Source organism: Schistocerca americana, chromosome 3 (assembly GCF_021461395.2).
Source record: "Schistocerca americana isolate TAMUIC-IGC-003095 chromosome 3, iqSchAmer2.1, whole genome shotgun sequence".
NCBI classification, from domain to species: Eukaryota; Metazoa; Arthropoda; class Insecta; order Orthoptera; family Acrididae; genus Schistocerca; species Schistocerca americana.
Window position 1 is genome coordinate 789,416,283 of NC_060121.1, and position 72,089 is coordinate 789,488,371.

Sequence of the window (72,089 nt, forward strand, 5' to 3'; positions counted from 1 at the left end):
ATGTTCACTTCTCACTTTCCACAGACAGAATTTATGGCAGAAAATTGGGACGAATTTATCTTTTCACACGGTTCACATCAGTTTATTAATAAAATGCTTTTCCTTAGAGTGAGAAGCTAAGTAGGTCGACCAGCATCGCGTGTTCGCTTTATCTTTCGCAAAACCACGAAAATTGTTCAAAGTACTTCAGCAACTTGTAAGTTGAAGTTCTGTAATGACGAACCAACGACAGGTTTAAAACGCATATCAGAATCAAAGTCAACTGCAGAACAGTTCATAGATGTTTAGACAAAGTCCAACCGCTGAACAAGGTTTCAAACTCTTTTAGATCGACAACATTCACGTGTAGTGAATTTCTTATCTTATATGCTCGCACTGGACGTGGGTGAAACCCAAGTACATCAGATTTTCGAAAACGTTCGTCGACTAAGAATTTATTGTTATTTAGAGGTAAATTTCATCAGCTTTTAAATGCTGCTCTTAGTTTTTGTCTAACTTTAATGGAAAATAGTGTTTCTGCTTATACGGGCGCTATCTTGCTGCTTTGTATCACTAGTCAATACCAAACAAATAAACTAACTGCTGTCACACATCCCTAAGTACCACTATTTACTTATGCTGCCTCTACTTTTAGTGTTACGTGTTTTATTTTCCAGAAAATTAACTTTTTTGCACGAGGAAGAAAACGTTCCGACATGTAGTTTGAAACACGACATATTTACAGAAACTCTAAATCAGTTTGATAGTGCTCACTGAGCAAAATCCATTGACACTACTTTTCTGCAACACTTACGGCATTAGTGAGTTATCAATTCTTAAAGACCATTTTATCTCGAAGACGTTGAACATTTAATAATTTTAAAATAAATCTCGTAGTGAAGGCGTGTCTTCACTCATGCACTCCTACAATTTTTATCTTTAAAGTCATGTGACTGATTCCTCTGTCACTGCTTCGGTTCAGTTTGTATACAGAGTTTCTCTTATTTCATATTTTCTTTAGTCAGTTAGTTCGCCCATTGTAGCTACCTTCTGCAGATCGTTCAAATGGTCGGGGTTTCCACACCACGTGTCCAGAGCGTCAGGCTAGCTGACCTGCAGTCAAGATTCCTTATATTTTGAGCTTCGCAAAAAAAAAGGATTAACTGCTATGTCTGAATACCGTCTTATAGCCTAGGACTGTCTATTAAAAATGTTAAATAAAACTGCACACAAGACTGTATATGATGAAACCCAACCGCAGTGAATAGACAACCCCACAGACCAAAATAATATTTTATGTAAAATAACTTTGACATCTTATGCCAAAACGTTGTATTTCTTTAGTTCCAGTCGACCTTTCCCTAATACCAGGTGGACCTCTGTTCACTAAAAGAAGTTTGGTGTGTGACAAAATTAAAATCACTCATACAACAGTAGTATATAATAATTCTCATAACAACTCATCCCCTTTGCACATTCAAATTAACACAGTTAAATGCTGTATCGTAATTACACTTACTGTTCAACACTTTACTCTCCGCTTCGTTCGTAGCTCTTATTTTCCAACTCCCATATTCAAACAAAACTATACATAGCCAACATGTCGAAAATTCTTACCTCTACCAAACCCATAAGAACATACTCCCAAAATTCTCACAGCAAAACACTCATCCAAAAACTTAAGATAAACATATTATATGCACCCCCAAAACATTAACCTCACGCATATGGTCAGCTGATCCCCAAAACCTTTAACTTAACATATATATACAATTTCAGCATTACACTTACTACAAACAACTGTTGTTAGCATGGTTACATGGTTCTCTGTTTTTCACTACTTCAAAATAATGACATATCTAAATAAATTTATCACTTCCATTCAGTTGCCGCTTACTTTACTGTTACCCATAACCATTTGTTGTACACAATAAATCAATCAAAAATACTTCTGTCACTATCAATGTTACCATTTGCAATATTGTTAAAATCATCAGTCTCACGTACATTACTCACTCTGATAGCCATATAACGTACTTCAGGTCATACCCATTTGTTTTTTTTCCAATATAATTTCAAAATAATTATCTCCAGAAAATATTTCATTGTCATTACTCAGCTGCCGAACACCATCAATAAACAGACGTGACTACACAACCTCTTCAATCACACAATTAGCAACGTAAGTTCACTTCATTAGCGTTCAATCTAATCTCCCCAGCTTCCATCAATGTAACATTATCTGACAACAGAAATGCCAATATTTGAAGCATCTCACACAGGAACCGTTACCTGCCCCTAAATATCTTCAACCACATTAACCATGGGTCTTACTGCCTGCATACAAACAACCTCAGTAATGGGAACATTTATATCTCCATTCTCAAAAACATCAATCTCATGCTCCTTTTCTGCCGACAAGAAATAACCCCAGTAATTGGAGCACACACACCTATGTATGCCTCCATTATGAAAAAAAAACATCAACATCGGGCCATATTGTCTCCACACAAATAACGTAAATCTCATAGCTACAACATATTCATCCACATTTCTCACCGTCCACCAAGTAACTTTAAACAGGCCTTCCTACAAGTGTACAAACAACATCAACCTCTATTGGGTTGGGTCTCACTTCATCGAAACAAATTCATTAATGTTGGCATTCACACATATATTCAACTCATCACAGCACACCCTTATCCTCTCAGGAACCAAAGCTGAATTCTGATTCTGACTTCCTTACTAAATGTTATTGACGCCAAAACCATTTTCTCTTCAATACTAAGACATATAAAATCTTATCATCATATTTGTCAAATAAACCCTCAACATTAAATTACTACCCATAACTATCTTCCTCCTTGCAAAATGTTCCCTTACTTGACTTTCTTTCGTTACTCTGCATGAATTACCCCATCTTTTAGTCCTGTTTATTTACTGAGACAACGCCAAAATTTACATCCCAGATGCAACAAAGATTCAATTTTCCCAGTTCTGTCCCAGCTGTTTTAAAACTGTATGGTCTTTTCAGATGAGACTATTTTCTCAATGCTTCCTGCCAAAATCCACACATAATAAAATCTTTCTCCTACATACAAGGACACACAGAGTACATCGTGATACTTGATTTCTTTAGGCTGGCCCACACATTTTTCACAAACATATTCTTACACATTACAAAAGACAAAATTTGTTCTGCTCTTTTTCCAGACCTCACTGGAACCCTCCATCAGTGTTTCCATAAACATAACCTTCCACTTCTTTATCATATCTCGTACAAAACAATCCTTGCTTGCAGCATGAAGACTTACTGCGTGGCATTTGATTACATTTGTGAGATTTTTACAACTGGTTGTCTTCATCATAGTCCCCTCACATTTTCAGAAACACTCACAATTTTAAATTACTTGTCCTACTGCCCATACGGCTAACTTCATTGTTACTTTGAACAAACTTTACTTCCTTAGTGATCCGCATGGCTTGACGACGGCAGCAGATCTCCCGGCTGGCTGATCGATGATATGACGCGCGTCGCGCGCTGCCCCTGGTATTGGCATCACGACATGTTCCTTGCAAATTTCTAGATACACAAACTTGCACTGCCTGCCGAGTCAGTTCACTGAGAAACTATGCAGGCCAGCGCCTATATGCGCCATAGCACCGGATAAAATTTGGAAAACATGTTTGTTCTAAAAAGTTATGTTCTACTTGTTGCCTGCTTACTGAGAAAGCAAATGACCTACGATGAAATTATTAATTGATGCTTCCACTGAAGTTCAACTACTCCTGAGCTCCCAATTGCTTCAGCACGAATAATAAAATGAAATAAAGTAAGAAACACAGTGTTCATAGAGCTTCCCTATGAGTGGCTGCCGGCCGAGGTGGCCAAGCGGTTCTAGGCGCTTCAGTCTGGAACCGCACGATCGCCAAGGTCGCAGGTTCGAGTCTTGCTACGGGCATGGATGTGTGTGATGTCCTTAGGTTAGTCAGGTTTAAGTAGTTCTAGGGGACTGATGACCTCAGAAGTTAAGTCCCATAGTGCTCAGAGCACTTGAACCATTTGTATGCGTGGCTGTATTTCAAAGTATTTGATAGTGGCTGGGCCAAGTAGTTGCCGTGGCTGTAGCGTAATGGAGAAACCAGTCGGTGACCATTACAGCTTGCTCCAGCACCGAGGTCTGCTGTGTGAAGGACTACCAATGGGTTCAAAACCAAGCCTGGACGGCACATCATCCGTGCTTGTCTTCATATTCAGTGTAGCTGACCAAGGCGTGGAAGCAGTCATCACCTGGTGACAGCAGAGGGTTCGTTGACAGCCAGCAAACAAGACCGACTGGAGAACAGAGAGTGTCATGGAACCAAGCTGCGTGACACTGCGACAGTGTCGAAGGTCAACTCAGGGCATAACCAGCTGTATGCAGATGTCGTCGAGTTGAGTATTGGATGATGTCTTTTGCCAGTGTCTAGAATAAGACAACTGCTCACAGACAGAGAGGAGAAACAACGGAGAATTAAGTTACTCCAAATTAGTGCAGAGCAGAAGGTGAAGTGTGTTCTTGTGAATCACATCATTTGGTGGGAGGCACTGATATTGGCTGAGTAAACTAGAGTGGTGTAGTGTGACTTGAGACACTGAGATACGGGACGTCGACTTGCATCTGTTTTGCTCGTTATGGAACATGGAGAGGTCATGAGGAGTTTTGTCAAATGAATTACTCGAGTACATGGTATTCAAGAATTCTATATTTTGTTGTGAAGATATTGTATACAAGCGATTTGCTATTACATATTGCACTGGCTTTTTGCCTATATAGTAGTTAGTTTGTAGCTGTGTAGCTGTGATATACTATAAGATTAGTTTGGTGGAGAAAGGAGGCTTATAGTAGTATAGATCTGTTGCTTCTTTTAGTTATTTAGTGGCCCATTTGTAAAATATATTACTGGATCATAGTAGCTCCCATTGTAAAGTAACAAGAACTGAGCTAGATTTCTTGTTTTAGAACCAGTGTTCTGTTTAATATGTTACTAACCTGCATAGTTTGGATATGCATTTATACCAGTCTTCTGTTGGACCATCCCCTCCTTAAACCTCTTCCTCTTTCCAGCTCCTACTTTGCCCCTCTCTGTCCATCTCCTCTATCACATGGTCTCTGTCCATCTCCGCACCTCCTCCTCCCCCCCACGAACACCTACTCTATGTTCATCTCCTCCAATCCTTGGTACCTGTTACCCCCCTCCCCTTCCCCAACCTACTCTATGTTCATCTCCTCCAATCCCCCTCTATATCCATCTTTCCTATTTTATGTGCCAACCTTTTCACCTCAGATTATCTATTAGAACATACGACCTCAATTACTTTCTGGATGTATTCCAGTCTCTTCCTTCCTCTACAGTTTCTACTCTCTACTACTCTCTCTTGTACCATGGAAGTTATTCCTTAATGTCTTAACAGATGTCATATCATCCTGTCCCTTCTTCAGGTCATTGTTTTCCATATATTCCTTTTCTCGCCGATTGTGCAGAGAACCTTCTCATTTATGACCTGACCAGTCCACGTAAAGTATCAACATTTGTTTGTAATCTCACATCTTAAGCACTTGGCAGTCCCTACTCTTCCGGTTTTCCACAATCCATATTTCACTACCACACAATGCCGTGCTCAAAACGTACATTCACAGTAATTTCTTTCTCAAATTAAGGCCTATGTTTGACACTAGAGATTTCTTATGACCAGGAATTACCTTTTTTCCAGCGGTACTCTGACTTTTACGTCCTCCTTACTCCGCCCATCAAGGGCTGTTTTTCTGCCTAGATATGAGAAATCCTTATCTTCGTCTACTTCGTGATCCCTGATTCTGAGCTTACGTTTCTCTCTGTTCTGTTTTCTGATACTTCTCATTACTTTCGTCTTTCTTCGATGAACTCTCATTCCATATTCTGTACTCAACAGACTCTTCTTTCCATTCAAGAGATCTTGTGATTCTTCGTCACTTTCACTAACGATAGCAATATCGTCAGCGAATCTTATCATTGATATCCTTTCACCATGAATTTTATCTCCACTCTTCAGCCTTTCTTTTATTTTCGTCGTTGCTGCTTCGATGTATAGTCTGAACAATAGGGGCGAAAGACTAATTTCCTGTTTTACACCCATTTTAATTCGAGCACTTCGCTCTTGGTCTTGCACTGTAATGTTCTCTCTTGGCTCATGAACTTAATGTGTATTACTCATCTTTCCCTAATCTTTCCCTCATCTTTACTTAACGCCAATTTTTCTCAGAATTTCGAACATCTTGTACCATTTTACATTGTCGGGAACTTTTTCCAGGTCGACAAATTCTATGATTATGTTCTGATTGTCTTTCAGACTTGATTCCATTATGAGCCCCATCATCAGAACTGCCTCTCTGGTGCCTTTACCTTATACTATACCTAACACACTCAGGTGACAAAAGTCACGTTATACCTCTTAATATTATGTCGGACCTCCTTTTGCTCGGAGTAGTGCAGAAACTTCACGTGGCATGGACTCCAAAACTAGTTGGAAGTTACCTGCAGAAATATGAAGCCATACTGCCTTCATAGACGTCCATAATTGAGAAAGTGTTGCCAGAGTAGGATTTTGTGCACGAACTGGCCTGTCAATTATGCTCCTTGTCGGGCCATTTGCGTGGCCAAATCATTCGCTCGAACTGTCCTGGCAGGTTAAAACTGTGTGCCGGAACGAGACTCGAAATCGGAACGACTCACGCCACCTCCTCACAGCTTTCCTTCCACCAGTACCTCATCTTCTACTTTCCAAACTTCACAGAAGCTCTCCTGCGAACCACCGCAACATCCTTTCTCCCAGGAATGCTAGTTCTGCAAGGTTCGAATGAGAGCTTCTGTGAAGTTTGGAAAGTAGGAGACGAGGTACTGGCGGAAGTAAAGCTGTGAGGACGGGGCGTGAGTCGTGCTTGGGTAGCTCAGATGTTAGAGCACTTGCCCGCGAAAGGCAAAGGTCCCGAGTTCGAGTCTCGGTCCGGCACACAGTTTTAATCAGCCAGGAACTTTAAGTTTTGTTTTCCATTATTCTCTACGCTTTTCTTGTCAGCAACTTAGATGGATAAGCAGACTGTGCGATGATTCACGCACTTATCGGTTCTCGTAGCTTCAGAAATGTGTGGATGATATTCTTTTGGAAGTCTGACGGTTAGTCGTTAGTCTCATACATTCCACACACCACTGTGAATGGTCGTTTTGTTACCACTTCCCCCAATGATTTTGGAAATTCTGGTGGAATGTCATTTGTCCCGCTTGCCTCATTTGATTTTAAGTTTTCCAAAGCTCTTTTGAATTCTGATCCTAAAATTGGATCCCCTATTTCTTCTATATCGACTCCTCCCGACTCCTGTTTTTTCTTCTCTCACGTCTCCCCCTCCCCCGCCCCCCTTCCTCCCCTCATCATAGAAGTCCTCAGCGTAGTCTCCTCCTTCCACCTACCTCTGTTCTTTGCATTTAACAGTGTAATTCCCATTACACCTACATCTGCATCTACATGACTACTCTGAAAACCACACTTAAATGTATGGCAGAGGGTTCGTCAAATCACCTTTGCAAGAATTCTCTATTATTCCACTCTCGAACACTGTGCGCAAGAAGGTAACCCCTTTATCTTTCCGTGCAAGTTCTGATTTCCCTTATTTTATTATGATGATCCTCTCTCTCTATGCAGGTAGGCGTTAACAAAATATTTTCGTATTCGTACGAGACTGTTGATGAATGAAATTTCGTGAGAAGGTCCCGATGTGAAGGGAAATGCCTTTGTTTTAATGATGTTAACCGCAAATCGTGTATCACGTTCGTGACACTCTCTCCCCTATCTCTTGATAATACATTGAGTTCTGCCCTTCTTTGAACTTTATCGATGCACTCCGTTCATCCCATCTAGCAAGGATCCCACAATACACCTAAAGACGACAGACAAGTGTAGTCGAGGCAGTGTCTCCACCAGCTCTATTGCTTCTTCTAAGTGTCCCGCCAGTAAAACACAGTCTTTGGCACTCCCGCCACACATTCTGTACGTGTCCTTTTGAGTTTAAGTTCAGCATAACTGTAATCCCTAAGTATTTAGTTGAATTTACGGCATTATGATTTGATTGATTTATCGGATAACCGTAGGGTAACGGATTCCTTTTAGCACTCACGTGGATGACTTCCGATTATTGAGGGTCAACTGCCAATTTTCTCACCATACGCAATTTGATTAAAAGACACTAGTGAGGTACGGTGTCAGTATCCTCCTGGAAATCTATAATTACGTAACCAATTCAAACGCCTTGTCGATAGCACTCAGTACTTCGTGTGAGTAAGGAGCTAGTTGTGTTTCGCAAAAACGATGTTTTTTAAATCCGTGATGCCTCTGTGTCAATAAACCGTTCTCTTCGAGGTAATTCCTGACGTTGGAGCACAATTTATGTTCCAAAGTGCTCCTGCATATCGACGTTAATGATGTGGGCCTGTAATTTAGTAGATTACTCCTATTGCCTTTCTTGAAGATTGGTGCGACCCTTGCAACTTTCCAGTCTTTGGGTACGGATCTTTCGAAGAGCGAGTGATTGCATATGATTGTTAAGTATGAAGCTACTTCATCAGCAAACTATGAAAGGTACGTAATTGGCCTACAGTCTGCACTTGGTTCCTTTAAGTGAATTAAATTGCTTCACTCTTCCGTGAATATCAACTTCTAAGTTACTCGTGTTAGCAGCTATTATTCTTCAATTAATTCTGTAATATTTACTTCGTCTTCCTTGGCAAAGGAATTTCGGAAGGGTGTAACGCTGCTTTAGCAGCACTTTCACCGATAGTTTTTCCACTGCTACCGCTCAGAGAAGGCACTGGGTTTGTCTTACCGTTAGCATACTTTAACGACCAGAATATCTTTGGATTTTGTGCCAGGATTCGAGACACAGTTTCGTTGAAGAAACTATAACAAGCACGTCGCATTGAAGTCCGCACTAAATTTCTAGTTTCTGAAAAAGACCGCCAATATTGAGGATTTTTCGTTCGTTTAAATGTGGCAAGCTTGTTTAGTTGCTTCTGCAGCAGTATTCTGACCTGTTTTGTGTACCATGGGGGCTAGCTCCGTTGTTTGTTAATTTATTTGATATAAATTTCCGAGTTGCCGTGTATAATATTTCTTTGAATTCATGCCACCTATGGTTTACACTTACACTGTTAATTTGGAAAAAGCAAAGATTGTCTCTCACAAAGGCGTCAAGCAGAATTTTTATCTCCTTTTTCGAATAATTTATTTTTCGTTTATTTCTGGTGGATTTTGGAATTGCGGTATTCAGTCTCGCCACGACAAACCTGTGTTCACTGATCTCTGTATTCGTTTTGATACTCGTTATTACAGGCGGCCGGAGTTTCCGAGCGGTTCTAGGCACTACAGTCTGGAACCGCGCGACTGCTACGGTCGCAGGTTCGAATCCTGCCTCGGGCGTGGATGTGTGTGATGTCCTAAGGTTAGTTAGGTTTAATTAGTTCTAAGTTCTAGGGGACTGAAGACCTCAGATGTTAAGTCCCATAGTACTCAGAGCCATTTGAAACAGTTTTTGAGAGCTCCTTAATGTTACCACTCTTGCTTTCATTTCACCGAAGCTTGTTTTGACTTTGCTGTGTGTTGAGTCGGTCCTTCCGGCAGTCAGTTCTTTCACGATTTCTTCACATTTTTCACGCAGTCATTTCACCTTAGCTTCCCTACCCTTTCTAGTAATGTCATTCGTAAGTGACTTCTACTCCTGTACTCCTGAATTTTACCTGGCCATTTTTGTACTTCCTTCTTTCGACTATCAGCTGAAGTATATCATCTGTTACCAATGGTCTCCTCTCGGTTATATTCCTTGTACCTCTGTTTTAGAGATGTCCATTCTTCTTCAACTGAAGTGCCTATAGCCTCAGAGAACTTCAAGCGTACCTCTTCATTTCTTAGTTCTTTTGTATACCACTTCCTTGTGCCACGATTCTTCCTGACTGGCCTCTTAAACTTCGGCATACTCTTCACCATCACTAAATCGTGACCAGAGTTCATATCTGCTCCTGGGTATGCCTTATAATGCGTTATCAGATTTCGGAGTCTCTGCTTGACCATAATTTCATCTAATTGGAATCTCCCCTTTCCAAGTATACTTCCTTTTCTTCTGATACTTGAACATACTAACGACTATTACTAGCTGAAATTTATTACGGAACTAAATTAATCTTTATCCTATCTCATTCCTACTAAAAAGCCTATATTCTCCCATTACCCTTTCTTCCATTCCCCTTATCCCTCTGTGTAACTGCTCTTCCTTCCACTCTCCGTCCATCCACACCCTCCTCCTCTGTCCATCTCCTCATTCCCCCAATCAAATTCCGTCACCTTCCTCTCTTTGTCCGTCTCTTTCTTCCCTCTTCTTCCTCTTCCACTTCGTCTGTCCGTCTCCTACTCTAACCTTCTCTTTGACCATCTCCTCCTCATTCTCTATCCACCTCCTCCTCTCCCCTGTCTTTGTTCACCTTCTCCTTTCCTTTCCTGTTCGCTCCTCCACGCTCCTCTCTCCATTGACGTCCTCTTATTTCCTTTCTCTGTCCATTTCCTTTTCTCCTCTCTCGTTCTCCATCTTGTCCTCTTCACTTTCTCTGTCCATCTCCTGCTCTTTCCTTTCTCTGCCCACCTCCTCCTCTCGCCTCTCTTTGTCCATTTCCTCCCACTCTCTCTGTCCATCTCCTCCTTCCCATATCTGTGCCCATCTCCTCCGTCGCCGTCTTTGTCTCTCAATCTCTTTGCCCGCGCCCCCCTCTGCTCTTTCCACCTATCTCCCCCACCCCAATAAGAGGCTGTTGATTCTTACCCTCACAATATTTGTTTTCAGATCGTAACTACGTGTAGCAAATTTGGTTAAAATCTTTGCTTTTTAGCTGCCGCTTTGCCCCCATGACAGATATATTGTATATGTATGTAATATACTTCTCACGAATTTTTAAACCTATTTCACCTGTACCTCTAGCAAACTTTACCCTGCAGTTTCGTTTCCACATAGTTCAATGTTTATGACGTCGCATCCTTTGAGTTATGTATCGCACAAAGATATTGTTTTGATGGTACATTCAGTGGTATATGCGAACACTCGTGAATACAGATAGTCGTAATGAACTAATGAATTAAAAAGTCATGCTTCATGCAGCAGGTTTACAGCATGAATGGTGAAAATAAAGTAAGCAATAAACTTCTCCTTTTTCAACAATTGGGTATTCGCGTGTCGTTGATTACTCTGCTGTTTCACCACTACCCCTACCCTTGTGACAGGTATGTGGTCCCTAGCTTCTTCAAGATCCTTTCCAGACAGTAAATGATTTGTGAACCAGTTTGGTTGAAATTGGTCCATTAGTTTAGGAGGAGATTTGTGACATACATACGTAGATATTTATGTACATCTATTTTTACAATATATGTGAATTGTTGAGTGCTTTAATCGAGGCCTACTATTCTACATTTGAGAGGAACATCTTTTTTCTTATTTGTGGTGTTAACAGTTTCCTGAGCGTGTTATTCCTGTGTTCAAGTGCAATGATTATTCACTTTGTTATGTGTGCCATGCTATGATACATTGATTGATTGAAAGGCATTTAATTTAAACCCACGCTTGCAAAAATCCACGTACACCCAAATCCTGCTCTACAGATTTAGTTGACGGAAGAAGGAAATATAAAAATGAAGCAAATGAAGTAGGCAAAGGGAATAGGGGCTTCTAAGAAATAATATTGACAGAAAGCTGAAATTTGACAAATTGAAAGTGTACAGAAGAGAAATATAAAGCCGTAGAAGCATGCATGAATAGATGCCGCCTATCTGATAGTTAAAGAGGCCACTGGAGAAGAGAGAAGAACAGTAATGAATATTAAGAGAAAACATCAGAACACAGCTCTGATGTTGTTTACTTGTAGATGACGTCATACCGTGTGTATGAAACTTCCTACTTCTTTTGATGTTCTGAACATGAGTTTGCTCGAAACGGGTCAATAAAGTGGAGCTGCTGCATATCAGCGGACTCAAATATTTCACTCCAGTGATCCAACAGCAATGTATAAAAAATCTTGAGTTAATTATTCTCACTCTAGAGCAACTGCAAATCGACACTTTCTTAAGCACCAGTACTTTGATTGCAATGATGAATACTGTTGCATCCATAGACATTGTTGCTAGATAACGCCAAAGTCAAGGTACTATCACAACTGCGGGTGGAGCGCATGAAATTAAACTAATTCCCTTGGCTGCGATATAAATACTTTTAATTGCGCGGGTGAAGGTAGTGTTGGTGTTGTCCGCTTTCACCTTCTTTTTTTTCAGTCTATTGACAGCTGTCTTAAGTACCTATATCTTCTGTGCCGCACATTTGCCAGTAATATAATACGAAGAAGAAGACAGATGGATACACCAGTATCTGAAATAGCAAATATTATTACTGTCCTCATGGTATATCTCGAAATGAGATTATGAAAATGTGATTTGAGAGATCAGCTCGTGCATGGAAACAATGACATTGTTTTTTCACACTTTGCACCAGTAATGAAATAGAACAGTAAGTGGCTAACAGTGGAACGAGGTACCCCGCTCCACACAATATGGAGTGGCTTCCGAAATTTATACGTAACTGGAGGAGACAATTTACTTTCCTCCCCGTTTTCTTCTTCCGTCGTTGGTCAAGGCGTCGGTACAATCTGCAAATCTCCTCCCCGTAGAGGCGTAATACAAAATTGTTAAGGCTTTCGTGGCCACTTGTTGACAAACTGCCTATTGGGTTCTGTCGCGGGTTCTTCGGCCGACGTTCATCTAATGATTTTTCAGACGTTTCGCCAGCACGAGTGGCTGGCATTGTCAAAGCTTCACCCTCCATTACCGGTGGTGAACTGGAGCCGAGCGCGCTGCCCCAGACTATATGTACCTGGCGCGCCAACGTTGTTTGAGATGATATTCAACCTCACGAGTCACACAATTAATATACACTACTGGTGTTGTGGAATGTCATGAAAGACTTCGTGGCCAAATAAGGTACTTCTTTTCCTTCGATTCCGCTGTAGTTCTATCGCTCATCAGAACTGATGTATATGATTGGAATGCAATGAAACATGTTGGATTTGTTAACAATGACGTACAGTTAATTTGTATTAACAGTAATTATTTGCCTACTGTAAGCTTTTGATTATGAGCTGTTACGGAAGTCCGGGCAGAAGAAATGAAGACTGTAAAGTTTACCAAAATACAGTAACTCTGTCAGAGACAAAAAAGAGGTTTGGAAGTTCACGTGGGAGGAATGGATAGTGCCTTAAAGGAGACTGTAAGCTGCACGTCAACGAAAGTAAAACAGGGGCAACGGAATTAAATTATACTGTGGGGTTAAGGATAGAAAATGAGACACTGAATGTAGTAGACCAGTTTCGCTATTTAGGTAGCTGAAGTAGCTGAAGAAGGCTGAAGTAAAAAGGATACAGCATTCAGAACTGCAGTAGCAAGAAAAGCTTTTCCAAAAAAGAGAAATATTTCAATATCTGACATTAAGTAAAATGCTAGGAGCCTTTTCTTGAAGTATTTGTCTGGACTGTACCCCTACACGAATCAACGAACAAGAAGAGAATAGAAGTGTTTGAAATATGTGCCACATAAGAACGGTGGAGATCAATTGGGAATACTGAATAACAAATTAAGTGGTATTGAAACTCAAAGAGAGGAAAAGAAATTTATTGGACAACTTGATTAAGTGAAGGGAATGTGGGACAGGAGTCACCTTCATGCAAGTTTGTCCGAAGGAACACCGCCACCGCAATATCATATATTTATACCCGCCAGAGACTTTCAATTAAAAAATGTCCTCCCCTGCAGAGGAATCACATTATGTGCGTACGAGTACAGGCTGTGACGCAGAAACGACGACTTATGGAAGTCTGGGTTTGGGCATGAGTCACGCATGGATAGTGAGAGTGGTTATAGCGACCGCTCCCGGAAAGCGGGAAATCCGGGTTCCAGTACTCGTGGCGAACAAATTTTCACTGTCGTCTTTCCCTTGTACAGATGTTGTTTGTTCGTAAACTGATTATAGTTTTTGGAATAGTTTCAAGAAACAAAATATAAAACACATGCTTAATCAGCCCTGAGATTTTAATTTAACGATGTCGTATACTTCAGTGTGATTATGTCATAATGACAATTTGCATGCATCTAGAGAGACTGTGTTCCTCTAAGGCTTGTCCTTGCACGACTGACGCGATTTGGGCTGCAATAATTCACGCTTGATGAATGCATTGTGATCGACGGGAAATCGGAAAAAAGGTCCGATTTCATAAGCGATGAATAAGACGTTATGAAACGCAAGGACCTAGGCGAGGCCGCGTGCCTCGTTTAAAGGACTCGGCTACCATGCATTCTTTAGCAAGTGCCTTTTGTTCACAGGTTTCTTTGCTGAAGCCTTACCTTCAGCTCAGCTGGACAAAAACGGGGGCGTAAAATCGACCGTTGAAACGCACTGACCGCAGTTTCTTTGCGCGGACACTGAATCACTGCCAAGAACGAGGGCGCGCGGTGTCCGAACCAAGGTGTGTCTGCGCAGTTCGACTCTTTGTCTGGGCTCTTGCGGTGGAATAAGGCACGCACCTTGCAGCCGAACGTTAATTGCAGCACAACGACAGTACTGTGGACAAATTAGTTCTGGATCACCTATACTAAATTACATTTAGGTTTACACATAAGGAATTATCGTTCCAACATAGAATGAAGTATCTTCTATGGTTGTGTTCGAATGCTCGGACTCCGGTGGTATAAACCAAAAAAATTCTGTAGCTTCTAGACGTATTTAAGTGATTAAATACAAATAAATTTAGACAACAATGTCTGTGGAGCGCAGCAATCTGGCGCTACACTTTGATTAAAGCAACAGTCTAGATCGAATAACATTTTTTTATGATGTCACGATCGCACTGCACGCTCGTGGTATAAGTGAAGAACCGAGCAGCCACCGGCACCAGCCATAGGGGGCCCAAAAAACCTGAGTATGGCTTTAACATAAGGCGAAAAAGGTCATAAAAGCAAATGTTATTGCAATCTCGACTGTTGTTTTAACCCAAGTGATTAAATATCTACGAGGTTTCGCACGAGTGTCCTTCAGTCACCGTTAGGTGGTGGCCTGTGTGGTTGTTGCTTGCATCCTCATACTGCGTGTTGTTACGTGACAGGCTACAGCAAGGTTGTATGATGACGTTAGCAGCAACTAAATTACAGTCACAACTCGACACCGGCCGAGGAGAAATCGTCAAAAAGATCCTTGATGTTTAACCAATTGACGCGACTGGAACCTCCAGATATACACTACTGGCCATTAAAATTGCTACACCAAGAAGAAATGCAGATGATAAACGGGCATTCATTGGACAAATATATTATACTAGAACTGATATGTGATTACATTTTCACGCAATTTGGGTGCATAGATCCTGAAAAATCAGTACCCAGAACAAAGACCTCTGGTCGTAATCAAGGCCTTGATACTCCTGGGCATTGAGTCAAACAGAGTTTGGATGGCGTGTACAAGTACAGCTGCCCATGCAGCTTCGACACGATACCACAGTTCGCCAAGAGTAGTGACTGGAGTATTGTGACGAGCCAATTGGTCGCCAACCGTTGACCAGACGTTTTCAATTGGTGAGAGATCTGAAGAATGTGCTGGCCTGGGAAGCAATTGAACATTTTCTGTATCCATAAAGGCCCGTACAGGACCTGCAACATATAGTCGTGCATTATTCTGCTGAAATGTAGGGTTCTGCAGGGATCTAATGGAGGGTAGAGCCACGGGTCGTAACACATCTGAAATGTAGCATTCAGTGTACAAAGTGCCGTCAATGCGAACAAGAGGTGACCGAGATGTGTAACCAATGGCACCCCATACCATCACGCCGGGTGACACGCGAGTATGGCAATGACGAATACACGCTTCCAATGTGCGTTCACCGTGATGTCGCCAAACACGTATGCGACCATCATGATGCTGTAAACAGAACCTGGATTCATTCGAAAAAATGACGTTATGCCATTCGTGCACCGATGTTCGTCGTTGAGTACACCATCGCAGGCGCTCCTGTCTGTGACGCAGCGTAACGGGTAACCGCAGCCATGGTCTCCGAGCTGATAGTCCATGCTTCTGCAAACGTCGTCGAACTGTTCGTGCAGATGGTTGTTGTCTTGCAAACGTCTCCATCCGTTAACTCAGGGATCGAGACGTGGCTGCACGATCCGTTACAGCCACGTGGATAAGATGACTCTCATCTAGACTGCTACTGATACGAGGCCGGTGGAATCCAGCACGGCGTTCCGTATTACGCTCCTGAACTCGCCGATTCCATTTCTGCTAACAGTCATTGGATCTCGACCAACGCGAGCAGCAAAGTCGCGATACGATAAACCGCAATCGTGATAGGCTACAATCCGACCTTTACCAAAGTCGGAAATGTGATGGTACGCATTTCTTCTCCCTACACGAGGCATCACAACAATGTTTCACCAGGCAACGCCGGTCAACTGCTGTTTGTGTATGAGAAATCGGTTCGAAACTTTCCTCATGTCAGCACGTTGTACGAGTCGCCACCGGCGCCAATCTTGTGTGAATGCTCTAAAAAGCTAATCGTTTGCATATCACAGCATCTTCTTCCTGTCGGTTAAATTTCGAGTCTGTAGCACGTCATCTTCGTGGTGTTGCAATTTTAAGGGCCAAAAGTGTATGTTTCTCATTTCATGCAAACTATCTCGGAGCAGCATTTACATCCGAAGTCCTCAATTATTGGTCGGATGGAAACCAATCACTGTCTTCCCGTTCAGTTTTTAATCTCTGCTCTGAAAGCTATTTCCTGATATCTTATGTGCTCTATCCTACATTTTATCCTAATTAGCGTTTCCCCATATTCCTTTAATCTGCGAATCTGAGGAATGCATTGTCATTCTTTGTCACTCCACTTAATTTTCAGCAATGTCACTTCTCAAACTTCCATGATTCACTGAGCTCCAGACTTGCACAATCAGGAATTTCTGTCCTTTATTAAGACCAGTGTTTGATACTAGTACATTACTGTGGTGAAAAAAGCTATCTTTGGCCGCGCTAGTTTTCTTATGTGCTGCTTGGGTCGTACACCACACATTAGTTTGTTTCATCAGAGTAAATGAACTGATAGTGGTTTACAAATGGTACAAATGACTCTGACCACTATGCGACATAGCTTCTGAGGCCATCAGTCGCCTAGAACTTAGAACTAATTAAACCTAACTAACCTAAGGACATCACACACATCCATGCCCGAGGCAGGATTCGAACCTGCGACCGTAGCGGTCGCTCGGTTCCAGACTGTAGCGCCTAGAACCGCACGGCCACTCCGGCCGGCCAGTTGTTTACACACTAAGCCCCCATCTCCAGTGGCGCTACAGTTTAAGGCAATTTTTAGGCTTTCAAGTGTTTAGTAAAGTATCAAAATCGATCCACTCAATGCCAACGATCGAGCAGTTTACTTAGTTGATATTAAACTCCTCAGAAAAATAGTATGTCGTTATCTGGCTTATAAAAACGAGCGTAACGTTATTGTGTGTTTATCAAACTCATTCTACAGAGTCGAGTCACATTAACGTGACCACCGCGTATATTAGACTTCAACGTGCAGTAACTACTCGCAGACGGCAGGTAGCAGAACTAGAAGCGGAGGGTATGTAAAGTGCGTCGCGGACGCGAAAAACAATGCAGTCGTTGTCGCAGTGTGGAAACGTAGCTGTTTATCTGACGTTCAAAAGGCCATGATCATTGGCTTTCGAATCAAAGGATAAATCATTTCCGAAGCGGCTAAGTGTGTAAATTTTGCCCTGCCGCCGCGGTTAAGGTACACTGTGCTTGCCAAAATGGTGCCTTCCAAAATCGGAGCCGAGACAACTGAGGTGCACAACGGGCCATAGGTGACACGGTTAACGACCGCTGCGGCGTTGTGTACGGGCGAACGGACGTGCAAGTTTTGAGCGACTGATCGCCCAGAGAAACCGAGGCGCTGCCAACCGTGTCTCCTCAACGAGCGTTCAGCGAATATTGATGCGTAATTAGTCTCCGCAGCAAGCGCCCGGTTCATGCACCCAGGCTGACAGCCGTTCATCGCCGACGAAGGCTACAATTAGCACCCCAGTACCACAATTGTACGTCCACTGAATGGTTATAGGCGGCGTTTTCAAATGAATCACGTTTCATGCACCGTCGGACAGGCGCCCATTGGCGAGTACTGCCCTGAAATAGTCATTGTAAAGCCGTCGGCACACGGACCGTGCTGTCGAACGTTAACGTTGTGCGTGCCAAGTTCAACGTGCTGCTGAACGCTCAGGAACGATGCGACTTGTGCATACGGTACGTGGGCCCCCAGCGTGGTATACGCGATCGCATCGCGCTCCAGCGGCAGTAGAGGGATGTTTCTAGTTCGTAAATCACACTGTTTACTCTACGGGCGCTCGTAAATTTTCCACGTTAGCTCTATTAAAACGCACATTTCCTCCATCGTCCACGAAAAGGAAATTACCGTGTCCAATCAATAAGGACACAGACTTATAAAATTTCCATTACAAACAGTGCGGTACAAATTTGGAATACTTCTCCGCATAAGAGAAACGTTATTTCATCATTCCCACATTTTAGTAAAACCCCAAGGTCAGCCTTACTTGATCACTGTTCCTACCCAGTAGCAGAATCTTTGCAACATGTGAATTACGAAGCGTAAAAGGAAAAGGAGCAAAGCTGTCCTGTAGATTAAGCCAATCGAACAAAGTCACCCCTCAAGAAAGGTGAATTTATATTTACATAACATCAAATATTACAGCATTTACTTATGTTGTTGTTGTTGTGGTCTTCAGTCCTGAGACTGGTTTGATGCAGCTCTCCGTGCTACCCTATCCTGTGCAAGCTTCTTCATCTCCCAGTACTTACTGCAACCCACATCCTTCTGAATCTGCTTAGTGTATTCATCTCTTGGTCTCCCTCTATGATTTTTACCCTCCATGCTGCCCTCTAATGCTAAATTTGTGATCCCTTGATGCCTCAGAACATGTTCTACTAAGCGGTCCCTTCTTTTTGTCAAGTTGTGCCACATACTCCTCTTCTCCCCAATTCTATTCAATACTTCATCATTAGTTGTATGATCTACGCGTCTAATCTTCAGCATTCTTCTGTAGCACCACATTTCGAAAGCTTCTATTCTCTTCTTGTCCAAACTATTTATCGTCCATGTTTCACTTCCATACATGGCTACACTCCATACAAATACTTTCAGAAACGACTTCCTGACACTTAACTCTATACTCGATGTTAACAAATTTCTCTTCTTCAGAAATGCTTTCATTGCCATTGCCACTCTACAATTTTTATACTCTCTACTTCGACCATCATCAGTTATTTTGCTCCCCAAATAGCAAAACTCCTTTACTACTTTATGTGTCTCATTTCCTAATCTAATTCCTTCAGCATCACTCGACTTAATTCGACTACATTGCATTATCCTCGTTTTGCTTTTGTTGATGTTCATCTTATATCCTCCTTTCAAGATACTGTCCATTCCGTTCAACTGCTCTTCCAAGTCCTTTGCTGTCTCTGATAGAATTACAATATCATCGGCGAACCTCAAAGTTTTTATTTCTTCTTCATGGATTTTAATACCTACTCCGAATTTTTCTTTTGTTTCCTTTACTGCTTGCTCAATATACAGATTGAATAACATCGGGGAGAGGCTACAACCCTGTCTCACTCCTTCCCAACCACTGGTTCCCTCTCATGCCCCTCGACTCTTATAACTGCCATCTGGTTTCTGTACAAATTGTAAATAGCCCTTCGCTCCCTGTATTTTACGCCTGCCACCTTTACTTATATTAAAGTAATAATAGAGTATCAGAATCTAATAAAAACGCGAATGTTAAGAAAAAAACTTGGAAGTGTTAAGACGCCAACCACCGCCCCAATAAAAACTGTACAAAGACGCTACTCATTACGCTAATACAACCACACAATCTTTGTATTTAGTCATATTGTATTACCCGTGCTATAAACGTTTATTGTACATAATTATGTTACTAATTAAAATTTAATTATAACAAATTGTACCAAGGACAATGAGTTTTGGGTGGATCTTCAGTATGTCTCTGTCTTCAAATAGCCTTTTCTCATAATACGCAAGTTACAATAAATCTTTGTCCACAAATATGATGTTTCTCATTATTTTATTGGAACAAATCACGCAACTAACAACGGATTTTTCAGTGATTCTCAATTTGCTGGTGCTCAGAAACGGCATATATGCATATAGGCTTGAAATGAATGCCAATATGGCGCCTCACAACTCTGTACTGAAGGGAGACGGCGTGCGTGTGACGTAGATGGCGTTGTGCCATTCATTGGTTAACGCTCAGACGCACGCTCAGAATATCTGACATGCCAGATATTGCTCTGCACGTTCGGAACGACTCCCGAACGTGCTATTCCACGCTATGACGTCAGAAACTGGGCACGCTCAATGCTCAACGTTCGGATGCACTGTCCGTGTGCCTAAGTCTTAAGGGTTCAGACCGGGCGAGGGAGCGTTATGGTCTGCCGAATGTTCTCATGGCATTCCCTGGGCGATCTCGTCATTGTGGAAGGCACAATGGAACAACATGAGTATGCATCTATCCTTAGGGACAATGTCCACCCCTAAATGCAGATTGTTCTTTCCTCGGCACGATGGCATGAACAGCGTGACAATGCAACGTATCACACAGCTCGCAGTGTAAGTAAGTGGTTCAAAGAGCACTAAAACTTCACCACACTGCTCTGGCCACCAAACTCCCGGATACGGACCAAGTCGAGATTATGTGGGACCATCACGATCGGGCTGTTCGCACCAGTGTCAACCGAGAAACGTAGAGCAGCTGGCCACGATACTAGGATCGCCACGGCACCACATATTTGTCGGTACCTTCTACAGCCTCATTGACTCTGTTCGTGGAAAAGGTGGTCGGTCAGCCCTTTGACAGGTAATCAGGTTTGTGTGACTGGACCATGTTTTAATGCTACTTGTATAAGTAGGGTGTTTAGGTTTTTATGTTGATAACGCCACGTAGCGCTCTATATGAAAATCACTGACTGTGCTGTGTGAAGTCTGTGGCTGGTTTGCATTGTTGGAATATTTGCTATTGTATTGTTGGGCAGCTGGATGTGAACAGCGCGTAGCGTTGCGCAGTAGAGTTGGGAAACAACGATTCTTTTTCCCGATTCGATTCCTACGATTCAATCTCACATTGCGAATCGATTCCTACGATTCGTTCACGATTCTTTCACGATTCATTCTAGTCTGCGATGGCACGATTCTTACGGAATGCAAAAAGTTCTACATCTTACTCACAGATGGCAGAACATGTCTGAAATTGTCAATGGGGTTAGAATCGAACTGTGTCATGATAAGATATGCGAAATATCATACATAATCCAAGTGCTATTGCTCGTGTGTAAAGAAGGTGTGTGTGTTTTGCATTGCATCTGCAACAAACAAGAGGTACGTATTTATTCATCATACCTGGATTTCTTGATTTTAATCGTGTGTATTGGGGGCTGTGTACTCGCTGTATTCGTTTCTGTCATCACTAGTTCGTGTATTACCCGCGCAAACTAAGCTGTCGACGGCGCGGTGGCTGATGGTAGCGATAGTAAATGGTAAATGCCTTTACGCTCGTTCCCGTCAGCAACCGCCAAGTGTCAGCTTGGTTTTCACAAGTAATATTACGGCCCACGAACTTTTTGTTCGTTCCGAGCTTCCTTTGTTCACACGCGTCCTCCATTTGACTGCCACCTGGCGGTCGTAATCATTCGGCACGACTCGCCATGATTCGGAAGTTGCCTTCGAAGCATAGCATTTTTTTTTTTTTTTAAGAATCGATGAATCGGTGGAACTTGGAATCGTCACGACTCGAAAACACGCAATCGTTCTTACGATTCTTTTGAACGACGATTCGTCCGTATCACGATTCGATTCTTACGATTCTTTATTTAGAGTCGCTCAAATGAACGACTCATTCACGAATCGCCACAACTCTATTGCGCAGTTGGAGGTGAGCCATCAGCAGTGGTGGATGTGGGGAGAGAGCTGGCAGAATTTTGAGAGCGGACGATCTGAACGTGTGTCCATCAATTTGTAATACTGGATATTATGAACTGATATATATTTTTGTTGAAAGTCAGATTGGGTTGCACTAAAAATATTGTGTGTCAGTTTAGTGTTGATCAGAATAAGTAAAGAGAGAAATGTCTGATATATATATATATATATATATATATATATATATATATATATATATATATATATATTATTATTATTAGCGAATGTCCCCATGGGAGAACGATAAGCAGGTGATTAACATTTCTTAATGTTCTTCTTATTTCTCCAGTATTTCTTCATTGCCTCCCCAAAGGCCTTCTTCCTTTCTTCGGTCCACTTTGGTCGAAAAGGTTTAGATTCCGTCTCTGGAGTAAACTTCCACTTGTCGATTTTTCTTCTGAATGTATCCCGGTCTGATGTGTTTGTTATGTCAATTTTTGCCTTTTTCAAATCCTTCTTAACTTCAGTTACCCAGGGTATTGTTGCCTTAAGTGATGTCATATAGTCCAATAGACGTTTAGTTAACCTGTTTCCAGGTAATCTGTCTATATGTCCATAAAACTTCATCCGCCTCTTCCTGATATCTGCCTCGATGTTTGATATTTTTTCGGTTGTCTCGGTAGTCTGCAGCCTGTATCCATCTTGTGTGTATCGTGGTCCTAGGATTTTTCTAATAATTTTTCTCTCTACTTTCTTAATTTCGTGTAAATCTAATTTTCTATTCAGGGAGAGTGTTTCACTTGCATATGTGACTGTTGGTTTGATGACTGTGTTGTAGTGTCTGATTTTAGTGCCTTTTGATAGACATTTCTTGTTATATATATTTTGAATAAGTCCGAATACTTTCTTGATTTTCTGTAATCGGTTTTTTTGTGCTATTTTCTCAAGTCCTGTTGGTTCAATAACTTCACCGAGATACTTAAAGTGCTTGACTCTAGTTATTTCACCATACTTTGTTTTTAGTTTCGAAATATCTAATTTTGAGCAGATGAATTCTGTCTTCTCAAAGGAGATTTGCAGGCCAACCTTCTCAGCACATTCTTTAAGTGTCTCAATTTGTTTTACTGCTGTTTCTTCACTGTCAGTTATAATTGCCAAGTCATCTGCAAACGCTAAATAAGGGATGTTCAATTTTCCTTTACCTCTTCCTAGTTCAATTGGCTTCCAAAAGCTTTGTTTCCTTAGTGTTACTTCCCACTCTTTCATAACTTTGTCCAAAACTATATTGAATAATAGTGGTGAGATCCCATCTCCTTGTCTTACTCCTGTTTTAATTGAGAATGGTTCCGAAATTTCCCCTCTGAATTTAATTTTTGATTTGGTTTCTGTTAGTGTTTGTTCAATTAGTTTTCGGGTTTTAGTGTCTAGGCCTCGTTCTTCGAGAATGTGACATAGAGATTGTCTGTCTATGGAATCGTATGCCTTTTTGAAATCAACGAATGTGCAGATTATTGGTTTTGACCTGATTGCTTTAATCTTTAAAATAGTTTTAAGGTTGAATATCTGTTCCGGGCATGATCTATTAGGACGAAAGCCTGCTTGGTAGTCTGAAATTGTATGTTCTAGTTGTTCTTGTGCCCTCTTTAGGAGACATGCAGATAGAATTTTGTAGGTAACTGGTAAAAGTGAAATGCCTCTGTAGTTGTTTACGTCTGATCTCTCTCCCTTTTTGTGCAATGGGTGAATTAGTGCACACTTCCACTCCTCTGGGATATTTTCTGTCTGCCAAATTTCTTTGATGATGCTAGTGATCTCTTTTAACGAATTTGGACCAAGGTTTTTCAGTAGTTCAGCTACAATTCCATCTTCTCCCGATGATTTATTATTTTTGAGTTTTCTAATGTGACTATAAATTTCTTCTTGAGATGGTGGTAGTGAAGTCTCATTCGTGTGTTCTGGTTGTAATCTGGGGAATCTTGTACTTGGTTGTGGGCAATTTAGGAGTTGTGAGAAATATTTAGCTAGTTCTTGGCAATTTTCTTTGTTAGTTAGTGCCAATTTTCCATTCTGTTTCCGGAAGCAGAGATTTTGTGGAGTGTATCCTTTGATTTGATTTGCGAATATTTTATAGAAATCTTGAGTGTTGTGGTTCTTAAAGTTTTCTTCAATTGTGTTTAGCTGTTCATTAAGGTATTTTCTTTTAGTTTGTCTAAGTATTTTAGCTGTTTGTTTTCTCACTTTGAAAAATGTTTGTTGTGTGGTTTCTGATTTGTCACAATTGTAATTTAAAAAGGCTTGTTGTCTCTCTTCTAATGCCTTATCACAATTCGAATTCCACCATGGATGCTTGGATATTTTCTTTAACGGAATCAAATCTCTTGCTTTCTGTATAATTTTCGTTCGGAAATCTTTCCAGTTGTTTGTTGGTTGTTTGTCCCATGCTTCTGTAATTTCTGATTCCTTGATATTTTTCAAGTCAAATTTGGGAATTAGTGGTGATTTCCTTTGGCGTTTCCTTTTTGGAGTGAATTTAATTTTAACTCTGGTAAGGTAGTGGTCAGAATCTATATTTGCCCCTCTGCGGACTTGAACGTCGTGTATTTCTTTCTGGAAGTCATAGGAGATCGCAACATGGTCTATTTGAAATTCACCAAGCTGAAGGTTTGGTGATCTCCATGTTTTTTGTTTCTTGGGGTCTTTTCGAAGTGATGTTGTCACGATTTTTAGGTTGTTTTGCTGACATAACTCGATGAGTCTCATGCCGTTCTTGTTTGTGAATTTGTGTGCAGGGTAATTACCGACTGTTTTTTTATATTTCCTCTCTTTGCCAATTTGCGCGTTGAAATCCCCTAGAAGAATTTTTACATCCTCCTTTGGAATTTTGGACATTTCAGTTTCGAGTTTTTCCCAAAATTTTTCTGTCTTCTCCGGTTCTTTTTTGTTGGCAATGTTGGTAGGTGCATGAACATTAATAAATGTATATATTTTGTTGGTGTGCTTGATTCGCATGGTCATTAGTCTGTTACTGATTTGATTCATGTCTATAACAGAGTCAAGGGTGTCCTTATTTACAATAAAAGCCATGCCAAATATTGCAGCTCCTTTGCCAATTTTCTTGTCTGTTTTACTTTTAAAGATACGGTAATTGTTGTAGTCTATTGTTTCTGAATCAGTGAATCTGGTCTCTTGGAGAGCAAGGATTTGAATTTTCTGTTTGTTGAGTTCTGTTGTAAGATTATGAAGTTTGCCTGTCTGAATTAGTGTCTGAATGTTAAAAGTGCCAATAAATGTATGGGACTTTCGTGGACGTTTACTAGAGAACTCCGACTTTCTCTGTCGTACGAGCCCAAGCTCCCCAGAATCCGATAGCTTGGTTGTCGCCACAGGGCGAGTGGATTGGCCACCTGGGGTAATATTAATTTTACTTGTACGAATCATACTGCTTGTAATTAAGTTCCAGCTAATGCTGGGTAGTTAGAACCAGGGATTGTTAGTTCCTGGAGCTTGGTGTTCAGCCGCACCTCACATGGTGAACAGACGCTGGCCAGAGTACCGGTGGTTGCCACACAGACGTGTCTGGGCTTTTCAATATGCTTTATCTTGTTGATAATGCTTGCCTCTTCCGCCAGTTCCGCCGTACCGATGATCTTCATCTCCGTCTTCACTACCGTTGAGGTCTTCGCCGTATCCCTGGCAAGGGACCCTCACAAGGTACTATCACCCGGGCCAGGTGAACCAAGGTTTTTTTACGAGGTGTTACTCCTCCCCCTCCTCCTTTTACAACCGGGCTTGGGACCGGCTTAGGCGGAGTTATATATATATATATATATATATATATATATATATATATATATATATATATATATGATTGCTTTTGAATATTATTAAGGTAAATACATTGTTTGTTTTCTATCAAAATCTTTCGTTTGCTAACTATGCCTATCAGTACTCAGTGCCTTCAGTGGTTAGAATCGTTTATTTAGCTGGCAGTATTGGCGCTCGCTGTATTGCAGTAGTTCGAGTAACGAAGATTTTTGTGAGGTAAGTGATTCATGAAAGTTATAGGTTATTATTAGTCAGGACCAATCTTTTGTAGGGATTGTTGAAAGTCAGATTGCATTGCGCTAAAAATATTGTGTGTCAGTTTAGTGTTGATCAGAATAAGTAAAGAGAGAAATGTCTGATTACGTTCAGTTCTGCTCAGCTGTTTGAAAATCAAATAACGTAAAAGGTTTATCAGCACAGTAATTCATTAATTTTTCTAAGGGGACGTTTCAGTTGTTGTAGTGCTGCTAGTTTTCAAAGTAGATATTACTCATTAAGGCCACAGAGGTATACGTCTCCATACTTAGTAGAACGACAATATTTATTGTTTATTCTATGTGACTGAAGAAGTCTTCCATTTGTAGGGCATGCGACCACCGAGACTTGGCATGTAGTAATTCCACGGAAACGTCTTGATCGCTGAAAACTATGCTTATAACGCGTTTCGATTAATCATCTTCGGATAAAGTATGCTCAAGAAAGTCAGGAAGGCAAGAAAAGCTTACAACCGCTTGTGCAATTGCTGTTGGGCGTATTAGCAAAATACGATGGTTGGAACTTAAATCGTGGCAACTATTTATTCACAACCGACGCAAAAGAGTTACATGTTTGCACCTGTTACTGTCCTTTAAAGTAGTCACCGGCGTTGTGTAGAATCCGTTGCCAGCGTTGTGGAAGGCGTAGTATACCGTTAGGAGAGCCTGTTCTGTTGATGGTTCCAATGGGACGGTCTACTGCCTGTCGAATCTCTGGAACAGTTCTGAAGCGAATGCCACGAAGTGGTACCTTCATCTTCGGAATCAAAGCAAAGTCACAAGGTGCGGGGGGTATGGTGGATGGTAAAGTACTTCCCAGTCCCATCACCGAGCGAGGTGGCGCAGTGGTTAGCACACTGGACTCGCATTCGGGAGGACGACGGTTCAATCCCGTCTCCGGCCATCCTGATTTAGGTTTTCCGTGATTTCCCTAAATCGTTTCAGGCAAATGCCGGGATGGTTCCTTTGAAAGGGCACGGCCGATTTCCTTCCCAATCCTTCCCTAACCCGAGCTTGCGCTCCGTCTCTAATGAGCTCGTTGTCGACGGGACGTTAAACACTAACCACCACCACCACCACCACTCCCATCGACCGAACAGAGCAGCCACAGCTTGCGCGGTATGCGCCAGCGCATTGTCATGCAAAATGATGGATGGGTTGCTCAGACAGTGTCGCCGCTTCTTCAGCAAAGCTGGTCGCAGGTGATGCTCCAAGAACGAACAGTAATACTGTGCATTGATGGTCTGCCGCGGAGGAACGTAATGCGTTAGGATAACACCATCACAGTCGCACACGAGAATCATCATAACTTTAGACCGCTCCATTCGCACCACCAACAGAACAGGTTCTGATAACGGTATACTACGCCTTCCACAACGCTGGCGGCGGGTTCTACACAATGCTGGTGACTACCCTGAAAGACAGTAACAAGTGCAAACATGTAACTCTTTTGTATCGGTTGTGAATAAATAGTGGCAACTATTTAATTTGTGGCCAAGATAGATACGAAGCCCACGCTTACCACAGTAATACAAGTTTATATGCCGACTAGCTCCGCAGATGACGAAGAGATTGATGAAATGTATGATGAGATAAAAGAAATTATTCAGATAGTGAAGGGAGACGAAAATGTAATTGTCATGGGTGACTGGAATTCGATAATAGGGAAAGGAAGAGAAGGAAACATAGTAGATGAATATGGAATCGGGGTAAGGAATGAAAGAGGAAGCCGCCTGGTAGAATTTTGCACAGAGCATAATTTAATCATAGCTAACACTTGATTCAAGAATCATAATAGAAGGTTCTATACGTGGAAGAAGCCTGGAGATACTGACAGGTTTCAGATAGATTATATAATGGTAAGACAGAGATTCAGGAACCAGGTTTTAAACTGTAAGACATTTCCAGGGGCAGATGTGGACTCTGACCACAATCTAATGGTTATGGAATGTAGATTTAAACTAAAGAAACTGCAAAAAATGTGGGAATTTGAGGAGGTGGGACCTGGATAAACTGACAGAACCACAAATGGTACAGAGACTCAGGGAGAGCTTTAGGGAACGATTGACAAGAATGGAGGAAAGAAATACAGTAGAAGAAGAATGGGTAGCTTTGAGGGATGAAGTAGTGAAGGCAGCAGAGGATCAAGTAGGTAAAAAGATGAGGGCTAATAGGAATCCTTGGATAACAGAAGAGATACTGCATTTAATTGACGAAAGGGGAAAATAAAAAATGCAGTAAGTGAAGCAGGCAAAAAGGAATACAAACGTCTCAAAAATGAGATCGACAGGAAGTGCAAAATGGCTAAGCAAGGATGGCTAGAGGACAAATGTAAGGATGTAGAGTCGTATATCACTACGGGTAAGATAGATACAGCCTACAGGAAAATTAAAGAGACCTTTGGAGAAAAGAGAACCACTTGCATGAATATTAAGAGCTCTGATGGAAACCCAGTTCTAAGCAAAGAAGGGAAAGCAGAAAGGTGGAAGGAGTATATAGGGGGTCTGTACAAGGGAGATGTTCTTGAGGACAATATTATGAAATGGAAGAGGATGCAGATGAAGATGAAATGGGAGGTATGATACTGCATGAAGAGTTTGACAGAGGACTGAAAGACCTAAGTCGGAACAAGGCCCTGGGAGTAGACAACATTCCATTAGAACTACTGACGGCCTTGGGAGTGCCAGTCTGACAAAACTCTACCATCTGGTGAGCAAGATGTATGAGACAGGCGGAATACCCTCAAACTTCAAGAAGAATATAATAATTCCAATCCCAACGAAAGGAGGGGTTGACAGATGTGAAAATTACCGAACTATCAGTTTAATAACCAACGGCTGCAAAATACTAACACGAATTCTTCGCAGACGAATGGAAAAACTGGTAGAAGCCGACCTCGGGGAAGATCAGTTTGGATTCCGTAGAAATGTTGAAACAGACCCTACGACTTATCTTAGAAAATAGATTAAGGAAAGGAAATCCTCCACGTTTCTAGCATTCGTACACTTAGAGAAAGATTTTCACAATGTTGACCGGAAGACTCTCTTTCAAATTCTGCAGGTGGCAGGGGTAAAATACAGGGAGCGAAGGGCTATTTACAACTTGCACAGAAACCAGATGGCACTTATAAGAGTCGAAAGGCATGAAAGGGAAGCAGTGGTTGGGAAGGGAGTGAGGCAAGGTTGTGGCCTATCCCCGATGTTATTCAATCTGTATATTGAGCAAGCTGTAAAGGAAACAAAACAAAAATTTGGAGTAGGAATTAAAATCCATGGAGAAGAAATTAAAACTTTGAGATTCGCCAATGACATTGTAATTTTGTCAGAGACAGCAAAGGACCTGGAAGAGCAGCTGAACGGAATGGACAGTGTCTTGAAAGGAGGATATGAGATGAACATCAACAAAAGCAAATCGAGGTTAATGGAACGTAGTCGAATTAAATTGGGTGATGCTGAGGGTATTAGATTAGGTAACGAGACACTTAAAGAAGTAAATGAGCTTTGCTGTTAGGGGAGCAAAATAACTGATGATGGTCCAAATAGTCAGGATATAAAATGTAGACTGGCAATGCCAAGGAAGGCGTTTCTGAAGAAGAGAAATTTGTTAACATCGAATATAGATTTAGGTGTCAGGAAGTCTTTTCTGGAAGTATTTGTATGGAGTGTAGCCATGTATGGAAGTGAAACGTGGACAATAAATAGTTTAGACAAGAAGAGAATAGAAGCTTTCGAAATGTGGTGCTACAGAAGGATGCTGAAGTTTAGATGGGTAGATCACGTAACTAATGTGGAGGTACTGAGTAGAATTAGGGAGAAGAGAAATTTGTGGCACAACTTGACTAGAAGAAGGGATCGGTTGGTAAGACATGTTCTGAGGCATCAAGGGATCACCAATTTAGTATTGGAGGGCAGCGTGTAGGGTAAAAATCGTAGAGGGAGACCAAGAGATGAATACACTAAACAGATTCAGAAGGATGTAGGTTGCAGTAGGTACTGGGAGATGAAGAAGCTTGCACAGGATAGAGTAGCATGGAGAGCTGCATCAAACCAGTCTCTGGACGGGAGTTCACAACAACAACATTTAATTTCCAACCCTCGTATGTTACTTTGAGACCTCGCATGCCAATTCAGAAACTATACGTGCCGAATATTACAATATATTATACAAATTTTTCTTTATTTGCACTGAGACTTGCTCGAGGCCAATACCTAGGAAGAAATTGTCTCAAATGGCTCTGAGCACTATGCGATTTAACTTCTGAGGTCATCAGTCGCCTAGAACTTAGAACTAATTAAACCTAACTAAACTAAGGACATCACACACATCCATGCCCGAGGCATTATTCGACCCTGCGACCGTAGCGGTCGCTCGGTTCCAAACTGTAGCGCCTAGAACCGCACGGCCACTCTGGCCGGCAGGAAGAAACTATACTGGAGGTATATATTAGCAGCTGTACGATACACACTCACTTCCGTGTTGTCCACTTTGTAGATATCTGTACTAGAGTAAGCGACGGTATTTATGCAGGTGGACGTGATTTATGGACAGCAAGCGACACATCAGAGCAGCGCCTTGCTACAGGCGGGCCTCAGTAGGTGTTCCTGACCCGGCCTTCGGCAACTCGATAGTACGTTTCTTAAAGAGCAAAGTTACTCATCTCTTCAGGTAAAATTAGGTAAAATTTCGAGATTTTCTCTCCATATCCGCTGTTATTCTAATGTGCGGTATTCCTCGATAGTTTTTCCGAACATGGACTTCTGTCTCCCTAACTGGTATGAAAGAGAATGTAATCCATATCATCTACCGACTGCGTAAGTGGGTCTTACCCTTTGGAAGAAGGCACTCAGCACAAGAAACAAGATTGGGTTCTTTTCGTGCTCTGCTGTTTCTGGAGATCCCATTTAGCGCGATATGTTCTAAACCGCGAAAACTACTATAATAGCTTTTCCAGTAAACACTTGTGTCGTTTAGAAGCTGACAATTTCGATCCTCATACAAGGAAACATCACTAACCCGACGACTTACATTACGTAGAAAAAAGCACGCTTGCACGGTATCAACTAGGGCAATTGATCCCTTCCGAAAATTTGGGCCATTCGAGATGTGTGAGAAAGGCAATGAGACTGCGTTTTGTCTAGCTGTCTTCGGCAGCTATACACTGGCGGAGTCGTTATTCGCAGTCTTGGTGGCAGCGCTGAAAGGTTTCAACTGGTATGGCCTTTAACATGTCGGCCACTTCGTTTGAAATTTTCTCCAAAGTTCCAAAAAATTTTTGGAAAAGAAAAATGCCGCATGGATTCAATTCAGAAGAATGGGATGGGTTGGTGGGCGCTTGGTAGGGGGAGGAGGGGGTGAGGGGTTGTGAAACAAACATTCCGTGAAGGAAGTGGACATGTGACATGGCGCGTTGCCATGATGCAGCATCCACTTGTCTGCAATCACCGGTCTAACTCAATTCATCCTTTTCCTGAGCCTTTCAAGGACATCTTTGTGAAACACTTGGTTCACTGCTTGTGCTGGAGGAACAATCTCATAAGATCACGTACTCGTTCGACGTTTTCGTCCGTCTTGAAGCTCATGGTCTCCTGAGGGAGGCTGATCTTCAACGTATCCTCTGCCTTCCAAAAATGATTTGTGTCACGGAAAAACTTGTACTTTTGATAAGGAATGTTCGCCACAGATCTATTTTAACTTCTCAAAAGTCACACTCGCTGATTAACACAAAACGTGACCTAAGTTTCGCTATTTCATTTTCGTAACCCACAACAAAAGTACAACTTTGTTTATGGCTCCCTCAAAAATCAAGTGATAGCTGTGTGGAGGTGAAACTCGGACTGAGTATCCGGAAGGGATGAACACACCGGTCTACACAAGCAGAGCAACACAGCGTTGTTAGATTGCTTGCAGTGTTGACAGACTCGTTACTTCTCTCACACACCTCGTGCTTCCGATAGCATGTAGTTATTACCCTTGAAGGTACAGATTTTCAACATTCGCGCACGTCTGTTGTCTGTCGCTCTCTCCGACCCACTGCAGCTGCCTAATGCACCAGCGCAAAGTACTGTACAGTGGAATGACAACCAGGGCCGTCCTGTTTGCGGGTTAGTTCAAATGGCTCTGAGCACTATGGGACTTAACTTCTGAGGTCATCAGTCCCCTAGAACTTAGAACTACTTAAACCTAACTAACCTAAGGACATCACACACATCCATGACCGAGGCAGGATTCGAACCTGCGACCGTAGCGGTCGCGCGGTTCCAGACTGTAGCGCCTAGAACCGCTCAGCCACCCCGGCCGGCCTGTTTGCGGGATTTTGATGGCAAGGGAAGAGGAGGCGATAGGTGGAGACATCTGGCCAGTGTGTTTCGAAATCCTGTCAGAGTACGCATATTATTCTTCGTCATAAATAGTAAGTAATATGGGTACGTAGTATATTAACCTTGCACACAGTTTTAAATATTTTCGTACTGATATTCTGCAGTTATACATATGCCTAAAAAGCAGTATGAGTGAACCTAAGCAGCTAAGGAATTATTACGAATTAAGCAAGTGATTCTCGATTTACAATTTAATCATGTCATTTCCATTGGAGGACAGTCATCAAAAATTCGAAAAACAGTAAATAACCTCAAAATTCACAGCAACGTGACCGATAGAAGTTACTCTTTCGCTCTTCACATGAAAAATGAATGTCGCGAATTCGTATCTCCTTCTGAAAAACAAAAATCATTTCATTCACCGATTCTCATTGTCTGCCGTAAGTGAGTTGCTTATTTCTCTTGGCTTCGGGGGGTCGAAATAAAGGAAATAAATGAGTTCTGCCTGTCACTGTCTTCACTACCATCAGATAGGAAGAAACTCACGTTATGGAATGTAGCTCTCCGACCCGTGATGGCGTCGGATTCTTCTTCACATACTGCAGTGATTTCGAATGTTGATTGAAATTGATAAGGCAATGAAGAGAACAGGGGGAGACTGCAGACCAGTAAAACTAGGCTAAAAGAAAGGCAGATATATTCTCACAAACACATCGAAATGAGAGACAGTCTCGATACAAAAAGATGATAACTAGCCGGTCCACAATTTCGGAGTAAACAGGCGATCTTCAGGCCTACTGTGGGCTTATACGAGGGTTATTCGGGAAGTAAGGAACGATCGGTCGCGAAAGGGAAACCACAGCGAAATCGAATCAAGTTTTGCACAGGTGTGCTGGGCAGTGTCTCTTGTATGCCCGTTCTGAGCACAGAGATACCTAGAACAATAGTGCCTCCCGCCAAGTGCGAGGGCCTGGTGAGAAATTTCACCGGAAGCTATGCAGCCAACATTACATAACTGTCGTGCGTTTTCTTCTTCGAGACAATTCTCAGCCGCATTCTGCATCGTTTTCAATTGGAGATGTATGATTACCCACAATACAGCCCGTAATTGTCTCCCTCTGAGATTCATCTCTGCTCACATGAACCGCTGGCTATGAAGACAACATTTTGGCGCAGAAAACGAGCTGTAGGCCAGAGTAGAGAATTGGCGGGAAGGACTGGCGGCTGCCTTCTATAACGAGGATATTGGAAAGTTGGTAGAACGCTACGAGCAACGTCTAAGTCGGATCGGCGACTATGGAGATAGGTAGCTGGAAGTTGTAGCTAACTGTTGCAAATAAAACAGTTTTGATATTCACCGTGGTTTCCATGTCGTCCCCTTACTTTCCGAGTAGCTCTTGTACAAGGAAAAAATAAAATCCGAACAAAGATCACGATAATTATTCCAGTCCATAGAGAGAGTTTTGATGCAGCTTAACAAACGTGAACTCCAGGACTCTAATCACAAATTGTGGTAAAGAGCCATAAGTGGAAACACGTTCGGAGTGCACGGACAGGGACAGCATTATACAGACTCGCGAATTAACATTGATAAAACCGCCAGGCTGATCTCTCGCGGAGTAAACCGAATATTTGCATCTTAAACACGGTCGGCTTTGCTATCAGAGCTCTACCGCGATGAACTGATAAAAACTGAGCCTAACGATACTTGCTTGTTTCCATGGCGCTGGGAAAAAATACATGAAGAGCAAAATGGCGGATGCTATCGAGTTTACGAAATAACACAGTGTACTGCCAGGAACTGAGTCTACGAACAGAGGCCGAGAGGGCGACTGTCAATCTTACTGTAAACCAGGGTCCTCATTCTCTGTATGCTTTCTCCGAGAACAAAAGGTCGCTGCTGCCAACAAGTGCGGGGGCGGAAATGCCGACGGCCTCTTAGACTTTCAGCCGAGGGGCATTTCCGCCTTCTCACGCACATCTTGGTGTTGCTGGGGTGGTGCCGTAGCGTCTGGCTGTCGGAGAGGCCGGGGTCCCTCCACGCCACCGTAGCCTTCGCGTGGATTTTAGAAATCAACGTCCATTGGATCTTCTGCAGTTCTACGTCATTCATAGGAAAAGGTGAATTAACTAATACATGAACCCAGAAACTTTTCTGTCCGATGCATTTGATAATCCTGTTCTCAGGCAAGCCATCTGTGGTTACAGAGGGCTTGAGAAAATTACTTTTAATGCATAATGAAGCGAATTAAATTCATTGTCTTTTTAAGAAAGGGGTGTGCAGCTCCTTGCCTACTCCCATTGCGTCTGCAGTTGTATAAGCAACCCGAATCTGTGACTGGAATAGCAACTTTTATTTTTTTTGGAGTAGAAATTAAAATCTATGGTGAAGAAATTAAAAACTTTGAGGTTCGCCGATGACGTTATAATTCTGTCAGAGACACCAAAGGACCTGGAAGAGCAGTTGAACGAAATGGACAGTATCTTGAAAGGAGAATATAAGATGAACATCAACAAAAGCAAAACGAGGATAATGGAATGTAGTCGAATTAAATCAGGTGATGCTGAGGGAATTAGATTAGTAAATGAGACAGTTGAAGAAGTAAATGAGTTTTGCTATTTTGGGAGCAAAATAACTGATGATGGTCGAAGTAGAGAGGATGTAAAATGTAGACTGGCAATGGCAAGGAAAGCGTTTCTGAAGAAGAGAAATATATAAATATCGAGTATAGAATTATATGACAGGAAGTCGCTTCTGAAAGTATTTGTGTGGAGTGTAGCAATGTATGGATGTGAAAAATGGACGATAAATAGTTGAGACAAGAAGAGAATAGAAGCTTTCGAAATGTGGTGCTACAGAGGAATGCTGAAGATTAGACAGGTGGAACACATAACTAATGAGGAGGTATTGAACAGAATTGGGGAGAAGTTTGTGGCATAACTTGACTAGAAGAAGGGATCGGTTGACAGGACATGTTCTGAGGCATCAAGGGATCACCAATTTAGTATTGGAGGGCAACGTGGAGGGTAATAATCGTAGATGGCGACCAAGAGATGAATACACTAAGCAGATTCAGAAGCATGTAGGTTGCGGTAGGTACTGGGATATGAAGCAGTTTGCATATGATAAAGTAGCATGGAGAGCTGCATCAAACCAGTCTCTGGACTGAAGACCACAACAACAACAACATTTTATTTCACCTCTCTCTTTGTAGGGACTGGGCTAAACCAGTATGGAAACTTCGATATGAGCTCTAAAGTCTCCGGACAATCTCTGTGTTACCCGTATACTGTCACTCGACTATGGTTCAATTCTTTTATCTTGGCGGTTCGCGCAGCGCATGCCCGCTTAGACGCGGGAGAATGCTGCGTTGGCAGTTGCATGCGCCAAGAGAAGCAGCGCCATAGTATAGTATAGTTCGCAAACTTACGTTTAGGGTGGAGCGCGCAGTTTATCAAGTAAAACCACCACGGCCGCATTAACCCTTTCGCTGCTTCAGAGACGTGCTCCCCGCATTCCGCACTGTGCGCGGTTTTGTCATTACTGCACTGCTCGCCTGTACAGACACATAGCGTTCCGACTGCTTTGACACACTTATCATTCGATTTCACAAAAACTATTTGGCCCAAAAACTTGATTTTTACACATCTTCTTAACTGATACCTTCCCCCCATAAATGACTTAATTTTGTTTCGATGTTCAACGCAGTTATTGCGCAGCATTAAATGTAGTAAACCATTGCACGAAATTTTGAAGAGTTTGCGGACGTAAAAGTCTACAGTGTATACTTCCTGTATGGTTGATTTCAGTTGCCACTATAAATTTCAAAAAATTACAGTCAAACGAATAAAATTCATGAAGTAAGACACTTCGATATTGTTTTTAAATAAAGAAAATAATAAGCATCCAACAAGATTTGAACTCGGAATCTCACCTTTTTTTTCATTTTGTTCGATGTAGTTCATTGCATTTGATCTGGGCGGACGTCACAAGACATCCGTTCAAGTTGATCGTTGATTCCTTGACTCAGTTTTTTTTTTTTTTATTGCAGAGAGCACGCAGCCCTCTGACCGAACACGGTGAGCTACCCTGCCGGCTAACACCTTAAGCGTTACGCTAACGCAGCTCGATGTTCAACAGAATTCCTGGAGTACTTTAAAGAATCACGGAAAATACCGACAAACACAGTTGGTATCAGTATGAATTACTCACGTTTCGTCGAAGTACAGTAGGAAATAAACAATTACTGCTGTTCTTTATTGCGAAAAAGCGGTTAGTGAGAATGAATTTCCTTTCTATCGCCTGATTTAGAAGGCTTATTGCTTGTTTGGTTTAATTAATTAATGGAATATGAAACAGTTGGTATAAAGAATGATTTTTCCAAACTTTCTTTTATAGAAAGTCTGCTATCAAGATATTGCTTTTGTTCAATTACTTTATTTATGACTGAACGTTTCTAAAACTGAAGACACTCGTCCGTGCTCTGCACTGCAGTCGAGCTCTGGGAACGTCGTTCTCTGTTCATTGGCCGACTGTGTTTTGTGACGGCAGATGCGCAGAACGAACCTAAACTCGGCCGCCGTCGTAAATGACGCGCACTTTAGCTACGACCAACGTCAACTACTTGCCAACACCTGTACACAACGAAAGAGCTATCGACACCTTAAGTGCACTTTGGGCTTCTTTTGTTTATCCACAGCCTGCTTTCAAAACACGATGGATGTGAACTTCGAGGTGCAAATCCACTCTGATCGAAGTCTTGCTGCCTTCGAATAGTGTGAACGGTCGCGCAGCGTGACGAGCTTTCGTAGAACGTCACGCGACTACTTCCATAAATTGTGGCCTAGACTGTACAGGTCGCGGAATAGTGGAGTGACGTAGGGCGTGTGACGGAGGATAAACGGCCGTCAGCCGCGACTGATGAGCGCAAGGCCGGGTTGCTGCAACGGCGCGCACCTGTGCGCCTGTACAGGTAGGCGGCCGGGGCGCTGCGCCGCCCGCTCCCACGGCGGCAATCGCCGACGCCCGCCCGGCCGTCATCAGTGAGTCAGCAGCGCCGCGACAAGATCGCGCCGATACGATCGCGGACTGTCGCCGCCGTATCCTGGAAATCACGTCCCTCACTTGGCGTCTGCACCTGTTTGTGCTTAGAGTGTGTCTAGTCTAGGAACGGTCACAGCCCTCTGCGTGTGTCACCGGGGAAATCTACTGCGTCAAGGTTCCCATTGTTGACAGATTCGATGCAGGTTCAGTACATTCAATCGACTAATTTTGCAGTCAGAGACAGAGGTTTTTATCTATCGCGTGCATAAGTGTTCTGACTTCTGGGACTTGCAGAGGGGAGTGAGTAAATATTTTTAATAGGAACATACATCCGTAAACGTACCATTTCCGTTCTACGACGGTTTCATTCCAGATGTTTAAATCATCCACTCCTGCTTCAGGAATTCAATTACGCATGGCAATTATTAAGTAATAAGTTTCCTTTAATTTACGTCTATGGTCACAAACTTTCTGTTAACAGATTACCGGTTTCGGTCTGTAATGACCATCATCAGATCTGCAGCAAAAATGCGAAAAACATAAATACACTCGCAAATTGTATACAGCTTAAGAACAATACATGGACCTTAATGAAAAGTAGTACTGACAAAATTTACATTTGTGCGCTTTAAATATGAAGAGGCATACCTGTTTCATAAAAACAAAGTCCTAATGTACTGCAGCCATAGTGGCATCGTCAAATGTTAAATGCAGATTCAGCACCAGCATCACCAAATACATATAAATAACATCACATGCACGAGTCATGTTATCAGTAGTACTACTGTTTAAAACAAGCTGCCGTACAGTAGCCACAAGGTGTTTGTGCTGTAAGTTCAACAGATGTCGCTAATGTCGGCATACACTAGTTTTCAATAATTAATTCAAACAGTGAAAATAAAGGGGGATACAATCGTTGAAGTCTGTAAAAAGCTTATAACGTATTGCTTTTTTTTACTGTAATGCCTTTTATACACTATAAGCTACTGATAACATGATTCGTGCATGTGATGTTATTTATATGTATTTGACGATGCTGGTGCTGATTCCGCAATTAACATGACTGCAGTACATTAGGACTTTGTTTTTATGAAACATGTATGCCTCTTCATATTTAAAGCGCACAAATGAAAATTTTCTCATTACTACTTTTCATTATGTTCTATGTATTGTTCTTAAGCTGTATACAGTTTGTGAGTGTATTTATGTTTTTCCCATTTTTGCTGCAGATCTGATGATGGTCATTAAAGACCGAAACCGGTAATCTGTTAACAAAAAGTTTGTGACCATAGACGAAAATTAAAGGAAACTTATTGCATATACGGGTCACTGTTTCTTTGCGACAATGTCGCAGCTTGTTGTATTAAGTAACAGTTCGAAAGGAAACCTAGCGAAACATTCGCTTATTATATAAGAACATTTGTTTCTATTAACACTTAAACATTACGTGTTAACATTATCCTAAAACAAGAAGAACCCAGGATACTGTACGCACAGAACGGTACCGATGAATATCAGCAGCGGCTCGATGTAGCCACCACCAACGTTGTTACAGACATTGTAACTACGAAACATGTTCTGCACACGACTTCCATCCCACCTGGTGTCTCTTCAGCCAATAGGTCTCCCTGTCTCTCTTCGGGAGTCTTGTAAATAATACTTTGCACACGACCCCTCAAGAACCAGTCGATAGGAGTTAGATCAGGCGATTGCGACGGTCACACGGCTGGACCTCTTCGGTGTATCCATCTTCCACCGCCCTATCCACCTTTCACCGTATCGTCTGTTGAGATGTCTCCGAACCACACTTGAGAAGTGGTGAAACCACATTTCCTGACGGACGTTCAGTGGCACGCCTTCGAAGGAGGGTCAATACGTTTTGTAGGAAGATTGAGTATGCAGGATCTGTTTGCTTGGGTAGAAGGAGGCATGGCCCAATCACATGAACATCCAGTATTCCTGCCCACACGTTAATGCCAAACCGTTGCTGAAGTCCCCGAACATGAGTGCCACGAGGGTTTTCGTCTTTTTGCGAATTCAGAGCACGGTCCATAGTGAACTTACTTCGTCTATGAACAGAACTCGACGTGGAAACACGGGTATGCGTCGACACAGCGGTGCAGGGACCTCTTACAGTAGACAACGTGTTGTTCCTGGACCCATAGCTTGTACCCTTTGTATGTGGTAAGGATGTAATTCTTGCCCAAGCAGAATGTCCGAGACGATACTGTGACTAACACTAATTGCACGCGCAGTTTTTCCCGCACACGTTGACATGTTCTCTTCAACTCGATCCGGTACGTCTTTTTCAAATTCGGGCGTGCGGCGTTGCCGTGGAGCGCCGCAGTCCTGACTTCTCACGGTGCAGGTACATGTTTCTCGAAGCCGCTGCGTAGTTTTGGCAAAAATATGAGCGATGCCGTAACACGTTGCAGAAAACGTTCGTGATACAGCCGACTAGCAGCTCTTCTCCTACCTCGAGCTCGCCACGTACAAGGAGCATGTCTGTGCATCCCAGAAACGTGTACCGAACCGTCTTTACTCTATCGTAAACACACAGGCACTGAATAGGTGTCGCAGCGAGGCACACGTTAAGTGACACGAGGTGACCGTCTGACGTAGTACACTTTATCCTGTCTACCTTATTGCATACCGGGACAAGAAACTCTGAGATTTTTGTCTTTCCCTTAGCAGACGTGAACGCGTTACACATCTGAACTGAAACTGTCGTAGAATGGAAACGGTACGTTTCCGGGCATGGATTCCTAATCAAAATATTATGTACTCTCTCTCCTGTACAAGTACTATAAACTTGCAAACTTGTAACCGGAATTTACGATCACCTTGTATATGCAAGTATCCGCCTCCGTAGCTGAAAGTGGTCAGCGCAGCTTACTGCCACGTGGACGACCTCGGTTCGATTCCCTGTACAACCAGGAATTTTTCCTTGGTCTGAGGACTGGAACGCGGTAAACTCAACCTCGTGATGCCAGATGAGGATAACCTGACCGTGTAGCAGCTGCTCCAGTTTATGAAATTTGACAACCATCAGGAGAGCGGTATGCTAATCCCACAGCCCTTCATACGGCATTCAATGACACCATTGCGCGAGGATGACACGTTAGCGTCGTGGCCTCGTTAGCGCCTGCGGAAAGGATTTATCCAGGTGAAACTCCCAATCATCCTGCTGTCAAACATTAAAGTACGGCAGAAAAGCAATATCATTATGCATGTGACAGAATTCTTACCAAACTGTTCCAAAACGCCGCGCATAAAAACGGGATTATCCAATGCTCATACCTCGTGTTCTATTGCCCATAGAAACGTATGGTCAAGTGTTTTGGATAGCCCTTGAGCTAGGGACAATTGGTATATCCAACAGAAGGATCATCTTAGTGTCATTATCCTGCAGCATAGGGTCAAAGTGTGAATATTGCACACTTCCCTCTGATTAGGCAAATGGAGCAAATAGGTTGGTTCATTTTTACATTAGATATGATCTATGGTTGTCATTATGGGAATTATGGAGGCACCATTAGTTCAAGGGTAATTTCTCGGAAAAGTTTAGTTTACTGTATTTTCCCAGTCACCACTGGACCAAACCCCAGCCAAAGATTCCAAGATCACCACGCACAGCAAATGGCTGAAATTTTTACGATATATTTTTAAGATTCCGATGTCGAACAACGTTGAAAATTTCTTGAAGTCTTCGTCTCCTTCACAGATATAAAGGTTCAGGTTTACCCTACTTGTGCATTTAAAATGCGGATGTAGAATCTGCTGTGAGGCGAAAATGTAGTCTATAAAGTGGCGTTCCACGAAGAGACATCATGTGAAGTGTCTCCGTTACCATTAGAAAGGTTATGGGAACTCCACGTTGTAGTACTGAAGCATATGCGAAATTTTTTGACATGTAAAATCCCGTCTGACGTGTAAAATTAGTTTTGCGTTATTTCAGTTTCACATAAGTAAACTGTCAAAATTTTGCTGACACATCAAATTCTTTTCGTATTCGTGACATGCCGTGCTGTAGCGGGGAAAAGAAGGGAAACAGTAGAAAAATAGACCCACGGGAACACAAAAAACCGAATATACTACTCTTTATTAAAAGCCTCTGACTGAAAAGTGGTGTAACAGCTGCCTCATTCTGCCTTCCGCAGCACTTTTAAAAATTAACAGAAAAATATTGGCAGGCGAACATATCCACACTTCTTTATACTGGGAGAGAAGGAGACAGTGACAGAGGGAAAGTGACGGAAAACTTATAAATACTGGAAGACAGCAGACAGTTGCAGCGTTACAGAAATAGTGAAGGACGCAATGGCAGTGTTAGTAAAAGAGAGGGACACAGTGGCAATGCAACATAGTTGACAGTGACGCAGCAGAGCTGGGACAAAAGTGAAGAAGACAGTGCAAGTGGAAGAGGAGTAAAGTGAAGGAGAAAGTGGAATTGGGTGAGAACCAGTGATGACGAGAGGCAGAGTCTGTGACAGCGAGGAAGGGAGAGAAAGTGACGGTGAGAAGGGACAGTAGTGGTAGCAGTAAAAGAGAACAAGAGAGGACAATGACAGTGAGAGGAGACAGTACTAGTAGGAGAGAAGGAAGGTGACTGTGACTGTGACGCAGGAGTCAGCTGGAGAGCCTCAAAGAGATAATAATAGTGAATTGGGCTGAATGAGAGAGTGAGAACGGCCAATTGGGAGTTAATGGGCATGACAGACTTACAGTGATGGACTAGTGGGTGTGAGCAAGATATAGTTAGGGGAACTTGTCGGAGTAGAGATGGCTTGCATGCAAAAAACGCGAATAACGCCATAATGTTTGAAAACATTTTTGAATCACTGTGGAGGGTAAAGAGAGGCAGCTCGAAACCCACTTTTCAGTCAGAGTCATTTAATAAAGATGAGCGTAATCACCTTTTTTGTGCTCCGATAGCAGAATTTTTTCGCTGGTAAATGAATGAATGACAAAAATCCGAGATTATTAATGGAATAGGCCATTTTAATAACTGTAAGTTTTAGAGTGAAATCGGGCTTATTAAACTACTTCAAAACATGCTGTAAATGGTGGCCTTACAAACTTCATTGCAGTAAATGAAGTGCTGGTAAAATGTGCAGACTATACAAGCTTGTCACGGTTTACCGAATTTGGGGAGACGCAGGGTCAACTATCTGCGTCTCACGGTTGGGGCTCTTTCTTAAAAGGAATCAATCGAAATCGGAGTGGCAGAAAACTTTATAGAGACAACAGCTATCCTTTAACCAGAACGTGAAATTCCCCCTTTCTTTTTCTGTTTTTTTTTTTTTTTTTTTTTTTTTTTTTTTTTTTTTTTTTTTTTTTTTTGAATGGGGGAGGGGTGGGTGGTATCAGTCTTGTAACTGGTTTGATGCGGTTCGTCACAGATTCCTCTCATATCAGTGTACCACTTGCAGCCTACATCCTCAACTGTTTGCTGGATGTATTCCAATCTCTGTCTTCCTCTACAGTTTTACACCGTACAGCTCCCTCTAGTACCCTGGAAGTTATTCCCTGATGTCTTAACGGATTCCTATCATCCTGTCTCTTCTTGTTGTAGTGTTTTCCATATATTACTTTAGTCGACGATTCTGTGAAGAACCTCCTTATTCCTTACCTTATTAACCACATAATTTTCAACATTCTTCTGTAGCATCAAATTACAGATGCTTCTGTTCTCTTTTGTTCAGGTTTCCCCACAGCCCATGTACAATGCTATGTTCCAAATATACATTCTCAGAAATTTCTTCCTCAAATTAAGACCTATGTTTGATAGTAGTAGACTTGTCTTCTGCAATAATGCCATTTTTGCCACTGCTAGTCTGCTTTTTATATCCTCCTTCGTCCGTCCGTCACCGGTTGATTTGCTACCTAGGTAGCAGAATTCCATAACCTCGTGATCGCCAATTATGATGTTAAGTCTCTCACTGTTCTCATTTGTGCTATTTCTCCTTATTTTCGTCTTTCTTCGACTTAACCTCAAGCCATATTCTGTACTCATTAGACTGTTCCCTTCATTCAACGGGTCCCGTAATTGTTCTTCATTTTCACTGAACAGCAATGTCATCAGCCAATCATATCATTGATATCTTTCCACCTTGAATTTTAGGCCCACGGTTGAATCTTTCTTCTATCTTTGCCATTGCTCCTTCAGCGGAGAAAGACTACATCCCTGTCTTACACCCTTTTAATCGGGGTACTTCGTTCTTGGTCTTACACTCTCATTGTCCCGTCCTGGTTCTTGTACATATTGTAAGTCAGGGTACACTTTCAATTATTTATTGCACAGGAACTAAACATTGTACAGATGTCATACATATAGCATTTTGAAGGGAAACTTTGAACGATTTTTTTTCTTTTTTTTTTTTTTTACAGACATTCGATATGCGAACCGTTAGTGACCCGGCAGACGTCAATATGGCAATCGAATACTTGCCATACCCGTCCCAGCATGGCATCGTCGACTGTGGCAGTCGCTTCCCGTATTCTCTACCGGAGCTCTGCTACATCACGTGGTAGAGGCGGTACATATAACAGATCTTTAATATGTCCCCACAGAAAAAAATCATACCGACTGAGATCTAGTGATCGGGAGGCCATTTCATGAAACAGCTATCCCCTTCTGTAGCACGGCCGATCCATCGATGCGGCAGCTCCGTGTTCAAGTACCCACAAACTTCACGATTAAATGGGGATGAGCCCCATCCTGCTGAATAATGAACGGAGATTCCGATTGCATTTGAGGCTTCAGGCATAGCTGCAACATGTCCAAGTAGGAATATCCAGTGACAGTGCTCGGCGAAGAAGAATGGTCCGCACAGTTCTCGACGTGACAAGGCACAAGAAACATTTACCTTTGGGGAATCACGCTCAAATTCAATGCATTCGTGTGGATGCTTTGTACCTCTGATTCGACAATTATGCCTGTTAGCTTTCCCATTTGTGTGAAAAGTGGTTTCACCACAAAAAATTAAGCGATCAACAATGCCATCCCCATCCTCATTGCCGGCCGCGGTGGCCGAGCGGTTCTAGGCGCTACAGTCTGGAACCGCGCGACCGCTACGGTCGCAGGTTCGAATCCTGCCTCGGACATGGGTGTGTGTGATGTTCTTAGGTTAATTAGGTTTAAATAGTTCTAAGTTCTAGGGGACTGATGACCTCACAAGTTAAGTCTCATAGTTCTCAGAGCCATTTTGAACTCATCCTCATTCAGTTGTTGTAACTGTGAACAAAACTTAAAAACTTGTCTTTCTCGTCGTCATTCAGCTTCTGCACTAGCTCTAATTTGAATGGTTTAATAGACAGCTTCTGTCGGAGGACTTTCCACACTTGCATCGGAGCCATTTTATGTTCATGGGATGCACGACGCACCCATTTCTTTGCACTCCTTATGACTGCCTCTCGTACGCGCTCCACAATCACTTCACTCACACTGGGACGTCCGCTTCTCTTTGCCGGGCACAAGCAACCTGTCGAAATGAATTTGTTGTGCCAGTGGTAAATGGCCTTCCTTGTTGGTGGCTTCTTACCGTACTCGGTTCTAAACATCCGTTGAACAGCTGTAGCACACTTGTTTTTGTCGAACTCCTACACACGAAGCTCGCTCCGCACCTGAACTCGTAATGTTTGCGACTAGCGCTGACTATCGGCAAATTACCAAACTACGCTGCGGCGGTATAGAGGAAAGGTGCCTGTTATGCGATAGTTCCCTAATATGAGACACCCCAACTGTGCTCCTGTTAGGGGTTGCACTCTTGTGGAGAGTTTCTTAAACACGTCTATTGCGTGCCAGACGACGACACAGCGAGTAGGACGCCATAGTTGAGCCGGATACAGTATGTAAAGGTTAATACAAAATTTCTTGTGTTTGGAGATTTTGCGACATCGGTGTTAAGACAATATTTCAGCTTAAAGGTGAGTGGATATTACTGCACGCTTTTATTGTTGTTTTTTGTGACAGTATTACGTTTAATTATTGACAATTACGTTCATTTTCCAACGAACGTTGTTATCAAGTGCGTGATTCTTTGTGTAAGAGGGCGAAATTCCTAATATGCAATAGTATGGGCATCCAAATACGCGACAGTGTCGCATATTACGCTACCTATCGCATATTGGGGGAACTAGTTCTCTCTCGATTTGTTATGTTTAATTTACGCAATACTATCATGAGATAACAATATTTTATCATTTATTGTAGTAAAATTTTGGCAACTGCGTTTATTTTAATTCGATTAAATTATCATAAACAGGCATTACTTTGACTAGTCTTATGATCAGAACTTGGAATGTTTTCTGGAACTTTCTTTCAAGGCAGTATTTTGATCAGAAGTTGATCAAAATTACTGCAAATTCAAAGTACTGTGTTCACAGTACTTATAAAAAATAATCTAACAAATAAAATCATAGAAGTGGAAGTCCTTTAAGAAGTATGTCTGATTATTGTATTTATTCTTTGTAAATGGCATTGGCACCTAAAAGGAAAACGTGGGATAAAGACGCCATGGTTCATGCCAATACATGTGTGAGAAATGGCGAGATGGGGTACTTAAAAGCCTCAAAAGTTTTTGCTGTAGCAAAACGTAGTTTGGAAATGTATGTGAGGGATAAAACTCGTACACCCGAGAAACTGGTTGGTGTTAATCTTGGCAGAAGGCCTGTTCTCTCATCTCAACTGGAAGATGAACTAGTGAAATACTGCCTTGCAATGGAAGCGCGATTTTATGCTCTTAAATGTAAGGACATGCGAAGCATTGCCATCCACTTAGCTGTCAGCAATAGGCTGAAGAATCCCTTCAAGTCAGGAAAGGCTTCCGCAGGAAAGAAATGGCTCGTAGCTTTCCTTAAGAGCCATCTCATTTTATCAATGAGAACTCCTCATGGTCTTGCAGCAGCAAGAGTGAAAGCTTCACTACACAAACTGTGGGGAGATTTTTTGATATTTACGACTCTGTACTATCTAAAGTCAACCACAACCCGCATCGAGTCCTCAATGTTGACGAAACTGGGGTGACGTCTGTGCAGCACAAACACACCAAGGTTATTGCTATGAAAGGGAAGAGACAAGTTGCTGCCTTGACTTCAGCAGAAAGGGGAAATCTCATCACAGTTGTAGCGTGTATGAACGCAGCTGGCACTTATGTTCCACCACTAATCGTCTTCCCAAGGAAGAATATGATGCAGAAATTGATGGACGGTGCACCTGTAGGATCAATACCAGCTTGTCATCTAAGTGGCTGGTTACAAACTCACATTTTTACTCAGTGGTTTGATCATTTTGTGAGTCATGTAAAGCCATCTTCAAATGACCCTTTCATTTTGATTCTTGATGGGCATTATTCCCACGCAAAGAATCTCGATGTGTTAGATAAAGCACGTGAAAACAATGTTCATATTGTATGTTTGCCACCTCACTCAGTGTATAAAATGCAGCCATTTGACGTCGGATTTGTGGGGCCTTTGAAAACCTACTGTGCCGTAGAGATAGAAACGTGGTTGGCAAGTAACACAGGTCGTGTTGTCAACCCATTGTTAATAGCCGGGTTATTTGGAGCAGCTTACAACCAATCAGCAACAATGGAAGCATCTGTGAATGCCTTCAGAAAAACAGGTCTCATCCCATGGAACAGAAACGTCTTTAGGGAACATGAATTCTCAAGTCATCGCCATGCTGACGCTCTTCAAGAAAGAGATGCCAAAAACGAAAATGAAACTACTGATGCTGATGGTCAGGTTGTCAGCCCGGCAGACATCAGACCTCTCCCATACATCCCAAAACCACCTGGAGATATTCAAATAGGACAAACATCACGTTCGTGCTCTCCTGCGTTACTAACTTCAACTCCTTATGTGAAGCAATTGCAAGAATCTAAACAGAATAAATCGGAGGCTGAAGCTAAGAAAGCAGCCAGAAAGTTATTTGGGGAACAGAGTGGAAAATCTTCAAATCGTAGACCTAAAGCAGAAGAACCGTCTAGTGACTCGGCATCCGGTGTCCATCTTAATGACAGTGGGGATTAATCCAGCAGTGATGACGATGACGCAAAGTGTCTGTTATGTACTGGGCGCTTTTCTGAAGGCAAACACGGGGAGAAATGGGCACAGTGCACCAAATGTTATCGCTGGGCTCATGAAGATTGCGGTGTCACAGAAGACAATTTTGTATGCCCAGGATGTTGTAAATATGAACGTAAGTAGTGTGAAATGAGTGAAGGATAACATAAATGAATGAACATGTAAAAATTGTATATTCATAAGTCATTATTCTGTAATAAAATAATTAAAGCAAAATATTATTACTGTCTCATATTAGGAAACCTTGATCCCATTTCTACGAAATGTGAAGATTTAATAACTGCTCTGAAAGATTGTTTATTATTGCAAATACGATAATTGTATGATAAAATTAAATAATGCACGATATTACTACCATCATGAAAAATACAATTGCACTTACTTTTAGCTCTTTCAAATGGGTTTACAAAAGTGTGTCTCATATTGGGCACCTTTCCCCATGAAAAAAAAAAAAAAAAACCTTTCAGGACTTCTCTTCAAGATGACGTATGTGTGATATCTATACAATATTTGCTTCTTGTGAAATAAATAATTGAAAGTGTTCCCGGACTTTATGTATAACCCGTCTTTCCCCATAGGTTACCCCTGTTTTAATCAAGATTTCGAACATATTGCACAATTTTAGAGTATCGAAAGCATTTTTCAGATCGACTAATCCTATGACCGTGTCCTATTTTTTCTACAGTCTTGCTTCCATTATAACCGCAACGTCAGAAGTGCCTGACTGCTTCCTTTACCGTCCTTAAGCGAAACTAATCGTCATCATCATTTTTTTCATTCTTCTGTTTATTATTCTTGTAAGCAATTTGGATGCGTGAACCGTTAAGCTGATTCTGAAATAATTCTCTCACTTGTCGGTTCTTTTAATCTCTGGCAAATGTATGGATGATGTTTTCCAAATGTCTGATGGTATCTCGCCAGTCTCATTCATTCTACACACCAAGGTGAACAATCGTTTTGTTGTTACCTTCCCCAATGATTTTAGAAATTCCAATGGAATGTTGTCTATCCCCTCTTTCTTATTTGATTTTAAGTTTTACAAAGCTATTGTAAATTATGATCCTAGTACTGGATCCTCTATCTCTCCCCCATCGACTCTTGTTTCTTCTTCTATCGCGTCGTTATATAAATCCTCTCTCTTATAGACGTCCTCAACGTACGCTTTCCACCTATCCGCTATCTCTAAATTTAACCTTGGAATTACAGTCTGGAACCGCGCGACCGCTACGATCGCAGGTTCGAATCCTGCCTCGGGTATGGATGTGTGTGATGTCTTTACGTTAGTTAGGTTTAAGTAGTTCTAAGTTCTAGGGGACTGATGACCTCAGAAGTTAAGTCCCATAGTGCTCAGAGCCATTTGAACCATTTTGAACAGTGGGATTCCCGTCGTACTCTCAGTGTTACCACCCTTGCTTTTAATTTTACCGAAGGTTGTTTTGACTTACCTATGTCTGAGTCAGTCCTTCCGACAATCATTTTTTTTTTTTTTTTTTCGATCTCTTGACATTTTTCTTCCCTAGCCATTTCGCCTTAGTTTCCCAACTTTACGTGACGTTAATAATAACTCTGATTTGAGTGCAGTAACAGCGGTGCTCGACAGCGATTCATCTTCTTTGCCAGCTTTTAGCACTGGGGCGCTGTACCTTGAACTTGTTTAAGCGGGAGCTGTCACGATGATTTCTGGCGCACGCGCTGTTGACTTTCTTTGGCGTAAAAAAAGGGCCACCGTTCAAGGTATGGCTCGGTTTCGGTGAGATCAGGAAACAGCTGAAATATTCTGTTTATATTATTGTATAATCTGCTGCAGATACTTGAAGAATATCATCGTAAGAGATGTCGTTCAGCTAAAATGAGACGGGCAGTTTTGAACCAGAAAGAAGAACACAACTGCCCATTAAAATTGCTACACCACGAAGATGACGTGTTACAGACTCGAAATTTAACCGACAGGAAGAAGATGCTGCGATATGCAAATGATTAGCTTTTCAGAGCATTCACACATGGTTGGCGCCGATGACGACACCTACAACAGGCTCACATCAGGAAAGTTTCCAACCAATTTCTCATACACAAACAGCAGTTGACCGGCGTTCCCTGATGAAACGTTGTTCTGATGCCTCGTGTAAGAAGGAGAATGCGTACCATCACGTTTCCAACTTTGATAAAGGTCGGATTGTAACCTATCGCGATTGCGGTTTATCGCATCGCGACACTGCTGCTTGCGTTGGTCGAGATCCAATGACTGTTAGCAGAATATGGAATCGGTGGGTTCAGGAGGGCAATACGGAACGCTGTGCTGGATCCCAACGGCCTCGTATCACTAGCAGTCGAGATGACAGGCATCTTATCCACATGGCCGTAACGGATCGTGCAACCACGTCTCGATCCCTGAGTCAACAGATCGGGACGTTTGCAAGACAACAATCATATGCACGAACAGTTCGACAACGTTTGCAGCAGCATGGACTATCAGCTCGGAGACCGTGGCTGCTGTTACCCTTGACGCTGCATCACTGACAGGAGCGCCTGTGATTGTGTGCTCAACGCCGAACCTGGGTGCACGTATGGCTAAAGGTCATATTTTCGGATGAATCCAGGTTCTGTTTACAGCATCATGATGGTCGCATCCGTGTTTGGCGACACTGGTTACACGTCTCGGTCACCTCTTGTTCGCATTGACGGCACTTTGAACAGTGGACGTTACATTTCAGATGTGTTACGACCCGTGGCTCTACCCTTCATTCGATCCCTGCGAAACCCTACATTTCAGCAGGATAATGCACGACCGCATGTTGCAGTTCCTGTACGGGCCTTTCTGGATACAGAAAATGTTCGACTGCTGCCCTGGCCAGCACATTCTCCAGATAACTCGCCAATTGAAAACGTCTGGTCAATGGAGGCCGAGCAACTGGCTCATACAATACGCCAGTCACTACTCTTAATGAACTGTGGTATCGTGTTGAAGCTTCATGGGCAGCTGTACCCGTACATGCCATCCAAGCTCTGTTTGACTCAATGCCCAGGCGTATCAAGGCCGTTATTACGGCCAGAGGTGGTTGTTCTGGGTAGAGATTTCTCAGGATCTATGCATCCAAATTGCGTGAAAATGTAATCACATGTCAGTTCTTGTATAATATATTTGTCCAATGAATACCTGTTAATCATCTGCATTTCTTCATGGTGTAGCAGTTTTAATGGTCAGTAGTGTACATTCTCTAACGTTCAGTCGCATATTTTGTCTAATGGTCACTGGTTTAGGTATCAGGTACCATCATGAGGCTATCCTACAACGACAAGCATCACAGTACACACTTAAAGTATTCTTTAGGAGATATTTATGAAATATATTTCTGTAAGATAGCTCAACGATGGATGATCTTAAACTCTTTGGTGCATTAACAGACGTAGATGTTGAATAAAAGGAAGAACCAGTACTGCTGTAAGACACCACTTTCTCAGAGCGTGAAAAATCTATCAGAGAGAGATTCGTATTAAAATAATAAACGTATTATGAAAGGCTTGTGTTCAAATTGATCGGAAATAAGTGTCTCGTCCAGCTAATGTTCGTCAGACACTGCACAAGCAGAGAATGTATGTGACGAAAGCGTATGGCACATTTGTCCCAGAAAGATTTGATCTTATTGTAGTGTAGTACCACTACATCGGATTTGAATTGACTCCCCGTGGGGTGGGGGTGGTGGGTCGAAAAGTGACAAAGTAGAATTGTTGAATCATATTCTGTAATGAGTATGTCATCCTCACTCTGTCACGAAATCTATTCGATCGCTCCAATTTCGAAAACCATAAACTTCCTTGTGTAAGACGTATTTCTAACGCAAGTCGTATATCCTTGTAGCGAATTCATTAAAAACTGCTATTATCGGTGACATTGCTCACGAACTGGGAATTAACCTTACGGAGATTTAAAACAACACATTGACAGCATTACGAACCATCCGTTACACCCTCATTGTTCACCGTCTTGTACATACCTTCTTTCTCTCATGTCCTAATGCCGGATGCAGAGTGGAACGAGAAATTATTTTTGATCAGCGCAAGGATTCCGATTCATACTAAGCATTTATCGATATTGCTAGCCTCATCCTCTTTAATCAAACTTCACAGAATGCTATTTAATCAAACTTCACAGAATGCTATACGCCCACTGGTTTTAACTGAACTATCTGACTGACAAAATTACTATTTCAGCAAACTTTCTCGTCTTTCGCAGACGAATCTTTTCAAACTCTCGCGACTGACCTGTACAATCATTCACGGCGACAGTTCGCCAGTGACTTTGCTGACTGATTGTCATTGCCATGGTCACTAAACACAGGGCCAAACGACCCACTGCTGCTGCCGTAGATGCAGTTTCACTTGCTCACAACTCACCAACGCTAGTGGCCGCTAGGCGCTTGCACACGTATAGATACTCAAGACGAACTGTGAAGCTAGTGATTCCACAACAGACGTTCTGGCCGCCTTCTTTAGTATTGAATTGATAGACTCAACCACAGGATTAGAAAGCAACATGGAGGAATAAATACGATTTCATGATGTTCTTCTTGCTCCACCATCACAAGGGCGAAGCGACAATTGATATCCTGTACCCGTTTCTGATTATACTCTTCATGATTATAGCAAGCAAGGCATTCTCGGAAATAAAGAATATACGGATTTTGATGTTCCTAATTTCGTCATGTAAGTTACATTCAAACAGGAAAATTATTGAATTTTTTCGACAAAGTTTGAGATTGCGGAAGAGGTAACGACAGTTTTACTATACCTCATTTAGAATCCTGCAGACGATGACTGTCTTATATCAAGAAGATAAAGGCGTAAGGAATTGTCACTATCCACAGAATGAAGCCCCACGACAGTGCTTGAGAAACGCCCCAAGAAGTATTACAGTGCCCGTGCTGTTAAGCAAAACGAGACAATGTTCCTTTGGACAGACATGGGTGCCCGAAGGAACAGTCACTGCGGCGACTACGTCGTCATGAAACGCATGAAATATATTTGCATTTGAGAATACGAACAACCTTCATCTATATCAGGGAATAACGAGAATGAACATTTGTGGCGGACTGGGTCTCAAACAAGGACTTTCCTTTTCACGAGAGCGGTTACCTTAACCGCTTTCTTTTCGTGAGCGACCGCGTAACCATTATTATTTTTATTTATTCACTTTTTTGCATTTATTTCATGAAAGATGTAGGTATTCCAAATGGAACGACAAAAGAGGCAACCAACGCGAGATTTGCACCTGCAATTAACGGATTACCTTTCTGATCAAGTCAATCCACGAATACAACTTAATCACAATATCAGACAACCTCTCTTTTTCGAACCCCATTCTGCAGTCGAACGGGGTCAAACAGTGTGACCCAATGAGCCCTTTGTTGCACATTCTTGCCACTGAAGAAGTACTCCGAATTGGAGAAAATGAATATGTATATGTATGTACATACGCTGACGACATAGCCATAGGTTCAACAGATATACAGAATCTGCAGAAAATCATTGAGAAAATAGACAAATGGTGCAGTGAACACAAACTACACATAAACATAACAAAGACAGAAATGATGATTTTCAGTAAGGAGGCAAAACACCCAAGAATGCGAAAATCAACATCAGAGGACAAGAAATAAAAACCTCATCAGACTTTAAATACCTATGGGTGACATTGCAACCAACAGCCAAATGCTTCACGAAACATACAATAGAACGTGCAGCCCAAGCAATAATAGGAATACAGGACATCAAAAACATCCGCCTACTCAGTTTAGAAACAGCTATGAAATCATTGAATGCAAAAATCTTGCCAATCCTGGCCTATGGAATGGAGGTTATATGGGAGCACCTGACAGAAAAAAAATCTAGAAACACTAGAAAAGGTGAAATCGACTTATCTAAAAGGAGCACTACGTCTCTCAAAGACAACAAGATGTATACTAGTGTATCTGCTAGCGTGAGAGACATTCCTAATTGAAGACATCAAACTTCGATATATGATGCCACACACCAGGGCTTCTAGAAAGGAACTGAAGATCATGGAGGACAAACGAGAAAAAGTATGGCGGGAGTTCTATGGCACCGAGGCAATGACGAACCGCTCATGGACAGCACCAAACTTCGAGCTGCGACATGTCGTAACTAGACTTTCTATTCATGGCTTTCATCATCTAATTTGCAAAAACAAAACTTATCACGACCCAACCACAACATGTGTATGTGAACTGTGTAACGAAGCCTGTGAACGATATCACATATAACTGTACAGTAAAAGAGTGAAATCGATAAATGAATATGCATATACGTTGTAAGTAGGCTGTTTAGGTTTTCTTATTGGTAACGCAACGTAGCGCTCTCTATGAAAATCACTGGCTGTGCTGTGTGCAGTCTGTGGCTGGTTTTCATTGTTGTTTGCTATTGTAGTGTTGGGCAGTTGGCTGTTTACAGCGCGTAGCGTTGCGCAGTTGGTGGTGAGCCGCCAGCAGTGGTGGATGTGGGGAAGTGAGATGGCGGATTTTTGAGAGCGGATGATCTGGATGTGTGTCCATCAGAAACAGTACATTTGTAAGAATGGATGTCATGAACTGCTATATATATTATGACTTTTGAACACTATTAAGGTAAATACACTGCTTGTTCTCTATCAAAATCTTTCATTTGCTAACTATGCCTATCAGTAGTTAGAGCCTTCAGTAGTTTGAATCTTTTATTTAGCTGGCAGTAGTGGCGCTCGCTGTATTGCAGTAGTTCGAGTAACGAAGATTTTTGTGAGGTAAGTGATTTGTGAAACGTATAGGTTAATGTTAGTCAGGGCCATTCTTTTGTAGGGATTTTTGAAAGTCAGATTGTGTTGCGCTAAAAATATTGTGTGTCAGTTTAAGCACAGTCATGTATAACACTGTTCGACATGGGTTCTATTTCTGATATTAAAGTATGTGCTTCTAGACCATTTTACCATGGGAAATTCAAATATGTAAACAAAATATCGTTGTCAGGGATACTTTTTATGTAATATGTATGTATATGTATATTCACAATTCATGGCAAACACAGAGACGTTATAGAGAAATACGGGTATGTTGTCGCATCCTGCAGTGATGGAACGTGATAATTTCTTGTACTACAGCAGATGGGAAGAATCAGACATCATTAGGTTATCCCCCGCCACACCTATGTCATTAAGACCACCTGAAACATCTCATCAACTCGAACGACTGACGACAGCCGGACGCTGCCTCGGCAGTAAAGCTTCACGCCTCCTAGGGGCAGGTGCATCGAGTTTACAACAGTGGTGTTAGCCGCAATTTGTGTCAGTATTAACAAGTGGGTGCTTTGGCTGACAAGTAACTGTCTGTCATATTTCCGAGCATGGTAGATTTTTTTAGTTCCTGTGTGTAAACTGATTGAGCCTGGTGCTGAAGGTAAAACGACTGCTGGTTTTTACACATCAGCGTTCCTCTAGTTCCCTACTATTAATTTAATACAGGTGTATTACCAGAGTAGTATTTTTAAATTTTCTGAAATGCCACGTCGTCGTGGATGTTGATATAAGCCGAACAACTTCTGCTACATCTGTGGGAAGTTCACTTTTGCCAGAAACAGGAGGAAAATTTCTTCAGTCATAAAGAAAGCATACAAACAAGGTAGGAGACCAAGATAAAGAATGGGCACCACATTTCTGTTGTGCTACATGTTACTGCAAACTAATTCAGTGGTGGAAAGGTAAAGAGAATGTGGCGTTGTTTGCTGTTCCCATGGTGTGGAGGGAGCCTAAGGACCATGTTACTGATTGTTATTTCTGTCTAACAAAAATTCAGGGTTCTACAAACAAAAAGTCGAAGAGGCACATTGTTTACCCAGATCTGCCTTCAGCGAGAATGCCAGTGCAGCATTCCGACAACCTTCCAGTACCTTCAAGAGCTCGAGGTCAAATTCCGAGTGACAGTGAAATAAGTAGTACTGAAGAAATAACAGATGATGATTCTTTATATCACTGTACAAGTGAGTCATCGCCACATTTGTTAACACAGGCAGATTTAAATGATTTAGCACATGATCTAGGACTAAGTAAACAAAAGGCTCAGCTCCTTGGTTCAAGATTACAAGAGTATAATCTACTGCACCAAAGTACTAAAATCAGTTTGTTCAGGCACAGAGAACATACCTTTATCTTATTTTTCAACTGACGAAGCACTGACATTTTGCAATGACGTTGCTGGCCTGATGAAAGTGCTGAACTTCACTTATATTTCACAGGAGTGGAGACTTTTCATAGATTCATCAAAAACAAGTCTGAAGGGTGTTTTGCTCCATAACGGAAATAAAATACCCTCTGTTCCAGTAGCTTACGCTAGTTTGACAAAAGAGAATTACGAAATCGTACAGAGGATGCTAAATTCATTAAAATACAATGAACACAAATGGAAAATATGTGCAGATTTCAAGGTAATTGCTATGATACTGGGAATGCAACAAGGCTACACAAAGTATGCCTGTTTTCTTTGCGAGTGGGATAGTCGAGACCGAAATTCTCACTACGTGAAAAAGAAATGGCCTAGGAGAACATGTAAAGTTGGCGAAAAGAATGTACAGTGTGAAAGTCTGGTAGCTCCTGAATATACACTACTTCCACTGCTTCACATCAAACTTGGAATGAAACAATTCGTGAAGGCCATGGATCCAACAGGCTGTGGATTTGCATGTCTAGCTACCAAATTCCCCCGTCTTTCAGCTGCAAAAATAAAGGAAGGTGTATTTGTGGGCCCACAAATCAGGGAGCTGCAGAAAGATGCAAATTTTGAAGCATGTTTAACTGATAAAGAAAAAACCGCATGGGACTGTTTCAAGATGGTGTTGGAAAACTTCCTCGGAAGAAGAAGAGCTACTAACTACAAAGCAATGGTGAAGGATATGATCAAAGCATATCAGCATTTGGGGTGCAATATGTCTTTGAAAGTACATATGATGGACTCTCATCTGGACTACTTCACAGAGAGTTGTAGTGACGTATCGGATGAACATGGGGAAAGATTCCATAAAGACATTTCTACCATAGAAAGCCGCTATGAAGGGAAGTGGGTACCTTCTATGTTAGCAGATTATTGCTGGAATATCATTTGAGAGAAGAAAGATTCACAATACGAGAGAAAAAAGTGATGTGCATTACAGGGAGTGGCTCATTGTCTGTCAATTTTCTGTAATTTCTCATGTTAAATAAATGCTTCAAAGTGTATACCAAAGGTTACTGTGTTATATGTTAGATCTCACCCTCCATTAATGTGATGAACTTATAACATCACAAAGATGTGCATTTGTTTGTCGAATTTCACCTCACGTTTGCTGCACTATATCAGAAACTGAAAAGAGTAATAAAATTGCGATTACTCATAAACTATCCCTGACAGAGAAAAAACAAAAACTGTTTTAAATTCAGCACTCAAAATACAACTAGGATCACAATATTTTTTATCAGAAATAGAAAAAAGGGCTTTTTTTGTAGAACAGTGTAATTGTTCAAAGGGGATGTTCCATATGTCGACCCTTAGCCGAGGATACCTCACTGGAATCTTCTGATTTTTTCTTGTAGTTTGTGTAATTAGCGTAGCTTTTGTTTATTACTAGCGCGTAATTGTTCGCAGCTGCGCTTGCGATTAACTAGATATTATTTTCAGTGCTATGTTAATGTGTTTTCTTATTTTTGCTCTTCAAATTGTGCTTTTCTGTGTTATCGTGTGAAATATTGTGACAATTATGGCGTGTGAAAAACGTAATACTAGGCTCCAAAGTAAACTGAGAAATTACAGTGAAGACGAAAGCAGTGTGTTAGCGCCACCATGTAATGAATTAACTAATGTTCAACATAGTAAATTGGTGATTGTACATAGGGAAATGGAGCGGGCAGCAACCAGTGGTGGAGACACTGAAACAATTAGTGAACAGGGAAGCATTATCGATCGATCGGTCGGCAACAGCCCGCCTCAGAAATCGGGAATGACAGGACACAATCTTGCAAATACTGCAGATTCAGGCTTTGGGTCCTCACCGTTTTCTCAGATAAGTCAAGACACATTTTCTGCTTGTCAAAATGTGAATGTTGCCGGTGCAACTTCACTGCCGAAAAGCACTGAGGAACATGTTTCAGACACCAGTGCATTGTTATTACAGTTAATGCAATAAATGGGACAAAGGCTACAAAAGTTAGACACAATGGAACAAAATCTTCAAAAGTTAGGCACAATGGAACAACACCAGAGACAAACACAGCAACAGTTAGACACAATGGAACAAATGCTTCAAAAGTTAGACTCAGTGGAATATACGCTCGAACAAACACGTGAAGATTTAACTACTGACTTACATAAAATCGAATCGAAATGTCAAAAAGTTTGTAATGACGTACAAACACAAATTTGTGAGCATTTCCAACCTATTTTTTTGTGTCATGAAAATACATTACAGAATCACGAAGCAGCCATAAAAGAACTGCAAACTATTGTTCATGAAAATCATGAGACCTTGCAAGCTATAATTGACTCAGTTGCATCTACCGATTCGGTTACGCAACTTGCAAAAACTCAGGAAAACTTAAAGGACACAGTAGATACGATTTCAACACAAATGGACACTCTGAAACTTGGTTCAGAAAAACACACTGAGGAAATAAGTACACTATCGGAGAAAGTAGCCGAGCTTTCGGATCAGTTCACTAACTTATCTGCAAAGGTAGATGATGATCTGTATGACACAAGACCTGTAGCCATCACTGAGGCAGAAGAGTATGAACAAATTAAGAAATTCAAACAAAATCAGAATCAAATTAATACCCAACACAAAAGAGAAATCCGGGAAGTACAAGATCAGTTGGCACAAGTAATACAAAAATTACATATTTCGGAGGACACTCGCGCTCCAACACGGGAAGAGGGACTTAGAAATACGGAAAAGCTTCAAAATAATAACACAGGGCATTTCGAAAATTATGAAAGGAATTGGAGAGGTGCACCGAATTTTGAGATGTAACCGCCGACACGACGTAACAATGACCGATATGCTACTCGCCGACACAATGATTTTGACTATAAGCTGTTCATTACTACACGTAAATTCAAAACATTTAAGAATTCTGCCAACGACATTCATCCACAAGCGTGGCTCCATCAATTCTCTCATTGTTTTCCTCCAAACTGGCCATTGGAACACAGGTTAGCATTTATTTGTGGCTGCTTAGAGAATGAACCAGCTGTAAGAATACGTTCGGTCATTCACGATTGTCACAGTGAAGGAGAATTTTATCATGTCTTCCTCTCAGCATATTGGTCTCAAGCTACACAAGACCGAGTAAAACATAGCATCATAATGATGAAACATTTCGAACAATCTGAATTTTCCAGTCTCGTCAAATATTTCGAAGACATGTTACATAAGAATCAGTATCTTTCAAACCCATACAGCCCCTCAGAACTCATCCACATTTGCTTAGTCAAATTACCTGAACATTTACGACACATTATTTTGGCAGGACGTTGCAAAGACGACATTGAAGCTTTTCAGGGGCTCTTACAAGAATTAGAAATTGACACTATCAATCACAGAACGCGAAAACAGGAGCACAACAATTACAGGCCACATCCGTCACAATTCCGCGACGACAGAAATAATAACTGGACACGGCAAGGCTATTCTTACAACGTAAATCGTGACCAAAACAGAGACCACCTGTATGACAACCGTTGGCAGAGTAATAGTTACAGAGAAAAATCGCATTTCCGTAGTAATGAATATGACAGAGATAACCATAGAAACAAATAATATGTGAACCAAAACAATTATTATCAACGGAGACAGAATAACTTCAGACGCAATGGTCCACCGCACAGTTACGATTCTGGGAGAAATTCTTCACCACATGACTGACAAAAAAGAAACTATGTAAACTACCGACAAAACGACAGACCAGAATTCCATCAGAACTGGCGGGATTCAAACAGGGCAGGGTCCTCTCAGCAAGATGAATTTGTAGAAGTTAGGTCTCCTAATCCCAATGACGACGCGCGCCAACAAAGAGACAGACAATGACTCGCACCGCAGGCAGCCACGTGCGCTGGCTGTCTCAGCGAAAAATAACATAGACGCTAACCTTGAGACAAATTTTAGCATTCTTTACCTACATACACCGCATGATAATTGCGTTCAAGTTGATTTGCGGGGTACTGAGGAAAGGTAAAGGTTTACACCATATTTCACATGTAAAACCGTTTATTGAAAGATAATCTACTTTTTAACTTTGGCTTTGTATAAAACTTTTCACTTCACGTTACTAGTACTCTTTGTCACACTTAGAAACTGCAACTATGTTCTAAAGTTAACTATCCAGTCAAGAACCTAGGGAACTTATTTAGACAAATAATTACGAATGCATTGTAATAGTGAACAGAAGACACTGTGTTGTCATTTGTACATTCTAGCTTGTTAGTTGCACGATTACGTAACGACTATTAGGCTTACATTTTTCTTCTTTTTTTTTTGGTCATCAGTCTACTGACTGGTTTGATGCGGCCGGCCACGAATTCCTTTCCTGTGCTTACCTCTTCATCTCAGAGTAGCACTTGTAACCTACATTCTCAATTATTTGCTTGACATATTCCAATCTCTGTCTTCCTCTACAGTTTTTGCCCCCTACAGCTCCCTCTAGTACCATGGAAGTCATTCCCTCATGTCTTAGCAGATGTCCTATCATCCTGTCCCTTCCCCTTATCAGCGTTTTCCACATATTCCTTTCCTCTCCGACTCTGCGTAGAACCTCCTCATTCCTTACCTTATCAGTCCACCTAATTTTCAACATTCGTCTATAGCACTACATCTCAAATGCATCGATTCTATTCTGTTCCGGTTTTCCCACAGTCCATGTTTCACTACCATACAATGCTGTACTCCAGACATACATCCTCAGAAATTTCTTCCTCAAATTAAGGCCGGTATTTGATATTTGTAGACTTCTCTTGGCCAGAAATGCCTTTTTTGCCATAGCGAGTCTGCTTTTGATGTCCTCCTTGCTCTGTCCGTCATTGGTTATTTTACTGCCTAGGTAGCAGAATTCCTCAACTTCCTTGACTTTGTGACCATCAATCCTGATGTTAAGTTTCTCGCTGTTCTCATTTCTACTACTTCTCATTACCTTCGTCTTTCTCCGATTTATTCTCAAACCATACTGTGTACTCATTAGACTGTTCATTCCGTTCAGCAGATCATTTAATTCTTTTTCACATTCACTAAGGATAGCAATGTCATCAGCGAATCGTATCAATGATATCCTTTCACCTTGTATTTTAATTCCACTCCTGAACCTTTTTTTTATTTCCATCATTGCTTCCTCGATGTACAGATTGAAGAGCAGGGGCGAAAGGCTACAGCTTTGTCTTACACCCTTCTCAATACGAGCACTTCGTTTTTGGTCGTCCACTCGTATTATTCCCTCTTGGTTGTTGTACATATTGTATATGACCCGTCTCTCCCAATAGCTTACCCCTACTTTTTTCAGAATCTCGAACAGCTTGCACCATTTTATATCGTCGAACGCTTTTTCCAGGTCGACAAATCCTCTGAAAGTGTCTTGATTTTTCTTTAGCCTTGCTTCCATTATTAGCCGTAACGTCAGAATTGCCTCTCTCGTCCCTTTACTTTTCCTAAAGCCAAACTGATCGTCACCTAGCGCATTCTCAATTTTCTTTTCCATTCTTCTGTATATTATTCTTGTAAGCAGCTTCGATGCATGAGCTGTTAAGCTGACTGTGCGATAATTCTCACACTTGTCAGCTCTTGCGTCTTCGGAATTGTGCGGATGATTCTTTTCCAAAAGTCAGATGTTCTATCACCAGACTCATATATTCTACACACCAACGTGAATAGTCGTTTTGTTGCCACTTCCCCCAATGATTTTAGAAATTCTTATGGAATGTTATCTATCCCTTCTGCCTTATTTGACCGTAAGTCCTCCAAAGCTCTTTTAAATTCCGATTCTAATACTGGATCCCCTATCTCTTCTAAATCGACTCCTGTTTCTTCTTCTATCACATCAGACAAATCTTCACCCTCATAGAAGCTTTCAATGTATTTTTTCCACATATCTGCTCTCTCCTCTGCATTCAACAGTGGCATTCCCGTTGCACTCCTTATGTTACCACCGTTGCTTTTAATGTCACCAAAGGTTGTTTTGACTTTCCTGTATGCTGAGCCTGTCCTTCCGACAATCATATCTTTTTAGATGTCTTCACATTTTTCCTGCAGCCATTTCGTCTTAGCTTACCTGCACTTCCTATTTATTTCATTCCTCAGCGACTTATATTTCTGTATTCCTGATTTTCACGGAACATGTTTGTACTTCCTCCTTTCATCACTCAACTGAAGTATTTCTACTGTTACCGATGGTTTCTTCGCAGCTACCTTCTTTGTACCTATGTTTTCCTTCCCAACTTCTGTGATGGTCCTTTTTAGAGATGTCCATTCCTCTTCAACTGTACTGCCTACTGCGCTATTCCTTATTGCTGTATCTATAGCGTTAGAGAACTTCAAACGTATCTCGTCATTCCTTAGTACTTCCGTATCCCACTTCTTTGCGTATTGATTTTTCCTGACTAATGTCTTGAACTTCAGCCTACTCTTCATCACTACTATATTGTGATCTGAGTCTATATCTGCTCCTGGGTACGCCTTACAATCCAGTATCTGATTTCGGAATCTCTGTCTGACCATGATGTAATCTAATTGAAATCTTCCCGTATCTCCCGGCCTTTTCTAAATATACCTCCTCCTCTTGTGATTCTTGAACAGGGTATTCGCTATTACTAGCTGAAACTTGTTACAGAACTCAATTAGTCTTTCTCCTCTTTCATTCCTTGTCCCAAGCCCATATTCTCCTGTAACCTTTTCTTCTACTCCTTCCCCTACAACTGCATTCCAGTCGCCCATGACTATTACATTTTCGTCCCCCTTTACATACTCCATTACCCTTTCAATATCCTCATACACTTTCTCTATCCGTTCATCTTCAGCTTGCGACGTCGGCATGTGTACCTGAACTATCGTTGTCGGTGTTGGTCTGCTGTCGATTCTTATTAGAACAACCCGGTCACTGAACTGTTCACAGTAACACACCCTCTGCCCTACCTTCCTATTGATAACGAATCCTACACCTGTTATACCATTTTCTGCTGCTGTTGATATTACCCAATACTCATCTGACAAGAAATCCTTGTCTTCCCTCCACTTCACTTCACTGACCCATACTGTACCTAGAGTGAGCCTTTGCATTTCCCTTTTCAGATTATCTAGTTTCCTTACCGCGTTCAAGCTACTGACATTCCACGCCCCGACTCATAGAACGTTATCCTTTCGAAGTTTATTCAATCTTTTTCTCATAGTAACCTCCCCCTTGGCAGTCCCCTCCCGGAGATCCGAATGGAGAACTATTCCGGAATCTTTTGCCAATGGAGAGATCATCATGACACTTCTTCAAATACAGGCCACATGTCCTGTGGATACACGTTACGTGTCTTTAATGCAGTGGTTTCCATTGCCTTCTGCATCCTCATGTCGTTGATCATTGCTGATTCTTCCGCATTTAGGGGCAATTTCCCACCCCTAGGACAAGAGAGTGCCCTGATCCTCTATCTGCTCCTCTGCCCTCTTTGACAAGGCCGTTGGCAGAATGAGGCTGACCTCTTATGCTGGAAGTCTTCGGCCGCCAATGCTGATTATTTATCAAAATTTAGGCAGTGGCAGGGATTGAATCCGGGACCGTAGACGTTTTGATTATGAACCAAAGACGCTACCCCTAGACCACGGGTACCCCATTACATACTTAGAACATATACTGTACTGCTAATGAGATTTTAATGCAACATTTTGGTTTACTTGAAAATACATTCTGGATTTAAAGTACTTTCTGTGAGATACCAGATGACACAGTGGTTAGTTTATGTGACAGATACACGATTTTATCACGACGCTACTAATAAGTGACAATTTACAATGTTGCTTTTGCGGTGTTTCTGTTTTATATCTGCACAGTTTTCTGAATTCTTCTGGAAAGGAAAACATGTTTTAGTAGTAACTTTTGTGGTATAGCTACAATGAGACAGCCTTTTTCGTAGCACAAAAATACGTTACAGCACAGTACTTTCTTCATCACGGCAATAAGCGTAATAACTAAGATATCTATACGCAAAGCATTTCACTTTTGTTTATCATGAGGTAAGTACATTGACTTCTGCATAACTTAGCTTTCGGAGGACGATAACTACGACACTTCCAGTGAGATCATCTTACAACAAGACGCACAGTTTAGCGCTAGAGTACACATATTTCAGTTATTAATTTTGTACTTAAAACATTTATTTTTAAAGATTTTTGAATTACAATTGTACAAAGGTTTTCTGTGATACATTTCATTCGATTGCTGTAATCTGTAACACCTGAGGTTATAATTACATTAATCCTCAGGGGGGTACACGCGTACTTTGTGTACCATATGTCTGGCAAGCACAAGGAGCCCTAGATAATATGGTATTTGCTTATACAACTTTACACATAGGTACCATATTTCTCTAAAACATAAATTACACAGCTATCTGATCATTTAACAGAGAAACAAACATTTTTTTTACTACGTCAGTGACAGATATTTACGCAATTACACAGTTGGATAACTTCACACTTATGAAATTGTATTTTGTCTGTACTTTGTGAACTGTTCATACTTTTTCGGAACCATTGTGATACTATGAGAGCTTTGAATGATGTATTTGGTATGGGATCATGATTTTAAAGTACGTTTGAGGTAGATGACACTATTGAAATGAGCAGAGAATTTTTTTTTTTTTTTTTTAGGTTTTGAAATTATTGGAGGAAGCTTTGACGATTTTCAGAATTGATTGAGATGTTATAATATTATTACGACGACGATGTGTATTATGCTGTTGAGTTACGTTTATGATCACTAAGCTGATGCTATATGAGGAATTTGATTATGCTAAATATTTATTATGATGAAATATTGACGAAGTGTCGACGAATATGTATATGTGTAATAAGGTAAGGAATGATGAGTAGTGGTTAGGGACTCTGACTTGTGAAAAAGGATGTTGGAAACCAAGAATCGTACTTTAAGAGTTATGAAATGTGTATAAATGCGTGAATGTATCACAATGCTGACGAATATTTTTTGGACACTGTTATATTTATAGGATTTTGTTTCTACAGATTTGCAACGCAAATTCTTGACCTGTGAAATTTTTATATGAGACTGTCACTGTAGTGTAAACTGGTGTCGTTAATATTTCGGTAAGAAAGTTAAGTGACCACCTTCATGTAATGTGTCGTGGGCAACCAGCTGCTCAACAGTCGCCTGGAAAAAAGCCATTAGTGTGTGCCTTTCAGAGGCACAGGTGGAGAAAAAAAAAGAGGCCATTATCCTCGCTATTGACATTCCTTTGTAGAAAGCATCACAAATACGACACGCTCAAACCTGAAAACATATGATTACACTGTGGAGCTCTTAATTTATGATATTTACTAAAATGCCTGATGAAATGATGAGAAACATTTTACATCTATTGTCTTTCTAGTTGAGAGTTTGCTCATTTTGTTTAATATCTAGTTTCTAGCTGCACTGCAGCATTGGTTAAAATAAAATTTTATAGATGTACTAATATAGATATTTTATGCCTACAGATCCAGTAAATATTTACTTTATGATCTACTTCAAAAAAAAAAAAGAAAGAAAAAAAAACGAAGGAGCAGAAAAACACATTTCCCTTCACAGGACTTGCATACATAATTTTCTTTTCAACTACTTGGTAATATTTTTTGTAGAATAAGTTGTGGTGCACCACTTTAATGACATAGATATTAAGATGTGAATAGAAATTTCCCTTTTCTGAATTGTTGTCTTTAGCGTAATATTTTTTCTGCTTGAGCTTTGTCATGTTTAGGTATAAGTTATAGCATTTGCTGCTGCTGTTTGCCAGGCATAGTGTTACTGAATTTGACTTTGTATTGCTCTGTTAAGCCAGTTTTACTACTGATTTATTTTTCTTGTTTGCTGCACAGTGCCTTATATTAGTTGTAATATTGCAATTGCTTTGCTAATTTAGATTTCTTGCTGATTGCTTTGCCAATTTGCATTTTTTTTGTCATTGCTGTTTGTGTTAATTGTTTTGTGCTGCTGCATTACCTCATCCCTTAGTTTAGCATCTGAGCTTAGTAGATTTAAGTTAGCTTAAGATGGGGTAGGCTATATGGGAGAACGAGTTGTGGTGAATTGGAAGAAATGCATTGAGAAGCTATAAGAAAATGGTTTGGCCAAAAAAGTATTTTGAAAGTGGATATGAACAAAAAAGTAAGGTTTAGGGACAACAGGTTTAGGTAGGATTTTCTTGGAAATAAATGATGAGGTAAGATAATGGAAAATAAATAATGAGGTAAGAAAAATGTGAACATATAAATACAGAAAGCATGCTTGGATAGGATTTTTTTGGTGGAAACAAATGTTGAAATAAGAGAAAAGATGTATAGAATGAAGTTTTGGAGTGGACTGCAGTACCAAATGTCACACTGAAAACAAACCCTGTCCTGTCCTTTTGTATCATTCCGCTATGTGTTTGTGCACTTTTGTGTATTTGTGCTTTTCCTGTCTTAATGTGTTTAGCTAATACGATTTGTGTTGTAGAATTTTTCTAGTACTAAGCTACATTCACTATGATGAGGAATACTGTTATCCTCAAATATAATTTGCATTAATAATATATTATTTTCTTTGTAAAGATGTTTATAGACATTATTAATTCTGTTCTGTTTCAATGCTCATATGTGAAATTAATGTTTCGAAAACTATACTCATAATTTTATATATTTACTTATGTCATAATTCCTGTAATACTGACGTTTACGTCTATTTCTATTCTTTTGTAAAGCCTGTATTACTACAAATGTTATCTGTACTATTATGTTCTTTAATGATGTATTTTGTACCTTTGTAATTGTATTCTTATGTTGTAAATTTATAATTGTATGGACACCAGTTCTTCAAATTAAGTTACATTTCACTGCACACGTTTCTGTTGGTCATAGTAATGCACAGTATGTGAGAAGTTGGGACAGTTAGTGTTTGCACGTGTGTTAATAATTCAGCAAGGGACTGGATAACAAAATTGCTGGTTCTAAGGACATTTTTTAAAAAAAATTTGTGAGTGCACAAGAGGTGGTTCATGGACTTGCTATATTGTCCACAAGACTCTTCGATGGTGATTGTGCACCTGCACAGTCACAATGGATGGCTGCTAGCCATCTCTACAAGGACTACAGTGGGTCTACACGTTTGATGACTCACCAATACCATTATTTCTACAAGGACTGCAGTGGGTCTGCACCTCTGGTAGCCCACCAATACCGTAATCTTTACCAGTACAGTGGATCTGCTCTTTGATGACCTACCTACCAACATTCTTCAAAACTTCGAATGACTCAGCTGTGGGTTTGCTCTGTTGTGGCCCATTACCTGACTGCATGTCAAGAGTCAACATTGTCTTTCCGTTGGATGGACAACACTACTTCTTCAAGACTGCATGGAAATCCACTACTTCCATGTGCATTTCCTTTTACTGCTCAGACTTTGAGAAAAACACTGCTATTTTACTGTGATGAACGATCAGGACTATATTTATGGACTGTGAGAAAATTTTAGCTTTTGACCAACATTGTATCAATAAGTGTGTGCATTTTATTTCTTTGTTATTGTAATTGTGAAATTTTTTTAACAAATATGTATTGACCAGTGCCCAAAACAATTTGTAAAATTTTTTGTGGGGAGCATGGGGGCTATGTAAGTAGGCTGTTTAGGTTTTCTTATTGGTAAACGTAGTGCTCTGTATGAAAATCACTGGCTGTGCTGTGTGCAGTCTGTGGCTGGTTTTCATTGTTGTTTGCTATTGTAGTGTTGGGCAGTTGGCTGTTAACAGTGCGTAGCGTTGTGCAGTTGCAGGTGAGCCGCCAGCAGTGGTGGATGTGGGGAAGTGAGATGGCGGATTTTTGAGAGCGGATGATCTGGACGTGTGTCCATCAGAAACAGTACATTTGTAAGAATGGATGTCATGAACTGCTATAATATTATGACTATTAAGGTAAATACATTGTTTGTTCTCGATTAAAATCTTTCATTTGCTAACTATGCCTATCAGTAGTTAGTGCCTTCAGTAGTTTGAATCTTTTATTTATCTGGCAGTAGTGGCGCTCGCTGTATTGCAGTAGTTCGAGTAACGAAGATTTTTGTGAGGTAAGTGAAGTTTTGAAAGTCAGATTGCGTTGCGCTAAAAACGTTGTTTGTCAGTTTAAGCACAGTCATGTATAATTGTTCAAAGGGGACGTTTCAATGTAAAACGTAAGTGTAGATGTAAAATGTTAAGCAAAGCAACTGTATATGACTATTTGGCTGCAATTTTATTAAGTAAATGGATTACCATTCTGCAGATTCTTTTCTTTTTTATTTTACCAAACAAAATACTAGACACAAAACGACAGAGAGAAAACATTGCATTGCAAGTGAGTCCTTATTTATCTATTTTTTTCTACAGATAACTAGGGAAATACAGCAGTTTTACGCTGCACAATTGGTTCCTTTTGACAAGAAAAACACAGCAAATTATACCATAATGTAAAATAGAATAGACTTCTCTCTCTGTGTTAGGCCACGCACTCGCGGCTTTATGATAGCAGTTACAAGGTGACCCACTTGTCCTACCGACGAGGTCTGGGCTTGTCGTCTCGAAGAATAATCCCTGTGCTGTTCCTGGGCTAAGAAGTGGACATTCACAGCTTTGGCTATCCGTGCACCACTCGTGCTCAGACCCGAACTTCCATATGTTGTCGTTCCTGTGTCACAACCTGTACTCGTACACACATTATGTAATTCCCGTATAGGGGAGGATAGTTCAGTTGAAAGTTTCTGTCAGTATCGGCGGATAAATAAGATACTGCAAAGCATGTCTTGTTAAGAAGAACGATGCGATATTCCTCCGGACAGTAACTGCAATAACGTTTTTTATCCGCCGATACCTGGCAGCGAGCTTCAATTACAATGTCCTCCCTTGTAAGAGAATTACATAATGTGTGTCCGAGTACAGGTTGTGACAGAGGAACGGCGACTCATGAAAGTTTGGGTTTGGCTATAAGTTGTGCACGGATAGCTAAAGTGGTTAGAGCGACCGCTCACATAAAGCGGAAAATCCAGGTTCGAGTCCTGGTCCTACTCAAATTTTCATTGTAGTCATCCCCTTATACAGCTGATAGTTGTTAGTATTCGCAACTGGGATCAAATTTCATGTGTTACTAGACAGCTGCTTAAATTATACATAAATTATCTAGTGCACAACTTGGGAAGTTAAAAAATGGTTCAAATGGATCTGAACACTATGGGACTTAACATCTGAGATCATCAGTCCCCTAGAACTTCGAAGTACTTAAACCTAACTAACCTAAGGACATCACACACATCCATGTCCGAGGCAGGATTCGAATCTGCGACCGTAGCATTCCCAGGGTTCCGGACTGAAGCGCCTAGAACCGCACAGCCACCGCGGCCGGCAACTTGGGAAGCTTCCTGAGACTGCTGCTTAGCCGACGTGAAGCATTTGCCTATAGTAAAGATGTTACGCCAGGAGACTGCACCGAAACGCTGGAAAACCTGTAGAGAATCGACCGTTGCTGCAGGGATTGGCCGTTGTCGACCAACATAGATACTATTGGAGGAGTAATCGATCACTGTTCTGTTACACGATAGGCGATAAGTCACTTAAAATTTATACAGCCCTAAAATACCGGTAGTTATCGTCCGGAGAATCCTAAATTGGAATGGCCACATAACACTAATTGTAGGAGATGCGGCTGTCAGGCTGAGACTCACTAGATGACTTCTGAGGAAATAGACTGAGGTGACAAAAGTCACGTTATACCTCTTAATATTATGTCGGACCTCCTTTTGCTCGGAGTAGTGCAGAAACTTCACGTGGCGTGGACTCCACAAGTCTTTGGAAATCACCTGCAGAGATATGGAGCCATACTGCCTTCATAGACGTCCGCGATTCCGAAAGAATTGCCGGAACTGACCTGTCAATTATGCCCCTTGTCGGGCCGTCTGCATGGCCAAATCATTCGCACGAACTGTCCACAATGAAACTTTTTGGCAGATTAAATCTGTGTGCCGGACAGAGACTCGAACTCGCGACCTTCCTTCCGCGGGCAAGTGCTCTACCAACTGAGCCACCCAAGCACGACTCAACCCGTCCTTACAGCTCTAATTTCGCCAGTATCTCGTCTACTACCTTCCAAACTTCACAGAAGCTCTCCTGCGAAACCTTGCAGAACCAGCACTCCTGGAAGAAAAGATATTTCGGAGACATTGCTTAGCCACAGCCTTGGGGATGTTTCCTGAATGAAATTTTCACTCTGCAGCGGAGTGTGCGCTGATATGAAACTTCCTGGCAGATTAAAAGAGATACTGGCGGAAGTAGAGCTGTGATGACGGATCGTGAGTCGTACTTGGATGGCTCAGTTGGTAGGGCACTTGCCCGCGAAAAGCAAAGGTCCCGAGTTCGAGTCTCAGTCCGGCACACAGTTTTAATCTGCCAGAAATTTCATGTCAGCGCACACACCAGTGCAGAGTGAAAATTTCATTCTGTCCAGAATGTTCTTCAAACTCGTCAGGAAAAACAGTAGCTCGTGACATAGCATACTGTCATCCATAAAAAATCCATCGTAGTTTGACAACTTGAAATTCAGGAATGGCTGCAAATGGTCTTCAATAAGCAGACCGTAACCGTCAATGATCGGTTCAGTTGGAGCACAGGACCTAGTCCATTCCATGTAAACACAGCGCACGCTAATTATGGGGACACCACCAGCTTGCACAGTACCTCGTTGACAAATTTGGTTCCATGGCTTCTTCAGATCTGCGCCACCCTCTAACACTTCCATCAGATCTTACCAACTGAATTCGGAACTCGTCTGACCAGGCTACTATTTTCCAGTCGTCTAGGAGCCAACTGATGTGGCCACTGGCCTAGGAGAGGCGATACAGGCGCTGTCATGCTGCTACCAAAGACACACGCCTCGGTCGTCTGCTGCCATAGCACATGAACACCGAATTTCGACTCACATTTCTGACGGATACGTTCATCGTACGTCCCACAGTGGTACCTGCGGTTATTTCACGCAGTGTTGCTTGTCTCCCGGCACTTACAACTCTTCGCAAACGCCGCTGTTTTCGGTCATTAAGTAACTGCCATCAGCCACTGCCTCGTCCGTGGTGGGAGGTAACGCCTGACTTTTGGTATTTTCGGTACACCCTTGACACGGTAGATACTGTGGATATCGGAATATTGATTTTCCTAACGATTTCCGAAATGGAATTTCCTATGCGTCTAGCACCAACCAGCATTGTGCGTTCAAAGCTTGTTAATTCCCGTCGGAACCCGTTTCATATGAATCATCTGAGTACAGATGTCAGCTCCGCCAATGTACTGCCCTTTTATAGCTTGTGTACGCAATTGTACCGCCATCGGTATATGTGGTTTTACTGTTCCATGACTTTAGTAACCACTGTATACAAGGTGTTACTAAATGGTACGGCCAAACTTTCAGGAAACATTCCTCACACACAAAGAAAGAAAATATATTACGTGGACATGTGTCCGGAAACAGAATGTACCAGCGTAACTTCAAACACTTTGTTACAGGAAATGTTCAAAATGTCCTCCGTTAGCTAGTATACATGCATCCACCCTCCGTCGCATGGAATCCCTGATGCGCTGATGCAGCCCTGGAAAATGGCGTATTGTATCACAGCCGTCCACAATACGAGCGCGAAGAGTCTCTACATTTGGTACCGGTGTTGCGTAGACAAGAACTTTCAAATGCCCCCACAAATAAAAGTCAAGAGGGTTGAAGTCAGGAGAGCGTGGAGGCCATGGAATTGGTCCGCCTCTACCAATCCATCGGTCACCGAATCTGTTGTTGAGAAGCGTACGAACACATCGACTGAAATGTGCAGGAACTCCATCGTGCATGAACGACATGTTGTGTCGTACTTGTAAAGGCACATGTTCTAGCAGCACAGGTAGAGTATCCCGTATGAAATCATGATAACGTGCTCCATTGAGCGGAGGTGCAAGAACATGGGGCCCAATCAAGACATCACCAACAATGCCTGCCCAAACGTACACAGCAAATCTGTGTTGATGACGTGATTGCACAATTGCGTGCGGATTCTCGTCAGCCCACACACGTTGATTGTGAAAATTTACAATTTGAGTCGATGAAGTACAGTACACACTGACGAAACTAAAATGAGCTCTAACATGGAAATTAAGCGTT